Source organism: Nicotiana tomentosiformis, chromosome 3 (assembly GCF_000390325.3).
Source record: "Nicotiana tomentosiformis chromosome 3, ASM39032v3, whole genome shotgun sequence".
NCBI lineage: Eukaryota > Viridiplantae > Streptophyta > Magnoliopsida > Solanales > Solanaceae > Nicotiana > Nicotiana tomentosiformis.
Genome location: NC_090814.1, coordinates 84,506,650 through 84,578,738, shown reverse-complemented (window position 1 = coordinate 84,578,738; position 72,089 = coordinate 84,506,650). Strand labels below are relative to the sequence as shown.

Here is a 72,089-nt window from a genome sequence, read left to right as displayed (position 1 = left end):
ATTCTTCTTAAGCACGTCCATAAATACCATAACCGTAACACTCACTTTGAAAATACCTTATGTGAATTTAAAATTGTTCTTCTTACCTTCCTTATACTAAAATGCAGAATCCATAGTCAAACAGAATGTTCACAAGTCCAGGCACCATCAAATGCAAATCTCGGATTTTATCCATACACAAGTCCGGAGGAATTCTCAATTGCTATATATAAACCTCGGACCTATTGGAACTTTCTCAAGAGTCACTCACTTTTCTCAAATCTAAAAATTGCACCGCCCAAACAGGCTGAAAGACACGTGTCCCATTAGCACAGTACCACTCAAAGAAGTAACCTTGCCTTAACACCATCAATCGAATTTATACTTCGTGTGCACTACATCCTTCAAATAAAAACTTAATTATTCCATGATTTTCATATACTCATACATCGCAATATAACTTGTATTCAGGAATTTCATTATTCTAGTCTTTCTCGATCTCAGCCTCTACGGGTCATAACTAACCCACAAATATGCCTCAAACCAAAACTAAAATTTAACATATAACCATGAAATTAAACCGTCAGTAGCAGGCTCCCCCACTTGGCTCAAAACCACAGAACAAAATATTCTATAACTCACAATACCCATACTCTATTACTGTCATAATACCGCAGTCAGTTCAACAAAAATTCTTCTTAAGCTCATATAATGCCAACCATTAAAATACCTCAAACGTCCGCTAGGTTCGCATTCATCCTCTTAACACTAAAGTCAACTTTCTCAACTAGATTCAAATTCTAATTTCAACACATACGCCCCACTGGCAGAAAAGAAACTCTCCACTCACATTATAAGGAACACACCTATGTAGATTACTCCGCAGGGGATAACCCACCTGCTTAGCCTCAAATTGGTATCTTGTTATACCCTTTCGCAGTCATAATTACTATGCAATTACTTAGTCTATCTGAGTCCAAACTCACTAACTAAACATGAGAATTTAATTTATCCCAAAATTTAACAACGTGAAAGATCCTTCAAAACATTAATACTCGAGAATGTACATTTCATCAAAACGCAAATCAAGCACCCAATGGCCTTTCCTTTACATTTCAAGGAAACACTTCTCGTCACATTCAAATCGTCTTAACACATCCCGCAGTTACATCATACTCATCACAAAGCCATTTCACCATTCATCGAGCCATAAATTCCACTCGTAGGGACATTACCAGACATATGAGTCTAAATGTACAGGTTACAACTGAAGCTACCGAGCCTAAGTTGCGGTCTAAACAAGGACTCAAGTCCTCCAGACTGGCCCATCAGCAGAATACAGAATACATATCTCAAACATCGCTCATGGAATCACAAGCGGCGATGCACAGCTGATACCAAGCGCTCATGTGCGCATACGAATATGTGGAAGAAATTCAAAGAGTTATGTCTCAAGCTGAATCAATTTTGCACGATAAGAAAAGAAAGATGGGAAGTATATATCCTAAATGCCCTGTAGCCTCTCGAAGATAAGTATGGACGTCATCATATCGATCCGCAAGACTCTACTACATACTTGCTCATGACTTGTAGAACCTATAAACATAGAGCTCTGATACCACCTTGTCACGACCCAAAATCCAACTAGTCGTGATGGCACCTAACCCAACCTGCTAGGTAAGCCAATTACCAACTATCCAATTTTAATGAAATTAATAAGGCTATCAATTAAAAGAAAATAGATAAAACTAACACATTTCCCTAAGAACTGGTAGTACAAATCTTAAGCTTCTAAGAATAGAGTATACAAAGCTGGTATGAAGTAATACATCATCTGTTTGAAAAGTACATAAACAGAGTTTTATGAATCTAAGGCTACCATGAACAAGAGGCAGCAACAACCGGAACGCTGGTATATCTTCAGATCCAGCTCCCAACGAACAAAACAACATCAGCAGCCAACATCTGCACGCAAGGTGCAAAAGTGTAATATGAGTACAACCGACCCCATGACCCCATGTACTCAATAAGTAACAAACCTAACCTTAGGTTGAAAGTAGTGACAAGCTCGTACCAAGATTGGGTCCAAAACAAATAGTCAACAACAGTCCATTACAACTTAAAGCAATTAATACAAGAAGTAACTCAGAGATAAAATGCTCAGCAAAATTATGATTTCTAAAAATAGTTCTACCTTTCATGTATATCAATGAAAACCCCAATCTTTTATCGGAGTTACCAAAAATATGAATAAGTTTGAAAACAATAATTTTCCCAAAATCATTTCAATAATAAATAAGATGTTTCATTTTTCTTTCCAGATAATCAGTGTAAAACAAATGCATCACTATGCCCATCTGCCAACATGTGTGAGAAATCATGTATGATGTAATATCGTACAGCATGAGGAAAAATACATCTCTATGTTGTATGTCATGTGTGCAAGTCAATGCAATGCATCTCATAGATGAACTCATATGCATACTCTTAGAGTATCAATTGACTCAGTCCCCCCATCACTCAGTCCTCACAATCTCTCAGTCCTCACAGTCACTCAGTCCTCACAATCGCTCGGCACTCGCACTCAGTAGGTACTTGCGCTCACTAGGGGTGTGTACAGACTCCGGAGGGGCTCATTCAGCCCAAGCGCTATAAACCGCACGGACAACTCACGTGCCATAGTATCAATATCATAATCAATCATGCCCTCGGCCTCACTCAGTAATCAATCTCTCCAGTCTCTCTCACGGGCTCACAATGTCATGAAACTAGCCCGAAGATGATGATATGATGTATCAATAAATAACAACAGACACTGAGATATGATATGCAATGAAATGAATATGATTGAGTATAAATTTTCAATTTAAAACAAATAATTCACAGCAATATGACCTTTGTGGGTCCCAATAATACTGGCACATAGAGTCAACGTGATTTTTAATATGATTCTCAACTAAATTTCTTCAACATATAAAACTGCATAGAAAATGCCAAGATTATTTGACTACAAAATTCCACGGAAACAATTACGTCACACTTTCTATGGTGCACGCCCACACGCCCGTCACCTAGCATGTGCGTTACCTCCAAACAATTCACATAATACGTATATTCAGGGTTCATACCCTCAGCTCCTAGATTAGAAGAGTTACTTACCTCGAACAAGACGAATCCAAAGTCGAGCAAGCTAAACAATGCTCCAGAATTCCCATTCTGTGCGTATCAACTTCTGAACTGCTCGAATCTTGCCACAATAAATTTTATTTAGTCCACACAATTATAGGAATTAATTCCATATCAAAATACTAATATTTCCCACAAAATCCAAAATTACACTCCAAGAGTAGAAACTCACAAAATCCGACAACCCATCCAATTACAAGTTCAACCATACTAATTTCACTCAATTCCGACTCAAAATCGATGTTCAAAACTCAAAAATTTGCTTTATGAAGTTATAGGAATTACCTTCGATTTCTCTTGAAGATTCGATAATCTTACACCAAAAATAAAGATTAATTCATGAAATATAATCACAAGGGAGTCAAGAACACTTACCTCAAGTTGTGTAGAAAAATTCCTCTCCAAAATCGCCCATACCGAGCTCCAAAATCCGAAAATGGGTGAAAATATCTAAACCCCGAACTTAAAGGGTTCTACCCAGTCAATCCGCACCTGCGGACAAGAGGTCGCACCTGCGACCACTGCTTCTGCGGCAAAATGGGCGCATTTGGGAGCCAGGCCGCTTTTGCGGAAAGCCAAGCGCAGATGCGACTTCGCATCTGCGGATAACATTGTGCACCTGCAAGCATTGCCCAGTTCCCCTCCTGACCACTTCTGCGACTGATTGCGCGCCCATGCGGCTTCGCACCTGTGATCAAACCTCCGCAAGTGCGAAAATACGAGAAGCAAAAATTCAAGAAGTGGTTTTAAGTCCGAATTTGATCCGTTAACAATCTGAAACTCACTCGAGGACCCCGTGACCTCTACCAAATATACCAACAAGTACTAAAACATCATACGAACTTAGTCAAACCCTCAAATCACCTCAAACAACGCTAAAACTATTAATCACACCCCAATTCAAGCCTAATGAACTTTGAAATTTTAAGTTTCCACAAACGACGCCGGAACCTTTCAAATCAAGTCTGATTAACCTCAAATTTTGCACATAAATCATAAAGGACATAAATGACCTATTAAAACTTTTAGAATCAGATTTCAACCCCGATATCAAAAAGTCAACCCCCCGGTCAAACTTACCAAAAATTCGACTTTCGCCATTTCAAGCCTAATTCCACTACGAACCTCCAAATAATTTTCCAGACACGTTCCTAAGTCCAAGATCACCATACGGAGCTATTGGAATCATAAAAATTCAAATACAAGGTCATTTACACATAATCGACATCCAGTCAACTTTTCCAACTTAAGCTTTCCATTACGAGACTAAGTATCTCAATTCATTCTGAAATCTCTCCGGACCTGAACCAACTAACCCGATAAGTCATAAAATAGTTGTAAAGCTTAAATTGAGTAGTAAAAGGGGGAATAAGACTGTAATACTCAAAATGACCGGTCGGGTCGTTATATTGCCATATTGGAAGGATAATCTTATCCGACACAATCTTGACGTCATATATATTGAGAAGAACTATTTTGACAATGTGTTCAACACAATGATGGATGATAAGAATAAGACAAAAGATAACCCTAAGGCTAGACTAGACTTACAAGAATATTGCAGGTGGCCTGAATTACATATGCAGTCTGCGAACAATGGTAAGGTATTCAAGCCCAAGGCCAGTTACACATTCACTTTGGAACAAAGACGGTAGATTTGTGAGTGGGTTGCAAACCTAAAGATGCCCGAGGGCTATGCTTCGAACTTGGGAAAATGTGCTGATATGGTTGAAGGAAAGTTGACTCATATGAAAAGTCATGACTGTCATATCTTCATGGAAACCTTAATCCCTATTGCATTTTGTGCTTTGCTTGGAAATATCTGGAAACACATCACATAGATAAGTTTGTTCCTCAAAGACTTATGTTCTACCACACTAAGGGAAGAAAACATATTTCAAATGAATCAGAACATTCCTGTAATCAGTAATAAGCTGGAAAGGATTTTTCCATGTGGTTTCTTTGATGTGATGGAACACCTTCCAATTCACCTTGTACACGAGGCGCGACTTGGAGGGCCGATTCAATACAGGTGGATGTATCCATTCGAGAGGTAATGATCAAACCTTGATTTATTCTTGTAATTTTCTTTAACATAATAATTTAATAAGTGACAATGTGCAGGACTATCGGCAAGTGTAAACGATGTGTTAAACAGAGTAATAGGACTGAAGGATCCATATGCGAAGCCTATCTTGTAAAGGAAACTGCTCATTTTTGTTCTTACTACTTCGACAGTCATGTGCCATGTTCTAGAAATAAGCCCAATCGGCACAATGTCGTGATTGAGATTGCTCCATTATATCCACCAATGTCCATATTCAATCAACTAGGCCGAGGTTCTAAAGATCGGACAAAAAGGGGCCTAAGTAGTATGGAGTACAAATTAACTTCAAATCATGTGTTGCTAAATTGTTTGGAAGTTCAACCCTTTATTAAGTAAGTGTTGACGTAAGATTAATTTACACTGACTACTATTTAATTTGGTTGATGCAACTAACAAAATTTTCAATATGTCGCTTAGTGACTTCGTGAGTCAATTTGGCCATGATGTTGTATATTCTACATTTGAGGCATGGTTTAAAGAGTGTGTAAGTGCATCTTACATGTTTTCTCACATGTGAATATACATACTTGGTCACTTGTGAATATACTTGCTCACTTGTGATTTATGTAACACTACATGTAGGTCAATAATCCAAACAATGGTTATAACTATGTCTAAGTATTTTGTGAATGGTTACAAATTTCACACCGAGGAATGCTCCAAGTATAAAAAAAAAAAAAGCAATAACAATGGGGTGTGTGTCAAAGGTGGTGAAGGCAACCAGGATGGGGAAAATGATTATTATGGTGTGGTCAAAGAGATTCTAGAATTATCATATTCAGGTTGGCCAAATAAGAAGATCATACTTTTCTGATGCAAGTGGTTTGACGCAACACCTAGAAGAGGTACAAATCTACACTCGCAGTACAACATAATTGAGGTTAATAAAAAGAGGGAGTATGATCGCTATGATCCTTTAATAATTGCAGAAAAAGTTAGGCAAGTGTATTATGCTCCATATCCACTGCGGAGGGATAAGGCTGATTGGTTGGTTGTAATCAAAACTAAGCTTGTTGGTAGGGTGAAAGTTGAGAATGTGCTAGATATTGCTTACCAAAACGATACCTCAAGTGTTAACCAAATGGTGGATGATCAGTTAGAAAATGACTCGGATCATCCTCAACGCATATTAGACGAAGTTCATATGGAGGAAATAACAATCATAGAAAATGAGGACGAAGAATCACCTAATGAAAATGAAATAAGTGAAAAGGAAGAATTTTCGGACAAGGAATGATACTTCGAAGACGAATAGCATGTTAGTTTTTTCAAGTACTCTCAACTTATATAGATTTATATTCTCAATTCTATCATTTTCTTTAATTTATGCAGAGGACCGGTAGGGGTCGAGGTAGGTCTAGGAAGGATAAGAGGCTATTGATCATGCGCAAATTATGTCGAGGTCGTATGGATCGATCCAACATAATATTTAAATTGTGCAGTGTCGAGGGTCGAACGACACGAATCATAGATGCATCTATCTGCTACCGAGGCGTTCGGCCCGCTCCACAAATAGAAAATATTTTAAGGAAAACACAAATTCTCAATAACAGTCAAGTGTTCCATTCACAACGTCAAGTAAGTGAAATTTAATTCTTTTATCAGGTTTCAAAAGACTTAAGCAATTAAGTTAACAAGTAGGGTACAAACATTGTAAGTATAGCATGATATGGGTCCTAGACTACCCGGACAATAGCATAATTAGTAGCTACATGCGGACTCTTGTCACCTCGTGCGTACGTAGCCCCCACAAATAGAAGCACATTTTAATTAAATTCACCTATGGGGTTAATTCCCTCCTACCAGGTTAGAAAAGAGACTTACCTCGCCTCAAAGCGTACTTTTCGGTCCAAGATTATGCTCAAACCCTCAATTTGGTGCCGAACCAAACCTAATCAAATAGTATATAAACTAATCAATACATGTTCAAAAGTTCATATTCCAACTATTAAAGTGATTACTCAACCCTAAATGTAAGATTCCTAAAATTCACCCCAGGGCCCACGTGTCCGGATTCCGAATATTTTCGAAGAAAATTATTACCCATAACCTCATGAACTCAAATATATGATTTTTACTAAATTCCATAACACATTCCGTGGTTAAATCTCATTTTTGTCAAAAACCTAGGTTTTCACCTAAACCAATGATTTTCATTAATTTACATGTTATAATCTACCCATGAACTAAGTATTAAACTCATGTTGTGTGGAAATTACTTACCTCAAAGTGCTAGGTGAAATCCCCTCTCTAAGAGCTCTAAGAATCACCCAACAATGAAAGAAAATGAGCCAAAATAGCTTAAGTCCCGTTCTTAAAAGATGATTCTGCCCAGGGGTCCTTATACGCGATCGCGGCCAAGCTCTCGCGATCGCGATGCCTAAACTGAAGAGACCAGGAAAAGGCTCTACGCGAACGCGAGAGGACCCATGCGAACGCGATGCACTGAACCGCCTACTCCTCGCGAATGCGGGGACCAACACGCGAATGCGTAAGGCAACTGGGTTGCCCAGGCCCAGGCTTCTACGCGAACGCAGCCTGCTCAATGCGAACGCGAAGGCCAAAGGGCCCATGCCTCAGTGAACAAGTCCCTGCGTATGCGAACGCGAAGGGAAAAAACCTCCAGTCCCCAAATCCTTCACTGCGAATGCGAGGGTCTGTCTGCGTTCGCGAAGAAGGAAACCAGAACAGAAAATCTGGTGTTTTCAAATTAACTTTAGGCGGTCTAAAACACACCCGAGCCCCTCGGGACCCCGTCCAACTACACCAACAAGTCTATAAACATAATACGGACTTGCTCGAACTCTCAAAACACGTAAAACAATGACAAAACCAAGAATCATACCCCAAAACCAAATTGAATCAAAATATGAACTCCAAGTTTCCAAATTGCTTCAAACGCGCCAAATCATACTTAGACTACTCGGAATGACACCAAATTTTGCGTGAAAGTTTTAAATCACCATACGGAACTATTCTCGGTCTTGGAATCCCATTTGGACCTCGATACCACAAAAACATACTCCAAACCAAATTTAAAGAATTTCAAAACCTTCAAAGAACAAACTTTTAATATTAAGCGTTGAAACGCTCCCAGGTCATCCAAAACTCGATCTGAACATACGCCCAAGTTTGAAATCATCATACGAAACTATTAGAACTGTCAAATCTCGATTCTGAGGTCGTTTACTTAGAACGTTGACCGAAGTCAAACTTAGCCTTTATAACCAACCTTAAGGTGTAAGGCCCCGTAAAATTTTGCAAAGAAAAAATAATGTTTCATGGTGCCGAACCAGGCTCACATGTTTGTGGATTGTAGAAATTCTTCATGGCGGGATTGCTCGCCGCGGCTTGGACTTTTTGGGTTGAACAATGCACCGGAAAGTAAAGCAAACTTTTTGGCAGAAAAGTGTGTTTCTGCGGTCCATTATGCGACCGCAGAATCACTCTACGAGCCGCATAATGGCCGCATAAGTGAGGCAGGAGAGGGTCAGTCTGAAAGCAATTATGCGGTCGACTATGCAACCGCATAACTGTTCTGCGCTGCATTATGCAACCGCAAAACAGTTATACGGACCGCATAGTGACCGCAGACACAGACAGATTTTTGGTCGTTTTGGTCAGCAATTATGCAATCGATATGCGGTACGCATATTGATTATGCGATCGCAGACCTTGTTCCGGGGCTCCATTTTGGGTTTTTTTAAAACCCGACCCTACTTCGTTAAATACACATTTTGGGTCATTTTTTAGGTACAATCTGATATTTTAGAGTGAAAGGGAGTGCCCTGGAATGAGAAGGTGTTATTCAATTCTTGCTCAAGTTTTGGAAGATTAAAAAGGGAAACTCACTAGGTCTTCATCCTAGAGGTAAGATTCTACATCCTAACTCTCAATTTCGAATTTTGTCTAGAAATGGGTAATTAGCAAGATAACGTTTGGGGCATAAGAGTTGTTTATTTAACATGTATGTGTTATCAAAGGGTGTAGGAAGATTATTGAGGTAAAATGTTAAAGATTGAGTTGTGGGATGATGGAATCCTCCATGAAAAGACCTTGAAACCTTATGCACACCTAGTGTTTGATAAAATGATCAAATGAGCTACAACCATGATCATCTTCCTAATTTTGATTCAAATTGTTATATTTCAAAAATAGATTGAAGTTTCTAAGAATTCCGGAACATTTTAGAGTTTAAGGAAGCTCGATTGAGGTATTTTGGCTAAATTCTTCTCTTAGAATTTGATCCCACGATATTCATGTAAATTATGTAAGTCCCGAGTGATTCATTATAAAATTGGCTATTCCGAGTAAGATTGGGTTGAAAGATATACGTTCAACAAGTATCCCAAATGCTTTATTCATGTTATGTTACCAATTGAGGATGTGTTAAAATATGGGTTGTGCATTAATAATGTTTCGACTTTAAGTCAAGTTCAAACGAAGGCTATTATGACAAATTTTGTGAAATATCTCTATGATGCCTTAGACTCTAAATTGCTCACATGTGTACTACACACCTTGATTTGAATTGTATTTGTTGTTGATGATGATGATGATGATTGAAATTGAAAAGGTGAACATGAAATACTAAATATGGCCAACTTGCCAAGAATGATCTTATAATTATGGTCATTAGTGCCAATGAAATGAAAAGATGTGAAAGTAATATAAAATGCGATGATTGATATAAAAAGATTGATGTCTCGAATAAGACAGCCTAGCCGGTCGGGTCGTGATCGGACACCATGTCGCACACATGGTGGTGATTGTGCTGAAAATTATAATTGAAATTGAGATTTTGGTTGATTCTCTAATGAGATAGCCTAGCCAATCGGGTCGTGATCAGACTCTGTGCTAGTATTGGTATTGATAGTAATTGTGGTTGATTCTCTAATGAGATAGCCTAGCCGATCGGGTCATGATCGGACTCCGTGCTAAAATTATTATGGTATTAGTATTAATTGTAATTGTGGTTGATTCTCTAATGAGATAGCCTAGCCGATCGGGTCGTGATCGGACTCTGTGCTAAAATTACGGTGGTATTGGTATTGATAGTAATTGTGGTTGATGTCTCTAATGAGATAGCCTAGCCGATCAGGTCGTGATCGAACTCCGTGCTGAGAGTACGTTGGTATTGGTTTTGTGAATACTGGTATTGTGGACAATGGTATATCGATACTAAAAATCTCCCAATGTGAGATATGGAAATTAATTTGAACACTGTCTTGACCCTAAATTGAGGTTTGATGATGATTAAGGCTTTCATTGATATTATGATAATCTTGTTTGTATTATTTGTCATTCTATTGAGAGGGTGTTTAGTTATACATACTAGTGTTATTCGACAGTACTAGCGTCCCTTTTGCCGGGGGCGCTGCATCTTTAAATGGATGCAGGTGGTTCCATGGCAAGAGATATTGATCAGTGATAGCAATACACCTTCTTCCCAGCTGACTTGGTGAGCCCCACTTCATCCCGGAGTCATGTATTTTTTGGACTTTGTGTATTCAGTTTGAGGTATAGCCGGGGCCTTGTTGCCGGCATTATCATTGTACTCTTCTTTATCTATAGAGGCTCCATAGATATAGTGTGGGTGGTGTATTGGTGTTGGGAAAGACAAACTACGTTATGTTGTGGTTATATTACTTTTTCTATTTAAGACGTTAAAAATTATGGAACTACTGGTAATGAATTGGTATTGTGGACATGAACATCTTTTTGTCTAATTAATGAAAATATGTATTATCTCCATTCGTGGATGAGTTTGGGTAGATGTAAATCTAACAGGCTTACTCGGTCGGGTTCACTCGGTTGAGCGTCGGTTGCGCTCCTCGATTTTGGGGCGTGACAAACTTGGTATCAGAGCCTAAGGTTTTAAAGTGTCCTAGGATGTCTCGGAGCCGTGTCTAGTAGAGTCCTTATTATCGGTGTGTTGTCGACCACATCTATAATTAGGGTGATACATGGGCATTTAGGAATAATACCCTTCTTTCATGTTCTTGATCGTGCGATAAAGCTGGTTGTAAGGTTGTTCCTCCTTTAACTCCTGAGTTGCTCTAATATTCAGCACATGGCACCTAAGAAGAAAGCAAGAACTGGCCAAAGAGCCAATGTCACTCCAGGAGTGGCAGTTGATAATATATTTGATGATGCGGGTAAGCACCCAAGGGGTGAGGATATTCTCCCAGTTACTACACTGCCTGACTCTACTACAACTGATCAGACCGCACATGTCCCTACACCTACTGAAGGTGCAACGGTCCCTCCAACTGATATACCAGTTCCATCTCCAGATCCAGCTTCCGATTCTGGTGTTTCTGATGTTGATCTTAGGGGAGCCATACAGATGTTGGCTCGGATAGTGGCATCCCAGGCCCAGAGATCAAATGTTGCACCCACTTCTTCCAGTCAGCCAGGGGATTCTACTAGTTCCAGGGTGAACAGGTTCCTCCAGTTGGATCCTCCAGTGTTCACGTGTACTAACCCAGAGGAGGATCCCCAAGACTTCATTGATGAGATGCACAAGACTCTCCGAGTTATGCATGCTACTGAGACAGAGGCAGTGGAATTGGCCTCCTACCGCCTAAAAGAGGTGGCATATTCTTGGTTTGAACTATGGGAAGAGTCTCGTGAAGAAGGGAGCCCTCTAGCGAGATGGGTTGAGTTTGCCGATACCTTCATTGATCATTTCTTGCCTACCAGACTAAGGCAGCCCGTGCTGCTGAGTTTGAGAACTTGAGGCAAGGTAGCCTGAGTGTGTGGGATTACCATATGGGATTCGCGTACCTGTCTAAGTATGGTATTTACATGATGCCCCCACGGAGGCTAGTGTGCGCCGATTTGTACAGGGCCTTAGTCCATTGGTAATTAATGGGGCCACTACAGCAGCCTTGAATTCTGATATGAACTATGGAAAAATGATGGCATTCGCTCAAGCCACAGAGACTCACAAATTGAGGAACAGGATGGAGCGAGAAGGTAGTAATAAGGCCCGGTCTGCGGGAAACTTTGGTGGTTCTTCTAGTGGTGGCAAGACAACATTCAAGAAAGGGTCGTCGGGGCCATCCCAATCCTTTGCTCAGTCTTCAGCTAGTGCACCGCCACCGGGGCCCAGTCAGCAGCAACAGTGAAGCCGTTTCAGGACCAATCAGGGCAACAGGGCTCATATCAGTAGGGTCGTCATAGTGGTAGATTCCAGCAGCAGAGGAGGCCCCTATGCCCTCGTTGTGGAAAGATGCACCTAAGAATATGCTACATGGACTTACCCATATGCTACGGATGCGGATTGAGGAGTCACATTCAGAGGGGTTGTCGTTCGTCCCGCTAGGGTGCGGGCAGAGGGCATGGCGCAGCCATCCAATTCTACAGCTACTACATCCGCAGCACCTCCTCCAGCTTGAGTCACTCCAACACCCGCAGGGAGGGGTGCAGCTAGGGGTGGAGCATAGAGTTCGGGAGGATCCGGCGTTTCTATGCTATGAGTGGTCGCCAGAATTTTGAGGCTTCTCCAGATGTTGTCACAAGTATATTGACTGTCCAATCTCATGATGTATATGCTCTTATTGATCCCGGTTCCACTTTATCATGTGTCACACCTTATGTTGCTATGGAATTTGGGATATAACCAGAACAACTTTATGAATCGTTCTGTGTATCTACTCCGGTTGGTTAGTCTATTTTGGACGCGTGGGTTTATAGGGATTGTGTTGTCACGTTGCGTGGTCAGGACACCATGGCTGATCTTATTGAATTGAGAATGGTTGATTTTGATGTGATAATGTGGATGGATTGGCTTTATTCTTGTTTTGCCAAGCTTGATTGCTGAACCAGGACTGTTAGGTTCGAATTTCCAAATGATCCAGTTATTGAGTGGAAGGGTGATGATGTAGTTCCGAAGGGTAGGTTTATTTCCTACCTTAAGGCCACAAAGATGATCAACAAAGGATGTATTTACCATTTGGTCCGAGTTACGGACACCGATATTGAGGCACCTACGCTTGAATCTGTGCCCGTTGTGAATGAATTTTCGGGAGTCTTTCCGGATGAACTCCCTGGGATTCCCCCAAACATGGAGATTGATTTTGGGATTTATGTAATGCCAGACACGCATCCTATATCTATTATGCCCCATAGAATGGCACCGACAGAATTGAAGGAACTAAAGGAGCAGCTGAAGGACTTGTTAGAAAAGGGTTTCATCCGACCGAGTGTGTCGCCTTGGGGTGCACCGGTCCTTTTTGTAAGGAAGAAAGATGGGTCACTGAGAATGTGTATTGACTATCGGTAGCTTAATAAGGTCGCAATCAAGAATAAGTACCCACTACCAAGGATAGATGACTTGTTTGACCAATTGCAAGATGCTAGGTACTTCTCCAAAATTGATTTACGATCCGAGTATCACCAATTGAAGATCTGGGAGCGGGATATTCCGAAAACAGCTTTTAGGACCCGGTATGGGCATTTTGAGTTTCTAGTGATGTCTTTTGGGCTAACAAATGCCCCATGAGCCTTCATGAATCTTATGAATCGAGATTTTAAGCCATTCCTCGACTCTTTTGTGACAGTGTTTATTGACGATATTCTTGTATATTCACTAACTCCAGAAGACCATGTCGATCATCTCAGGGTAGTTCTACAAACCCTACATCAGCACCAGTTATATGCAAAGTTTTCAAAGTGTGAATTTTGTCTTGAATCGGTCATATTATTAGGTCATGTAGTCTCTAGTGAGGGAATTAAGGTTGATCCTCAGAAAATTTTAGCTGTGAAGAATTGGTCGAGGCCTAAAACTCCAACAGAGATTCGCAGTTTCTTAGGATTAGCTGGATATTATAGAAAGTTTGTGGAGGGGTTTTCTACTCTTGCCTCTCCATTGACTAAATTGACATAGAAGGCAATTAAGTTCCAATGGTCAGATGCTTGTGAAAAGAGTTTCCAGGAATTGAAAGCAAGATTGACTACGGCACCGGTGTTGACTCTACCAGAGGGTATAGATGGATTTGTGATATATTGTGATGCTTCAAGAATCGGGCTTGGATGTGTATTAATGCAACATGGAAAGGTTAAAGCTTATGCTTCTAGGCAACTCAAGAATCATGAAAAGAACTATCCAACACATGATTTAGAACTCGCGACAGTGGTATTTACATTGAAAATTTGGCGTCATTATTTATATGGGGTCCATGTGGATATATTCACGGACCATAAGAGCCTTCAATATATTTTAAAGCAGAAGGAATTGAATCTGAGGCAGAGAAGATGGCTTGAGTTACTTAAGGACTACGACATTGATATTCTATATCATCCGGGAAAGGCCAATGTTGTGGCAGATGCTCTTAGCCAGAAATCTATGGGTAGTTTGGCTTACTTGGAGGCATATCAAAGGCCATTGGCCAAGGAAGTTCACCGATTGGCAGTTTGGGAGTTCGTCTTGTGGACTCTAGTGAAGGATGGGTAATTGTGCAAAATAGGGCTGAATCATCGCTTGTTGTGGAAGTCAAAGAGAAACAATACAACGATCCATTATTGGTGCAATTGAAAGAGGGGATTCATAAACATAAGACCATGGACTTTTCTCTTGGCATGGATTATGATACATTAAGGTACCAAGGGTGACTATGTGTTCCAAACATGGATGGTCTCCGTGAAAGAATTATGACTGAAGCTCACACTTCTAGGTATTCCGTGCACACAGGTTCTACAAAAATGTATCATGATCTTAAGGAAGTCTATTGGTGGAATGATATGAAGAGGAATGTGCAGACTTTGTGGCAAGATGTCCGAATTGTCAGCAAGTGAAGGCCGAACACCAAAGGCCTGGTGGGTTGGCACAGAACATAGAAATTCCAATGTGAAAATGAAAAATGATTAATATGGACTTTGTGGTAGGATTACCACGCACTCCGCGCAAGTTTGACTCAATTTGTGTGATTGTGGATCGACTCACGAAATCAGCACACTTTTTGCCGGTTAAGTCTACTGACACAGCGGAGCAGTATGATCAGTTGTATATCAAAGAAATAGTCAGGTTGCATGGCACCCCAGTTTCCATCATTTATGATCGGGGAGCACAATTCACTGCTAATGTTTGGAAGAAATTTCAGCAAGGTTTGGGTATTCAGGTGAATCTTAGTACAGCTTTTCACCTGCAGACTGACGGGCAGGCAGAACGAACTATTCAAACTCTTGAGGATATGTTGCACGCTTGTGTTCTAGACTTCAAAGGTAGCTGGGATGATCATTTACCACTCATAGAATTTGCATACAACAATAGCTATCATGCTAGCATTCATATGGAACTGTTCGAGGCTTTATATGGTAGGAGATGTAGATCTCTCATTGGGTGGTTCGAAATTGAGGAGCCAGAGTTGATAGGGCCATACCTTGTGCATCAGGCCATGGAAAAAGTTAAAATCATTAAGGAGCAATTGAAGACTGCTTAGAGTCGTCAGAAATCCTATTCGGATGTTCGTCGTAGGGATTTGGAGTTCAAAGAAGATGATTGGGTATTCTTGAAAGTTTCCACTATGAAAGGGGTAATGCGATTTGGTAAGAAAGGGAAATTGAGTCTGAGGTATGTCGGACCGTACAAAATCATTCAGAGGATCGGTGAGGTGGTGTACAAGCTTGAGCTACCACCTGAGATATCATTAGTACACCCGGTGTTTCATATGTCTATGTTGAAGAAAGTAGTTGGAGATCCGACACTCATTGTTTCGGTTGAGACTATTGAGGTAAATGAGAAATTGACTTATGAAGAGATTCTGGTTTCTATTGTTGATCGACAAGTTCGAAAATTGAGAAATAAAGAAATTTTCTCCGTGAAAGTGTTGTGGCGAAACCAACAGGTTGAAGAGGCTACTTGGGAGGCCGAGGAAGAAATGAAGAAAAAGTATCCTTATTTATTTGAATAACTTTGTATTTATGAGTTGTGCCTTATGAAAATGCTAACAGATACTTTCTATGAATTTTGTATGATTTGTACATTTGATGTTAAGGGTGTTCCGTTCTGGTAATATAATTGCATGTGAGGCCACAGTTGGTGTTGTTTTGTGTTATGTTACATTGTTGGATTATGTATATGCTGTTAGGATGTGTTTCTGGGGCTCTCTGGCAGGTGGATAGGCCAAATTTCAGGGGAAACTCTGGCGAAATATTTGGAAATTTAGGGAATTAGTCAAATTTGGGGCTCCTAGTGTGTGGTATGAAAAACTGAGTTGCATAAGATGCTAATAAGAGATTTTTACCCTCATTCAAGGACGAATGATCCTAAGTGAGGGAGAATGTAAGGTCCCGTAAAATTTTGCAAAGGAAAAATAATATTTCATAGTGCCGGACCAGGCTCACGTGTTTGTCTTGCCGCGGCTCGGACTTTTTGGGTTGAACAATGCAACGGAAAGTAAAGGAAACTTTTTGACAGAAAAGTGCGCTTCTGCGGTCCATTATGCAACCGCAGAATCACTCTGCGGGCCGCATAATGGCCGCAGAAGTGAGACAGAAGAGGGTCAGTCTGGAAGCAATTATGCGGTCGACTATGCAACCGCATAACTGTTCTGCAGTGCATTATGCGACCACAAAACAGTTATGCGGACCGCATAGTGATCGCAGACACAGATAGATTTTTGGTTGTTTTGGTCAGCAATTATGCGACCGATATGCTCTCCGCATATTGATTATGCGATCGCAGACCTTGTTCTAGAGCTCCATTTTTGGATTTTTTAAAACCCGGCCCTACTTCGTTAAATACACGTTTTGGGCCATTTTTGAGCTACAATCTGATATTTTTAGAGTGAGAGAGAGTGCCCTAGAGTGAGAAGGTGTTCTTCAATAATTGTTCTTCAATTCATGCTCAAATTTTGGAAGATTAAGAAAGGAAACTCACTAGGTCTTTATCCTAGAGGTAAGATTCTACACTCTAACTCTCAATTTCGAATTTTGTCTAGAAATGGGTAAGTAGCAAGATAATTTTTGGGGCATAAGAGTTGTTTATTTAACATATATGTGTTATCAAAGGGTGTAGGAAGATTATTGAGCTAAAAATGGTAAAGATTGGGTTTTGGGATGATGGAATCCACCATGAAAAGACCTTGAAACCTTATGCACACCTAGTGTTTGATAAAATGCTCAAATGAGCTAGAACCATGATCATCTTCCTAATTTTGGTTCAATTTATTATATTCCAAAAATAGATTGAAGTTGCTAAGAATTTCGGAATATTTTAGAGTTTAAGGAAGCTCGATTGAGGTATGTTGGCTTAACACTCTTCTCTTAGAATTTGATCCCACGATATTCATGTAAATTATGTAAGTCCCGAGTGATTCATTATAAAATTTGCTATTCCGAGTAAGATTGGGTTGAAAGATATATGTTCAACAAGTATCCCAAATGCTTTATTCATGTTATGTTACCAATTGAGGATGTGTTAAAATATGGGTTGTGCATTAATAATATTTTGACTTTAAGTCAAGTTCAAACGAGGGCTATTATGCCAAATTTTATGAAATATCTCTATGTGCCTTAGACTCTAAATTGCTCACATGTGTACTACACATCTTGATTTGAATTGTATTTGTTGTTGATGATAATGATGATAATTAAAATTGAAAAGGTGAGCATGAAATACTAAATATGGCCAACGTGCCAAGAATGATCTTATAATTATGGCCATTAGTGTCAATGAAATGAAAAGATGTGAAAGCAATATAAAATGCGATGATTGATATAAAAAGGTTGATGTCTCGAATAAGACAGCCTAGTCGATCGGGTCGCAATCGGATACCATGTCACACACATGGTGGTGATTGTGCTAGAAATTGTAATTGAAATTGAGATTTTGGTTGATTCTCTAATGAGATAGCGTAGCCGATCGGGTTGTGATCGGACTCCGTGCCAAAATTACGGTGGTATTAGTATTGATAGTAATTGTGGTTGATTTTCTAATGAGATAGCCTAACCGATCGGGTCGTGATCGGACTCCGTGCTAAACTTACTGTGGTATTGGTATTGATAGTAATTGTGGTTGATTCTCTAATGAGATAGCCTAGCCGATCGGGTCGTGATCGGACTCCATGCTAAAATTATGGTATTGGTATTGATAGTAATTGTGGTTGATGTCTCTAATGAGATAGCCTAGTCGATCGGGTCGTGATCGGACTCCGTGATGAGAGTACGTTGGTACTAGTTTTGTGAATAATAGTATTGTGGATAATGATATATCGATACTGAAAATCTTCCAATGTGAGATATGAAAATTAATTTGAACACTGTCTTGATCCTAAAATGAGGTTTGATGTTGATTAAGGCTTTCATTGATATTATGACAATCTTGTTTGTATTATTTGTCATTCTATTGAGAGGGTGTTTAGTTATACATACTAGTGCTATTCGATAGTACTAACTTCCCTTTTTTCGGGGGCGCTGCATCTTTAAATGGATGCAGGTGGTTCCACATCAGGAGATATTGATCAGTGATAGTAGTACACCTTCTTCCCAGCTGACTTGGTGAGCCTCACTTCATCCCGGGGTCATGTATCTTTTGTACTTTGTGTATTCGGTTTGAGGTATAGCCGGGGCTGTCTTGCAGGCATTATCATTGTACTCTTCTTTATATAGAGAGGCTCCGTAGACATAGTGTGGGTGATTTATTGGTGCTGGGAAAGACAAACTACGTTATGTTGTGGTTATATTACTTGTTCTATTTAAGACGTTAAAAATGATGGAACTATTGGTAATGAATTGATATTGTGGACATGAACATCTTTTTGTCTAATTAATGAAAATATGTATTATCTTCATTCGTGGATGAGTTTGGGCAGAAGAAAATCTAACAGGCTTGCTCGGTCGGGTTCACTCGGTTGAGCGTCGGTCGCGCTCCTCGGTTTTAGGGCATGACATAAGGAACCAAGTGTTTCGATTTTAACCCCAACTCTTCCAAATCTCGAACTAACCAACCCCGCAGGTCATAAAACAGTAAAAGCACGTACGAGAAGACTTATTTAGGGGAACGAGATTCTAGAAAGCAAAACGATCGGCCGGGTCGTTACACTCGTGGAGCAAATTTTTAATCAATTTAAGGTTTTAATACAATTCTTATCTATTTAAGCATTACATTATCAATATTTTCATCTAACGTTACACACTTCATTTGTAGACTAAGTGTGCCTGGGAGGACCGGCATAACAGTGTCATTCTTGCAAATTTTGAGTTCAAATATCGTAAGACACTATCCGATTCCTTCTATTCTGCTCGAAAGAAGACCAAGAAGTCTTCATGGGTTCTACCGCACATATGGGAGGATCTGCTGAGGCAGTGGACCACTGAGAAGTTCGAGAAGAAGAGTGAACGGGGAAAGAAGGTTCGAGAGGAGACTACTGGTAATTCCTTAAAATATTTAATTCTATATATATCAAACTATATTTATATATTTTAATTTAGTTAACATGTTTTATTATATTTGTAGGAAAAATAATATGGGAGGAAGATGACTCATGATGAGTTCTTCATGGAGACTCACATTCGGAAGAAAAAGGCACTGACAGATCCAACTAGATGGGTCGAGGACCGGGCGGAGACTACATATATAAGTTTCATAACTACTATAACTTGAAATTAATGTTTATAATATTATATAGTTAATAATTGTCTATCTTCTAAATAAAGGGTCGCTACAATATTAATGTGGAGGAGTACACTAAGAGCTTGCCATCGAATGAGCAAGGCGAGCGACCACCCATTTCCGACGAAGAAGCGCAGAAGATATGGTTGGATGTTGTCAGTCGTCCTAAAAAAGGGATAGCATACGGCCTTCCAGAGAGATCATGTCGACGCTACAGGGCTGGATTGTAAGGAATACGAACTTCGGCCCAAGGCGAGGCAATTGATAGGTCGACTATCTCGTCTATGGAGAAGAAGATCGCAAAGCTGACAACAGAGCTTGAAGAGACAAAGGCTAGAGAACAAAAGAGAGATAAATAATTTGATACCCTTTAAGTTCATCTAGAAAAGAGGGACCAACAATTTAATCTCTTTCAAGGTCAGCTGGCCAATCTTCTTGCTAGTGGTGCTTTCCCCATTCTCCGGTCTCGTGAGCCTTCCCCAGATGCTAGTCCTTCTCGTCGTAATCCTTCGAACCGTGCCGACGATGAAGTTTCTAGTAGTGAAGATGGAGGTGATGCAATACAAAACACTCATTGAATGATGTTTGAACTTTTAACTTGTGAAACATTTTGTTTTGGGTATTATGTTTTGTTAATATAGTTTAGTGGAGATGGAGATGATGTTTTGTTAATAATATAGTTTTGATAGTTGTTATTATTGTTGTTATTATTGTTAATATTGTTGATATTGGTTGAATGGCAGCAATGTAATGCTGCCATTATAGGTGATTGGGTGTTGGCAGGTGGTGCAGCTATAAAACAGCTGCATTCTGCCAAAAACATACCCAGAAAATCGACCGCCTATCGACCGAAGTCGGTCGGAACTGTTCATTTGAATTTTCCAAAAATTCAAAGTTACCGATCGATTTCGGTCGGAATTGTTAAATTTAAACATTAAATATTTTAACAATTCCGACCGACTGCGGTCGGAATTTTTAATTTTACATTTTAAATATTTTAAACATTCCGAACGAAATCGGGCGGAATTGAACAATTTTTAAAAAAATAATAATTTAAGTTCCGGCCGACGTCGGTCGCTAGTTTAAAAGTAATTTAAAATTATTTTCAAAACTACCGACCGAAGTAGGTCGGTATGATTATTTTTGTCAGATAATTTGGTCAAAGTGCGTTGACAAATACCGACCGAAATAGGTCGATAATATCGATTGACTGCGGTCGCTACCTTATTGCGATCATTCTTTTTTCGATGAATTGAAATCGGTCGATAATCAGTCAGTTTTTATTCGATTCTGACCGACTTCGATCGATTTTTGTGGACGCTTTTTGATAGTTTTTTAGTAGTGATATTATATGTACTTCTCCCTTTTTTGTAGTTCATAAATAAAATCATCTAAGAAAAATAGCTTGCATTATTAAATATTTTGTTTATATTTAAATGTCTAATTTTGATGATAGTCCATAAGGGTCTAATTATAAGTATGATAAGTGATTATTGAGACGTGCACTTAATGTGCTTAGTGGTTGTGGTGGTGTCGTGGTTAGTGTAGGCTCAACTTGATGAAGCCAATAATGAAAGGGGTGTTATATGATAATATCTATTATCTGTGACAGCTGGTCTCATTGATGCCGCCATATTAGATAAGGGGTAATATAAAAAAGAGACTTAGTCCTTCGTCAATCGCTCAAGCAGGTATGCAATTATTCTTGGTAATATAAAATATTTGATCTTGTATTATATTATGTCAATATTTTTACAAATCATACATAGTACGTCCTTACGTTAATTTCCTAATATATCAACCAAGAAAAACGTGAGGGAAACAAAAAGAGAAAAAAGCCACACACATCAGATGTGTGAAGTCCAATAAGAAAAACAAGATAATATCATATTCATACCTTCCTCCGCTATACGGTGTGAACACGCCATTTCCTTATAATTTGCTTCCTGTCCAAATGGCCCCTTTCTTTTAAAAGATTTCCCACGTTGCCCCAGAGTATCATGCAGCAAACCTTTCCACCCACTACGGCACGCCATTGACTTTCATCCTTTCTCCAAAAACTGCCCACAATCGGGAAATTACAGCACCGCCGATGGGTTCAGTCAGTAAAGACGAAGATTCTGAATCAACAACAACTCTACTGATTCCCTCATCCGATCCTAATAATATCCCCAAGGACTCATTCCACATTGCCTATGTAATCTACTTCTTCCTCGGCTCAGGTTACGTTCTCCCAAGGAACGTCTTCATCACAGCCGTTGACTACTTCACCTTCCTCTATCCAACGGTCTCAGTTGATCGTATTTTCGCCATTGTAAACATGACACTCAGTTTGGTTTGTCTGCTATTCATAGTTGGTTTTGCTAATAAGTCGAGTTGTTTTGTGAGAATTAATGTTGGGATGTTTCTGTATGTGGTGGCTTTGGTTATGGTTCCTTTGATGGATTTTTGGTATGTTAAGGGCAGAGTTGGAGTTTATGGTGGGTTCTATGTTACGGTGGGGCTTGTTGGGCTTACTGGGGCTGCAAATGGGTTGGTTCAAGGTGGAGTAATTGGGTCTGCTGGAGAGTTACCTGACAGATACATTCAGGCTACTCTAGCTGGAACAGCGGCTTCAGGTATAAATTGTTTTTTTCTATGTATAGACTGTGTAAATATAGTATGTAACTTATTAGATAAAGTAGAACTTGATAACTATTACATTGTTAGTCGGAAAAATATATAAATAACTTGCTAGCATAGTATAGTTGTTAGTTTATTTATAACTTAGATCATTTTTTTTCTTCGTTTTGTTTTATACGGTATTGTGTGAGCATGGATTTTAATATGTGAATATCGGAAGAAAATATTAAAGTAGGATTGAAATGTCGTTTGAAATAGAAAACAACGTTATCATTTATTTGGTATGTCTCCAAGATAAAAAGAGTGTCATTAAATTGTAACTAATGAAATACTAATAATAGGTTTAAATAAGATTGTCAAAAGTATCCAATTCTCGATATTAGTAATTATTCATAAGAAGAACAATCAACACGAAAATCTCCAGATACTGAAAGCCAAAGAATAAGAGGAGATTTTCTCCAAATCCCTGACTGATAACAACTTAATTGGTAATATCAATTGATTCTTTTTCTCGTTGCTAGCTTATTTAAACTAGAGACTCAGTATGTTGGGGGAATATAAGTGCTACATTATTTTCAGTTTCTCCATTGAATTTTTTTTATTTGAATGAAAAGTTTGTTGGGTTCAAGAAAGAAATGTAGTGGTGTCCTTCTCACTTTTATTTGATTGGAATTGTATATGGGGTGAAGGTACAGAATATCCACTCCACCTCATTAAGTACCTGCATTTTCTTACTAATCAGTCAATAGATTTATGTTTGAGGTTATCAAAATCTAGAGCTATACTTGATGTTTGTACTGAACATTTTTTATATGCTGGGGTTAATTAATTTTGCAAAATGATCTGTAGGAAAAATTTAAAAGCCTATTTTGCAAATGAAATTGGTTTTCACTAGTGCTCGGATTTTGTAGCAGTCTCATAAACTTATTCTTCTTCATAGACGTCAGCCTGGTATGGTTTTCCATTAGACTTCTGCTTGATATTTTTTATTGTTGAACAGGTCATCTTTGTCATGGTTTTAACTGGTTGATTTTTTCTCTTTTGGATCGAGTAAAGTTGATTTAACTGGTTGAATGTAGCTGGACTAGCTGATATTTTAGTTGATGATGACCCTGGTTCTGTCACTTTGTAATTTCCTTTCTGGTAAGCGAGAAATCTCGGATTGCCAGTGGGGCATGATTTGAAGCTCTGTAGATAATGTGTCACTTTGTAAACTCTATCATCGTATACTATTTGTTTTTCACCAAGGTGTCATTTTGAGAGTTAATTCATGCATAGATCAGTTATCAAAGGAATTTTTTATGTTTAATTCATACTAGATCACTTTGCTTCTTGTTTCAGCAATATTGTTCTTGATTGTGAACAGCTTGATATGTCTCAGTTAATGTTCAAATTCAGATTTCATCTTATTCCTACTTTTAATATGTCAGGTCTGTGGATTCAGTCGGAATGGCAAAAATTAGGGGCGTAACTGTGTCTGGACTTTTGTTCTGTGTTGCAGGTGTCCTTGTTTCGTTGCTTAGAATTTTAACAAAAGCTATTTACCCACAAGATGCTGATGGGCTGAGAAAAAGTGCAAACCTTTATTTTATTGTCAGCATTGCTATGATGATCTTGTGCACTATTCTTTATAATGTGGCATATAGGCTTCCAGTTATTAAATACTACACTGATCTTAAAACTCGGACAGTACTGAATGAGGAGAAAGAGGAGAAGGGTGGCCTAACGAGAGGATTATGGAGATCGACCTTGTGGGACATTGTTGGGACGGTAAAATGGTATGGCTTTGGAATCCTAAGCATTTATGTGGTCACTTTGTGCATATTTCCAGGATATATTACAGAGGACGTGCATTCTCAGCTTCTGAGGGATTGGTATCCGATCCTGTTGATTACTGGCTACAATGTTTTTGATCTGGTTGGGAAGTCTCTTACTTCTATATGTCTTCTTGGAAATGCTAAGGTTGCTATTTTTGCCTGCTATTCAAGGTTATTGTTTTTGCCTCTATTCTATTGTTGTTTGCACGGGCCCAAATTCTTCAGGACAGAGCTTCCAGTTACAATACTAACCTGTCTTTTGGGGCTAACTAATGGCTACCTTACTAGTGTGTTAATGATGTTGGGTTCAAAAACTGTCCGGCTGCAACATGCAGAGGTAGCTGGGTCTGTGCTTGTTTTGTTCTTAATACTTGGTCTGACAATTGGTTCTGTTATATCATGGTTATGGGCTATATAGTTTGTTGGCAGCTTGTTAACATTGGTTCAACCGAATCCATTATCAATATTCACAAGTTAGGAGTAAGGTATACGTATACATTATCCTCCTTGTGGTATTAAGGTGGTGGTGTTGTTGTTGAATCCATTGTCAATACTTAACTCCTATCAATCTACTGTGGGCATTCCATTATCAGATACATGCCCTGATATATGTCGTTTACTTATTTATTTATTTTCAATTATATGTTAACAGTTTGTCATTGGCAAATTTCAAGAAACTGCACAAAAAGAAAATGTTACGAATCAGTGGACTAAATTGCCTGAAAAGAGGATATTAAAATGGAAAAATAAATCTTTAGACACAAGACAAGGTTTCATAGAACTTCTAACCGTGAGATTTATGTATCTATCTTTCCTTCAGTTGATTTAATGATGGAGTTGTTGGGTTTTGACTCTTTTTTCCTTTCTATGTGGACATCTCAAATCTATATAGCCAATTGATGTCATATAGAGTAAGACAAGAATAAATTCCATTTGCAGAAAATAAAGACCACAAATTCGTAACTTTCGTAGGTCTTATTAATTATACTTTTAACTAGTCAATAGGTTCTCGCTTAACGCGATCAAACTTCTCTATTTAATAAAGGTAGTAATTAAAGTTATAATATTATAATAAAGAAAAAAAGTATATAATGCACACAGTATCTACTATACCCAATGCAAATACTTAGAAGTTAAAAATCAAATGTTTAAGCAAAGAATTTAAATATATTTGCAGAAAACAACCCTTGCCCCTCGATGAACAGTCCTTTCAATTGGAAAGGCTCATCATATAGTGATTATAATTTGAAGTAAATGTTATTCACGATTAGAGTCTTTTGTATTCTTAATTAAATAAATGTTGTTCACAAATAGTATCATATTATTACAAGTAATAGAATATTTATGAGTAAGAAAAAAGGAAATAAGTGGAAATCATTTACACCCTACAAACTTTGCTTAACATATCAAACTCTCTTTCTAACATTGAACAATATACATTCTCCTTCTTATATCTCAATTGGGTTTTTTTAGATGCTTATTTTATCCTTTATATTGTCAACATTCATCTCTTGTTTTTATTTCTTTTAATTATCATGATACTATTTCATTAACACATCTTTTTAAGTTTTCTAAAATTGCAGTAAAAAATGAACCATTTTCTAACGTTGTTTTATTCTCTCACATACTATTCCTTTATTCATTCATTTATTTTTATTGCAAGTGTCACGACCCCAAATTTTCTCCGTAAAATATAGTGATGGCACATAGTCTCTAAGACTAGGTAAGCCTATCAATGCGGAATATAACTGGATATAAACTGAAATTTAATCGTTAACAGTTGAATAAATAAGAACTGCAATTTAACAATTTCAACTCTCAAAACCAGGTAGGAATAAGTCACAAGTTTCTAAGAATTTATTCTCAATATCTCTATACATCAGAGTCTAAAGAAAATAAGGAAGACAACATAATAAGATAGATGGGGACTCCGGAGTCTGCGGACGCTAGCAAATATACCTCGAACTCTCCTCGTACGGCTACTCCACTGATGTCTAGTCTGATAAGATGTACCTGGATCTGCACAAAAAGATATGTAGAAGCATAGTATGAGTATACCACAGCGGTACCCAGTAAGTGTCAAACTTAATCTCGGTAGAGTAGTGACGATGTCAAATTTAGGGCCTGGAAATAAATAATAAGGAACATGACAAAAGATTTAATAATGTATAATAATTATAATAATAATAATAATAATAATAATAATAATAATAATAACAATAATAATAATAATAATAATAATAATAATAATAATAATAATAATAATAATAATAATAATAATAAAAGGTATCTAGTGGTGTTTTGGTAGTGAGGCGATGTGTTTATGCTCGTACCAAAGTTTAGAGGAAAGAGTATTGTATTCTTTAATTGTCTTATGCTAGTGGAGTGAAGGTTGATCGGTTTTTTTTTATTTTTAGGTGGAAAAAATTATATGTTTAGTTAAAAGTATATCCACTAAGAAGACTAGTTAATTGGTTTCTTTTATTAAATTGCACATTCTGCACTGTTAATGTTGAAAAAGGTTGTACGTTTATACATGTTTTTCTTATTCCTTATCTTTTCCCCTTTTTATCACTCCATGTCTCAATATTTTACAGTTCTTGTGTAAAGCATAGCAGACATAACATAGTATAAGGGAGTTATGGTCACCTTTAAATATTGCTAACTATACTTTAATGAATTATTTTTTATTATTATTTTATTTGACGATTCAGTGACCTGAAATCCTTAGTTAGTGGAAGATGAATTTACATATTAAGGAAAATAAAACATCATGTGAGTTCACTCTCTCTTGCATTTTTCGTTGGACCCAATTAGTTGTTGCAGCATTCTGTTGTTGCTGTCCAGCATTCTCTTAAGTTCAGCAAACCCATCATCTTGTCTCACAATCTGTTGTTGTTGAGGTTGTTGATAAGCCAGCTGCTGATTTTGCTGGTTGTAACCTTGTTGCCTTTGGTAAGGCACCACTTGACCCTGTGGTCACATAGCTCCAAAATTGTTGATGTTATTGTACTACTGATGTGCTGGTCTATATTGTTGATTCTGTTGACCCCATTCTGACCACCTTGCCTATGTCCCCCATAGTTGGCTACATAGTTCATATCTTCCTGATAGTGCTGGTTGTCACCTTCCGCACTCCACGAGCATACATAAGGTTGGTTAATGCATGGTGTACATAAGCCCCCATTAGTTGTGTCAACTATGTGTACCTACTGCTTTTGGCCTGATTCATCGATCATTTTGGTGAGGATACTCATTTGCATCATTAGAGTAGCCATATTTCGGCTATAGAGTTATTTGGATCCAAAGCCACATAGTGAACTACATGAGTAATCGTTGAGTCTCTTGTCATCCATCCTGAGTTTTGAGCCATTTTATCGAGTAGGATCTTGCATTCTCTGAATCATTTGCTCAAAAATGCTCCACTCGCTGAAGTATCAACATTGGCCTTTAAGCTGTCTGCCAATCCCATGTAAAACCTCTGCCCCAATATTTGCTCTGGAATGCCATGATGTGGACACTTAACAAGCATACCCTTGAACCTCTCCCACGTTTCTTGTAGTGTTTCTGTTGGTCTCTGCCTGAAGCTCAATATCTCATCAATTTGTTTGGCAGTCTTATTGGGTGGGTAGAACTTGTTTACAAATTGCTTGACTAATTCCTCCCACGTACTGATGGAGTTTATGGGGAGTGAATTAAGCCAAGTCTGAGCTTCTTCCGTCACCGAGAATGGAAACAATAACAACTTTATTGCGTCCGGTGTCACATTAAGTTGACTTTGTGTGACACATATCGATAGGAAATTTTTCAGATGTTGCTGATAATCTTCAATGTAAGACCCTGAAAACAGTCCCTGGTTCTGCAACAAATGTAGCATGTTGTTTGTGATTTGAAATGATTCCGCTTGTATTTGAGGGACTGCAATTGCAGTGGCCAGATTTTTTGCAGTGGGTTGTGCCCAATCAAACAAGGTTGCTTCTGGCACAAGAGGCGCCACACCCCGATTGTTCGGGTCATTACTTCTGTTATTTAGATTTTCTATTACGTCATCCATGTCTAGTTCAATTTATTCTGTCGAGTTTCGTTGTTGTTTGCCTTTTTTGTTTGCACAATTCAATGCCTTGAAAACTTTCTCAGGATCTAATAATGCTTCGAACAATTCACCAGTTCTTGAGAAGTTTTTAGCATGCACCTGTAACACCCAAGACTACAAACGTTAGAATTTCAATGTATTTGGTTAACAAAAATGAAGAAAATTGACTACACTAAGAATTCTAGCAATTCTATTAGCTGCAATTAATACACCATTAACTCCCCGGTAACGGCGCCAAAATTTGATCACACCCAACTATACCTTATAAAAAGGACAAGCGGTCGTCGCAAATATATCCCGACTAATAAGTCCGGAGTCGAATCCCACAGGGAATTAACCTATCAACCACAACCGTTAGACTCGCACAAATTCACACAATCAATCTTCAGAAATATTTAAATAACACTTTAAATTTTTATTAACTAAATATTACGTTATGAAAATGCAATAATAAATAAGTAACTACGAAGGGTTTGTAAATAAGAATTGGAATGATCTAAGGTTGTGATTTTTCCTATTGTCGGAATCTTTTCCGCTACGTTTTCTATAAATTTGCCTATGTCTTCTCTATCGATCATGAGCACTACGACTATTGTAACTCTCTCCCGAGTAATTACCATAATTTACTAGACGTATTCTCCTGAATTACGCTGGCTGGCATTAAGTACGACTCACTCAGATCGCACTAAGGTTTCGTTATCCCTAGTCCCACCTTTAAGACCTTCGTATTAATCCTTCATATACGTTAGGAGTGATGTTGTTCAACAACAATCAAAATATGCACTCTCTCTCGAGTAATACATACTATATAGGCACAGCTAACTGAGGGCCCTTCAATCAACCACATGAATAATATAGTTGAACAAATAGAGAAAATACTACGGCAAATTTATATTAACGTAACAAAAAAATCATCCTTCAATAGGTTCCATCAAAACCCTAGATTAGGAGTTTAGCTACTCATACTCATAGTAATAATATCCCAAATATTTTGCATAATTAAATTACAAAGTAAGGATGAAAGGATGTAAAAATTGATGATTCTAACTCCCAACGGGCGATTCCACAAGCTCTTCTTGCCTCCGATTGAAAAAGTCCTCAAAAGTATCATTTTTAGGTCTATTTATATGTGTAGGAAAAGACCTAAATGTGTAGGCCAAGTCCTAGTCAAATCAAGAGATGAAATAAGTCTTTAAAACTCGGACTGTGCACGCACAGACCTAGCCTCGCGGGGCATAACGCCTGGTGGACCTCGCCCCAGGCCTCCCGTCGCCAGGTATAAAGCCTGGTCAATCTCGCCTTCTGCCCGGCCTCACTAGGTCTCTCGCCAGTTACAAGCCTGGCGTCGCCAGGTATAATGCCTGGTGTAGGCATGGCTTTGCCAACTTCTCCTTTTTAACTGCTCCCGAGCATGCTTTCTACTTTTAAGTATCCCTTTTGCTCTACTTTCATCTCCAATTCACCTACACATAAAATAGACTCTGTTACGCACAATTAAAGTGTAGTTTATCATTAAAGCATATAAAATATAAGGCAAATAATATACGAAACTATGGAATTATAACCACACATCAATCAACAATAATAAAACTGAAGTGTGATGCAAGATTTGATGTTGTGTGAGTAATAATAAAAAAAGAAGATTCAATTTATAACACATTAAATAAATGGGGGGGTTATGAATTCGAAAAGTCACGACCCAACCCAAGATACAATTTATAACAAATTAAACAACTGCGGATTAGAAACTTGAAAAGTCACAATGAATCACTACAAGAAATTATAGGTACGACGATATTTATTTAGCGACATATATAATAAATGTCGCAAAAAAACTAATTCTTTGACATTTTTTAAGAAATGATATAAATAAGTGACAATTAATAATAAATGACAAAACTATTGAGACTTTTGTAGTGAAGCGTCACAATATTAGTCAATATTTACTGACATTTATCACTAATGAAGGAAATTTTCTAACTTTATAATGTTTAATCCAAAACAAAACACTATTACGAAGGCTGTCTTCTCTAAGAACCCTACCAATCTCTCCCATTTCCTCAACTCCAATTAGGCGTCCCCCGTTTTATGTTCACTAAACCGCCGAGGTCGCCATGTGGTGCAGAGAATTGAAAGGAAAAACTACATGGGTGTTAGATTGTCCTAGAATTCTAAACACGACAGAAGGTCACCAAAATTTAGGCCGCCTTTTACACACAATCAACTGCCATATTTAATCTATTCTCTACATCTGGTTGAAGATATTAAGATTTTGGTAAGTATTTTTCTGTTCTAATTTGTTCACTAGATTGAATTTCTGGTTAACTATATGTACCTTTTGTCGTATTCTGTTCATATCAACTGTTTGAGCAAATGCCTTAGAGGATTAAATAAAATTTAATGGACTGACTTTGTTTTATTAACATGAGGTTAAAGTTTATACTTTCTTTGATTCATCTTTTTATGTTGAACTGATTTTATAATGGTAGTGATGAGATTATTAACATTATTTGGTTGTTCAATCGTTCTTACTGCTATAGAACCTTGAATCTATTTACTAGTACATACGACATTCATCAAACGACGCAAAAGGTAATGAATTAAATTATAGGACTATCTTTGCTTCAACTAGATAGTTTGTTTGATTAGTATTTGTTACTGACAAACTATTCTATATTGAGCGAATGAAATGGCACTCTCTATTGTTTCCCTATAAAAGAGAAAATAACTGAATATTAAATTGATCTGAAATGTCTGATAAGATATGGATTACTAGTTTAATCTTGATCTTGGTATTTTTGACATGTTAAAACTTCTTTAACGTGTTGAACCTTATTCGCTGCTGAATCATTTGATGTTAGTTCCAACAGAAGGATATTATATAGTAACTTGTCTTGTGTTAGAAATATTGTGGTTGTGCTTGATGGCGACTCTAATCCAAACAGCACGGTAAATTAAATTGAAAAAGAATCTTGTTTGTGATGGTTGAATGAAAAATAAGCTTGAAGATACTTATTTATGAAGGGAAGGTAAATGACCATTACGATTATGTGTTTGATGATTTAGATTGTGGATGGTGTAGGGTATCTTGTGAATATCAGCTTGATTGACAATTTATGTTGGATAAGGAACATTGACATTGATGTTAGGACTGAAATTGATCAATCATTCTGTTGAATTCAAGAGTAGAGAAGGAATTAGTAAGCCTGTACAATGATACTAGTGATTGCTAGTTCCTTTTATGCACTGTTAGGAGTTTCGGGTTCAAATATCTTGAGCTTTCTGCAAAATTATTATTATTTGTCTTAAGTTGATTAAAAATTCCATTTTGTCAAGGTGATCTTGATATCGTTTCTTTCTACATATGATACCTTAAGACTGGAGAATAATATTTTTTATGTTATTTCTCTTTGATTTTGCTTATAGAAAGTATTATCCACCATTCTCGGGAAAATAAAATATGGTAATTAGGAAAAGATTGCAAAAGATATTCACCTAACGGCTGGCTGAGAAGGGTACATCATTTGTGAAACACTTCCTACAGTTGTATATAACCTTATCTCTAATAGTGGAATGATCTTTTCCATAAGCTAATGATGCCAAATTGATTTAGTTCTCTTAAGCTTCTACTATTGAATGTGGTTTTATGTTTTCTTGCAGATAGTAGTAGTCGCATGATTCCTGTATTTCTTCAAGATATTATATGAGGTTCAATCGCATTGTTCTTTTTGCTACTTAGTAGTTTTCCTAAATCAGTTTAGCAATGGTTCTTTTTTTTTTCAATTTCAGTTGTTGGAAGAAGAGTTTAGAGGAATGTGAGAGCAACTAATTCAAAGGAATCCTCGACTTGAGGAAAACATGAACACTAAAGTTAAAACTATGACCGACGATGATTGTTTTGGAACTTTCAAGGGAAAGTTTATGTAATTGAATGTTGAAGTAACTATGTGTTTGATTCAAGTTGTTTGTACTGTACTGGGAATTCAAGTATTGGAATGAGCGTCAATGTTACTTTGAATACATTATTGTTAATTAATTATTTTCTTTTAATGTTTAGCCATGATTAATAATTATTTTCACATTCATATTAAAAGTCAAAAACTATAAAAAAAAATTAATGACATTTATATATATCTGTCGCAAACACAATAGGTTAAGCACTCAAATTATTGACATTTGATAATGTCATAACTAAATGTCACAAATTTTTTTATGACACTAATTTAAATGTTGGAAAAAAACGACATTGGAATTTCCGACATTTCATTTAAATGTAAAATAAATGTCGGTAAGTGATTTTGTGACACGTATGTGACTTACGCCGACAGTTATAAATTGTGGTCATATGTCGTATTTCTTGTAGTGAATGAAGATGTGTGAGTTATGAATATGCATTTTTTAAATTAAGATAAATGATAAAAATAATAGGGAAAAGTCAAAAAATAAGAAAAAAAATAAATAGGATTCTTACACTATAAGAGATGCCACATTCAAGTCCCTCCTTTATATATATATATATATATATATATATATATATATATATATATATAGGTCAAACTTCACATAAAGAAAGAGGACACATATACTATCCAGCTCATGTACCGTGGCATTATATAAATTAGAAAGAAAACATAAGCACTGCTGAAATAGACTAAAAATAATCTCTGACGGAGAAGATTATTTATAGCTGATCGTCAAGCAATTAATAAATAACGAACCGTCAAGAAACAATAATTGGTCGCATTAATGTTAAACATTTTCAGGTAACAACAGTTCCTTATTACAATATCCCACGAAAGAATCCATGGTTATTTGATGCCTCCAGATAATTCCTTTGGTTTTATTGTTCAATATACTTTATGATAGCAACGTTCTCCATTTTTTTGGGGGTCAGTTTAGAAGACATTTTCTTTTGTTAATTGGTCATTATTTTGGATCAGTGATGGACTAAAGAGTGATTGTTGTACCTTGAGGAAGGAGGAGCACTTTCAATGATTAATTTCTCTTCAAAATCAGTTTAGACAAATTCTTGTTTTTTTTACTTCTCGCAATTTAGCTTAAATAAAATGGCTACAATAATATAAATTTGTAACTACTCTTTATCTTCTAAGATATTGCATGTACTTCTCCCCTTTTTGTATTTAATAAATGAAATCATACATATATCCTTGCGTTAATTTCTAATATAGTAATATATCAACCAAGAAAATTCATGACTTTTATGTATCTAGGGTAAGAATATTGACATAATATAACTCAAGATCAAACATGGTATTAGGATACAATATAATGTAGATTGCAAGAACAGTTGCATATTTGTTTGAGTCATACCGCGGATTGACGAAGAACTGGTCTCTCTCTATTACCCTTCCTCTAAATGGCGACGCCATTGAGACAGTTACCACACACATCAGATGATATGAAATAACTTTGACTATGCGTTTATATAAGATCTAGAGAGGGGATCTAACTGTAATTAATGAAACCATGATGAACTCTTATATAACGGGCCGCATCTAGTTGAGCCTACATATAGCACCACACTAGACCCACCAAGCATATCAAGTGCACGATCTAATAACTAATTATCACACTTATAATTGAGTTCACGTTTATAGACTATTATCAAACCCGGTCATTTAAATATAAATAAAATATTTAATAATAGAAGCTCTTTTTCTTATATCTAAATTCTCCGTTGACGATGAAGTGACTTCGATGTGACTGGTTATGCTATGAAAACAGAACTAGCACGCCTTTTGGATGGCGATTATGCAAGGATTCTTTGTACAGTTGATCGTGGTTAATCTGCCAGTTTTTTCCAGCTTTCATCTTTGATTGATGCCGACTTCAGTAATGTTCGTCCTCCACTAATCATAGTTGAAAACTTGTCTTTATTTGAGTTTTCTATGCTCAAATTTTTGTGCGACCTACCTTTCAAGTTCGAGTCATTGCTTCCCTTCTTAGATTTGGACATCTCACTTCCATGTAGCTAATTAAGGGTGTACATAGGTTGAGTTGGTTCGAGTTTTTTAATTATCGAACCAAATTAATTTTGTCAGGTTCTTAAATTTATAAATCAAATCAAATTAACAAAAATCGAGTTTAATTTTTCAATATCGATTTTCGAGGTGCGGATAATGAGTTTCCGCCCCGATAAGATTTTAAACGAGTTTTCGCCCCCGATAAGATTTTACTAACATAATAGATAGGAGATTGCGTACATTCGTCCTCCCGGACTAGACCGGCGCTTACCGCTACCTCCGAGACCGCTAAGTATATTAGCAATTGTTCGCCTTCCTCCAGTTTTGATAGTAACGGAGGGCTCAATAGATACCGTTTCAGGTATTTTAGAGCCTGTTGGCATTCTGGAATCCACTTGAAGTTGTTCTTCTTCTTCCAAAGTGAGAAGAAGTGATGACATTTTTTCGAATATCGAGAAATGAACCTGCTTAGAGCGGCCAGTCTTCCGGTTAGTCTTTGGACTTCTTTCACATTTTTCAGCTGGTATGGAATGTTCTCGATGGCTTTAATCTTGTCGGGATTGACCTCAATCCCCCTTTGTGACACCAAGAAATCCAAAAATTTACCGGAGCTGACTCCGAACACACACTTTTCGGGGTTAAACTTCATGTTATGCTTCCTTAGGATGTCAAAGGTTTCCTGGAGGTATTTCAAATGGTCACTTGTGTTTAAAGACTTAAGCAGCATATCATCTATGTAAACTTCCATTGTTTTTCCTAGTTGCTTTTCGAACATTTTGTTCATGAGCCTCTCATAAGTGGCTCCGGCATTTTTAACCTCGAAGGACATCACATTGTAGCAATATGTGCCAAAGTTCGTTATGAACGAAGTTTTTTTCTGATCCTCCGGGTTCATCTTAATTTGATTGTACCTAAAATAGGCATCGGGGAAACTCATCAACTCGTGTCTGGCCATTGCATCAATCATTTGATCAATGTTTGGCAATAGAAACAGGTCTTTTGGGGATGCCTTATTCAGATCCTTATAATCTACGCACATATGAAATTTATTATTCTTTTTTGAAACTACTACTACGTTAGATAGCCAATCGGGATACTTTACCTCCCGGATTGAACCAATATCGAGCAATCGAGTTACCTCTTCTTTAACAAACTTGTTTCTGACCTCGGCAATTCGGATCTTCTTTTGCCTAAACGGAGGGATGCTTGGGTCAAGGCTTAGCTTGTGCACTACCACATATAGCGAGATACCTGTCATATCCGCGTGCGACCATGCAAAACAATCAACGTTAGTTTCATGAAATTCAATAAATTCTTACCTGAGCTCGGGTTTAGTTCCCTAGTGGAACATCCTCTCTAGAAACCTTTTGAACAATGCCACATCTTCGATTTATTCCGTCGTGGACTTGGTCGCCTCCGTTTCTTCCGTTACGTGGAAATACCTTGGTACCCCGTGGGATTCCAACGACTTCTCCCCTTTATCGTCTTCATTTGGTTCGGGAGCAGACGTCAATTCCTGTAATTACTATACCGCTTGTTCCTTCCCTTTACTGGTGTAAATCGAGACCATGTTCATCTCCCTTGCCGTAGGTTGATCTCCTATTATTTGTTTGATTCCCTCTAGAGTTGGGAAATTCAGAAGTTGGTGATATGTTGATGGTACGACCTTCATCTCGTGTAGCCATGGTCTGCCAAGAATCATATTATAGCCCATGTGACCGTCTACTACTTCGTATAAGGTAGTCTTCATGACCTCTTCGGCTTTCGTGGGCAACAAGATCTCCCATCGGATTCTCACACTTGCTAAGTTGAACCCGACGAGGAGTTTTGTTACCGGAATGCTGCTTCCAGTTAGCTTGGCTTGCTTCAGCACTCTCCATTGAATGATGTTGGCTGAATTTCCTTGGTCCACCAAAACACGTTTAATTTTAAAATCTAGAACGTTAAGAGAAATTACCAAGGCATCATTGTGCGGCAGTAGAAGTCCATCGGCGTCCTCTTCTGTAAAGGTGATGTCGTCCTTGGTGACTTCCCTGAGTCTCTTGCTATGAGTCACTGATACCTTTGTCTTTTTTGCTGCCAAAAAAGTTACACCGTTGATCACGTTCCCCCAAAAAATCATGTTGATGGTTAGTCGCGGAGGGAGGGTCTTCTCCTGTGATGACCCAGAATGTCATCTTTAACTTTAATAATTAATTTTGTGTCCTAAGACCTCGAAAAGCACTATTTATCACTCCTCGACTTGCGTGCATAGTCCGTATAATTTTCCGAAAAGTTTTTATGTGCAAAATTGATTAAAATGTGAAATAGAGCCTTAAAACTCAACTGAATTGACTTTGGTCAATATTTTGAGCAAATGGATCCAGATCAGTATTTTGACAATTTTGTTAGATCCGTATCGTAATTTGGGACTTGGGCGTATGCCCGGAATTTAATTTGGAAGTCCCTAGCTCAAGTTATGACCATTTAACGGAAACTAGGAATTTAAAGGATAAAAATTTCCAAAAGTTTGACCACAGAGTTGACTTTTTGATATCGTGGCCGGAATCCGATTCTGAAAATTTGAATAGCTCCATTATGTCATTTATGACTTGTGTGCCAAATTTGAAGTCATTCCGGATTTATTGAATATGTTTTGGCACGAGATTTACAAATTGAAAAGTTTAAAACTCAAAAGTTCGAATCGGGATGTGAATTGTAATTTCAGTGTTGTTTGACGTGATATTAGACCTCGAGTAAGTCCGTATTATGTTACGGGACTTGTTGGTATATTCGGACGGGGTCTCGAGTACCCCGAGTGTGATTCAGATCGAAATCGGATCGAGTTGTGAACTTAAGCCAATTCTCAAAATTTCTGCCTCTGATGTAATCGCACCTGCGAGGGTCTTGGTCGCAGGTGCGATGCCGTAGGTACGGCGGAATTGCGCAGATGTGGGACTAGGCTGACCTAGGGTCTTCGCAGGTGCAATTATTTTTGTGCAGAAGCGGATGTCGCAGGTGCGACAGGAATGTCCGCAGATGCGGAACTTCACCTGGCAGCCTGGCATTGCAAATGCGAGCCTTATCTCACAAATGCGGAACTTTTATCCGCAGATACGAAAATGATTGGGCAGAGCCCATAAATTCGGAAGTCGGAATTTTTACTCATTTTTGAGTTTTAAGTCTTGTATTTGAGCGATTTCAAAGGGGATTTTCACTACTTTGAAGTGGGTAAGTATTTTATAACCAAAAGTGATTATATTTCATGAATCCATGTCTATATTCATCACTTATTTCGGATTAGATGCAAGAAATTAGAATTTTTGTAAAACTTTCCAAAAACGAAAAATTAAGATTTGAAGGTCCATTTGACATCGGAATTTGATAATTTTTATATGGTTGAACTCGTATCGGAATGGGTGTTTGGATTTTGTAAGTTTTTTCGGGATTCGAGACGTGGGTCCCACTATTGATTTTTAAAATAAATTACGGATTTTAATCCGAAATATTAGTAAATTCATATGAAATTAATTCCTATGATTCGTATTGAGTATATCGAATTGTTTGTGAATAAATTTGACGCTTTTGGAGACAAATTCAAAAGGAAAAGTTGTGGTCGAAATATTTATTGGAATTTGCAAAACGAGGTAAGTGTCGTGGTTAGCCTTGACTTGAGCGAATAGAATCCTTAAATTATTTGTTATGTGAAATACATGTGAAGGACGTATAGGCGAGGTGACGAGTGTCTATACGTCGTCAAATTAATTGTTTGCATAATTATTTGAAAATCCCAAATTTGGTGTTAATACACGAATTAATTGTTATGATAATTGTTTCTCTCTTATTCTTTGTCAAATATTAATTCTTGAATTCCTGCAATAATTGCTACATACTGATTTGATTTATGTATCTTAATTGTTACTTGACATTTAGCATATTAAATATTAAACTGCCTATTTTCTCTATGATTTTCACAATTAATTATTAATTACCATTTTTTGTTCATAAATAAATTCTAATTATTGTGTGCCTTGATGCTTAATAGTTTTTCATTGGACGTGGTTTTTATTGGAGCAATTTTTATTACATTTATGAGTTGTATAAATATATTGGGGGAACGGGTTGCACGCCGCAACGGAAATAAAAGTAAATATATCTATATTGGGGGATCAGATTGCACGCCGCAACAGATTTATTTAAAAGTATATATTGGGGGATCGGATTGCACGCCGCAACACACTAATTTAAACGTCTATATTGGGGGATGAGATTGCACGCTACAACAGACTTATTTAAAAGTCTATATTGGGGGGATCGGATTGCACACCGCAACAGACATATTAAAAAGTTCATATTGGGGGATCGGATTGCACGCCACAACAAACTTATTTAAAATTCTATATATATACTTGATTTAAAATAAATATATTGAAGGATTGAAAATGAATATATTGTGGGAGCGGTTTGCACGCTGCAACGGAAATTGATTGAAGTAATAATTGGTTATGACTGCTGAGTTGGCTTCAACTATTAGAAATGAGTTACCTGATTTAATTCTATTGTGGTTATTACTATTATTGCGTACAGGTTAATGTAAGTGGCCTGCCTTAGCCTCGTCACTACTTTCTCGAGGTTAGGCTCGGCACTTACCAGTACATAGGGTCGGTTGTACTGATACTACACTCTGCACTTCTTGTGCAGATTTCGGAGTTGGTCCCGGCGGCGTACCATAGACTTGCTCGAATTTCAGCTACCAGAGGAGACTTGAGGTATAGCTGCACGGCGTCCGCAGTTCTGAAGTCGCCGTCTACTTTACTTTAGCTGTGTGTTTGTTTCCAGAGAGCTTTATTTTATTCAGATCGTTATTTGTATTATTCTTGAAGCTCGTGCACTTGTGACACCAATTCTTGGATTGTATTTAGACACCGTTATTTTTATGGATTATTCACTGCATTTTAGACCTTACTTCCGTATTTGTTTCCTTGTTATTAATAAATTAAAAAATTATTTTAAAATGGATAATATTATTCTAACGTTGGCTTGCCTAGCAAGTGAAATGTTAGACGCTATCAAGGTACCAAAGGTGGGAATTTTAGGTCGTGACAGTTAGTATCAGAGCACTAGGTTACATAGATCTCACGAGTCACGAGCAAGCTTAGTAGAGTCTGAAGGATCAGTACGGAGACGTCTGTACTTATCTCTCAGAGGCTATGAAGTTTAGGAATAATATCACTTCTTTCTTATTCTGTCGTGCAATTTTATTCTATCATCGATGATCGAACCATTCTACTCTTATTCTCTCATAGATGGTGAGAACACGTAATACATCTACCGATGGACAGGGACCAGAGCCCCTGGTGGCAACTATGTCCAGGGGTAGAGGTCGAGGCCGAGGTCGTACTAGAAGTCGAGGCAGAGGCAGAGGTAGAGCTCAGTCTAGAGCTCGAGCAGCAACTCCTGTTGTAGAACCTCAGGTGGACCTTCAGGAGGAGGTTCCAATTCAGAATATACCAGTTGGACCAGTTCAGGTCCCAGAAGGATTCTTAGCTACTCCAGTGCTTCAGGATGCTCTAGTCTGTTTGGTGAGTCTTATGGAGGGCGTGGCCTAGAATGGTACATTTACAGTGGCACCAGCCATCTCACAGGTTGGGGAGGAGTACAAAATCCCACTACTCCCGCTCCGGAGCATATGGCTCCCCAGAATCAGCTCCAGCAGCCCTACCAGTTGGGGTAGTTCAGCCAGTTGTTGCGGCATAGACCGGTGATAGGCCCGCCATGTCTTTTGAGGCCTTATTGAGACTGGATAAGTTCACTAAGATCTTACCAATTCACTTCAGTGGTACACCTCCTGAGGACCCACAGGATTATCTTGACCGCTGCCATGAGGTGCTACGGAACATGGGTATAGATGAGACCAATGGAGTTGATTTTGCTGTATTTCAGATGACGGGTTCCGCCAAGAGGTGGTGGAGAGATTATACATTGACCATACCTGTCAGATCGCCTGCATTTACCTGGGAGCAGTTCTCTCATCTATTTCTGGAGAAGTTCTTTCCTATAACATTAAGAGAGGATTACCGCAAGCAATTTGAGCGTCTACAGCAGGGTAGTATGACTGTTACTCAGTATGAGTCCCTTTTTGTGGATTTGGACCGCCATGCTCTCCTTTTACTACCTACTGAGGGAGAGAGAGTGAGGAGGTTTATTGAGGGACTCACTCACCCTATCCAAGGAGACCGGAAGCGAGATTTATTTTCAGGCAGTTGCTAATGTCGCGAGAAAAATCGAGATGGTTCTTGCACATGAGAGAGGGCAGAGGTCTGATAAGAGACCTCGTCAGTTCGGTGGTTTTAGTGGTGGATCGCCTGGAGGCAGGGGTAATTTTGGTAGGGGTCATCCTCCTAAACCATTTCATTCAGCACTTCATGCATCTCCCAGTGCTTCAGGGAGTCACGGTCCTATTATGCCTTACTTTGGGCAGCCAGCATTTAGTGCACCTTCATCTCATATCAGTGCACCACCACTCCAGAGTTACTACAGTGGTTATCCGGCCCATTCGAGTCAGCTTCAGCTTCAGCAGCCACGACATCAGGATGGGTGTTATGAGTGTGGGAACATTGGTCACATCAGGAGGTATTGCCCTAGGTTGGCGAGTAACAGATCTCGCCAGGATTCGCGTGCCATCATACCGGCACTGGTTGCTTCACCACCTGCTCAGCCAGCTAGAGGCAGGGGTTAGGCATCTAGAGGTGGAGGTCAAGCCATTAGAGGTGGAGGTTAGGCCATTAGAGATGGAGGTGAGACTGTTAGAGGTAGATGCCAGCCAGTTAGAGGCTGTCCCAGAGATACAGTTCAGAGTAGTGGGGCCGAGCCTTGATTTTATGTTTTTCCAGCTAGGCCTGAGGCCGAGTCATCTGATGTTGTGATCACATGTATTATTCCAGTTTTCCATAGAGATGCTTCAGTTCTATTTGATCCCGGATCTACTTATTCCTATGTGTCCTCCTATTTTGCTTCATATTTGGTTGTGCCTTGTGATTCTCTAAGTGCTTCTGTGTGTGTATCTACACCGGTGGGAGACTCTGTTGTAGTAGATCATGTCTATCATTCGTGTGTGGTTACTATTGATAGTCTTGAGACTAGTGTGGATCTTCTACTTTTTGATAGGGTAGATTTTGATGTCATCTTGGGTATGGATTGGCTGTCACCGTATCATGCTATATTGGATTGTCATGCCAAGACAGTGACCCTAGACATGCCGGGGTTCCCTTGGTTAGAGTGGAAAGGAACTCCTGGTCATTCTGCCAGTAGGGTTATTTCTTATATGAAAGCTCGGCGTATGGTAGAGAAAGGGTGTCTAGCCTATTTAGCTTATATTCACGATCTCAGTGCGGATGTCCCTTCTATGGAATCAGTACCAGTTGTTCGTGAATTTCCAGAAGTATTTCCTGCATATTTGCCGGGGATGCCACCCGACAAAGATATTGACTTCTGTATTGATTTGGCTCCGGGCACTCAGCCTATTTCTATTCCACCATACCGTATGGCTCGCTGGAGTTGAAAGAATTGAAGGAGCAGTTACAAGACTTGCTTGATTAGGGATTCATTAGACCAGTGTCTCACCCTGGGGTGCACCAGTACTATTTGTAAAGAAGAATGATGGATCTATGCGGATATGTATAGATTATCGACAGTTGAACAAGGCCACTATCAAAAACAAATATCCGCTGCCAAGCATTGATGACTTATTTGATCAGCTTCAGGGTGACAAGGTATTTTCGAAGATCGATTTGAGGTCTGGTTACCATTAGTTGAAGATTAGGACATCTGATGTCCCTAAGATAGCTTTTTGGACTCGATATGGGCATTACGAATTCCTAGTGATGTCATTTGGGTTGACAAATGCCCCAGCAGCATTTATGGATTTCATGAATCGGGTGTTCAAGCCCTACTTAGATTCTTGTTTGGTTGTATTCATTGATGATATATTGATTAACTCCAGCAGACGAGAGGAGCACGAGCAGCATCTTCGGAGTGTGCTTCAGACTTTGAAGAATAATCAGTTATATGCCAAATTTTCAAAATGTGAGTTTTGGTTAAACTCGGTTGCCTTTTTGGTGCATGTTGTATCGTCATAAGGCATAAATGTGGATCCTAAGAAGATAGAGGTTGTTCAGAATTGGCCTAGACCTACTTCAGTTACAGAGATCCGGAATTTCCTGGGTTTAGTAGGTTATTAACGTCGGTTCGTGGAAGGGTTTTCATCTATAGGAAGACCATTGACCAGACTGACCCAAAACGGTGTCTCATTCATATGGTCAGACGAGTGTGAGTTGAGCTTTCAGAAGCTCAAGACCGCTTTGAGTATGGCACCAGTATTGGTATTACTCATAGGTTCAGGATCGTATACGGTATATTGTGACGCATCTCACATTGGGCTTGGTGCAGTATTAATGCAAGATGGTAAGGTGATTATATATGTGTCGTGGCAGTTGAAAGTTCACGAGAAGAATTATCATGTTCATGACTTAGAATTGGTAGCCATTGTTCATACATTGAAGATTTGGAGGCATTATCTCTACGGTGTCACGTGTGAGGTATTTACTGATCATCGTAGCCTTCAGTATCTATTCAAACAAAAAGATCTTAATTTGAGGCAGAGAAGATGGTTGGAATTGTTGGAAGACTATGATATCACCATTTTGTATCACCCCAAAAAGTCCAATGTGGTGGCCGATGCTTTGAGTAGAAAGGCTATGAGTATGGGAAGTCTTGCGTATATTCCGGTTGGTGAGAGGCCGTTAGCTGTAGATGTTCAGGCTTTGGCTAATCAGTTCCTGAGGTTAGATGTTTCAGAACCTAGTCGGGTTCTAGCTTGCACAGTCGCTCGATCTTCTTTTTATGAGTGCATCAGAGAGCAACAATATGATGATCCTCATTTGCTTGTCCTTAAGGACACGGTGCGGCACGGTGATTCCAAACAGGTTATTGTGGGGGAAGATGGAGTTCTGCAAGGTTATATTTATGTGCCTAATGTTGACGGGCTTCGTGAATTAATTCTTGAAGTTTTCCAAATATTTTATTCATCCAGGAGCCGCCAAAAATATATCAAGTTTTACGACAACATTACTGGTGAAGGAGAATGAAAAAAGGATATAGTTGCATATGTAGCTCGGTGTCTGAATTGTCAGTAAGTTAAATACGAGCATCAAAGACCTGGTGGTTTGCTTCAGAAGTTAGAAATTCCTGAGTGAAAGTGGGAGCATATCACTATGGATTTTGTTGTTGGGCTCCCACGGACTCAGATAAAATTTGATGCAGTTTGGGGTCATTGTGGACAGGTTGACCAAGTCAGCACATTTTATTCCAGTGGCATTTACCTATTCTTCAAAGCGATTAGCTGAAATTTACATTCGTGAGATTGTCCACTTACACGGTGTGCCCGTGTCTATTATTTCAAATCGAGTTACGCAATTTACCTCACACTTCTGGAGGGATGTACAGCGTGAATTAGGTACGCGGGTTGAGTAGAGTACATCATTTCATCCACAGACAGATGGACAGTCAGAGCGCACAATTAAGATATTGGAAGATATGCTTCGCGCTTGTGTTATAGACTTTGAAGGTTCTTGGGATTAGTTCTTGCCACTTGCGGAGTTTGCTTATAATAATAGCTACCAGTCGAGCATTCAGATGGCTCCATATGAGGCATTATGCGGAAGGCGATGCCGTTCGCCAGTTGGCTGGTTTGAACCTAGAGAGGCTCGGTTGTTGGGTACCGATTTGGTACAAGATGCCTTGGATAAGGTCAAGGTTATTCAAGATCGACTTCGCACAGCTCAGTCTAGGCGAAAGAGTTATGCCGACCGTAAAGTTCGTGATCTTGCATTCATGGTTGGAGAAACAATACTGCTCCGGGGTTCACCTATGAAAGGTGTAATGAGGTTCGAAAAGAAGGGCAAGTTGAGCCCTAGGTATATTGGACCCTTTGAAATTCCTGAAAGGGTGGGTGAAGTAGCCTACAGGCTTGTATTACCACCTAGTTTATCAGCGGTTCATTCGGTATTCCATGTGTCTATGCTCCGGAAATATCATAGTGATCCGTCCCATGTTTTAGATTTCAGCTCAGTCTAATTGGACAAAGATTTGACTTACGAGGAGGAGCCGGTGGCTATTCTAGCCCGGCAGGTCCGACAGTTGAGGTCTAAGAGTTATCCTTTAGTTCGAGTGCAATGGAGAGGTCAACCGGTAGAGGCATCTACCTGGGAGTTCCAGTTGGACATGCGGAGTAAATATCCACACTTATTCACTAGCTCAGGTACATTTCCTAACTTCGTTCGAGGACGAACGTTTGTTTTAGAGGTGGAGAATTTGATGATCCAGAAGGTAATCTTTAAATTTAATAATTAATTCTGTATCTTAAGACCTTCAAAAGCACTATTTATCACTCCTCGACTTGTGTGCGTAGTCCGTATAATTTTTTAGAAAGTTTTTATGTGAAAAATTGATTAAAATATGAAATAGAGCCTTAAAACTCAATTGAGTTGACTTTGGTCAACATTTTGAGCAAAAAGATCGGATCAGTCTTTTGACAGTTTCGGTAGGTCTGTATCATAATTTGGGACTTGGGCATATGGCCGGAATTTAATTTGGAGGTCTCTAGCTCAAGTTAAGATCATTTAACGGAAACTAGGAATTTAAAAGCTAAAGATTTCCAAAAGTTTGACCACGGAGTTGACTTTTTGATATCGGGGCCGGAATCCGATTCTGAAAATTTGAATAGCTCTGTTATGTCATTTATGACTTGTGTGCCAAATTTGAGGTCATTCCGGGTTTATTTAATATGTTTTGGCACGAGATTTGCAAATTAAAAAGTTTAAAACTCAAAAGTTCGAATCGGGGTGTGAGTTATAATTTCAGCATTTTTTGACGTGATATTAGACCCCGAGTAAGTCTGTATTATGTTACGGGACTTGTTGCAATATTCGGACAGGGTCCCGAGTACCCCGAGTGTGATTCGGATCGAAATCGGATCGAATTGTGAACTTAAGCCAATTCTGGAAATTTCTGCCTCTGATGTAATCGCACCTGCGAGGATCTTGGCCGTAGGCGCGATGCCACAGGTGCGGCAAAATTGTGCAGATGCGGGACTGGGCTGGCCTGGGGTCTTCGCAGGTGCGGCCATTTTGCGCAGATGCGACAGGAATGTCTGCAGATGCGAAACTTCATCTGGCAGCCTGGCATCGCAAATGCGAGCCTTGCCTCGCAAATGCGAGTCCGCAAATGCGGAACTTTTATCCGCAGATGCGTAAATGACTAGGCAGAGCCCATAAATTCGGAAGTCGCCATTTTAACTCATTTTTGAGTTTTAAGTCTCGGATTTGGGCGATTTCAAAGGGGATTTTCACGACTTTGAAGTGGGTAAGTATTCTATAACCAAAAGTGATTATATTTCATGAATCCATGTATATAATCATCACTTATTTCGGATTTAGATGCAAGAAATTAGAATTTTTATAAAACTTTCCAAAAATAAAAAATTAAAATTTGAAGGTCCATTTGACATCGGAATTTGGTAATTTTTGTATGGTTGAACTCGTATCGGAATGGGTGTTCAGATTTTGTGAGTTTTTGAGATTCGAGACGTGGATCCCACTGTTGATTTTTAAAATAAATTTCGGATTTTAATTAGAAAAATTAGTAAATTCATATGGAATTAATTCTTATGATTCGTATTGAGTATATCGAATTGTTTGTGAATATATTTGACGCTTTTGGAGACAAATTCAAAAGAAAAAGTTGTGGTCGAATAATTTATTAGAATTTTCAAAGCGAGGTAAGTGTCGTGGTTAACCTTGACTTGAGAGAATAGAACCCTTAAATTATTTGTTATATAAAATGCATGTGAACAACGTATAGGCGAGCTGACGAGTGTCTATACGTCGTCAAATTAATTGTTTGCATAATTATTTAAAAATCCTAAATTTATTTTAATACACGAATTAATTGTCATGATAATTGTTTCTCTCCTATTCTTTGTCAAATATTAATTCTTGAATTCCTGCAATAATTGCTACATACTGATTTAATTTATGTGTCTTAATTGTTATTTGACATTTAGCATATTAAATATTAAACTGCCTATTTTCTCCACGATTTTCACAATTAATTGTTAATTGCCATTTTTTGTTCAAAAATAAATTATAATTATTGTGTACCTTGATGCTTAATAGTTTTTCATTGGACGTGGTCTTTATTGGAGCAATTTTTATTACATTTATGAGTTGTTGAAATATATTGGGGGAACGGGTTGCACGTTGCAACAGAAATGAAAGTAAATATATCTATATTGGGGGGATCGGATTGCACGCTGCAACAAACTTATTTAAAAGTCTATATTGGGGTATCATATTGCACGCCGCAACATACTTATTTAAAAGTCTATATTGGGGGATCGGATTGCACGCCGCAACAGACTTATTTAAAAGTCTATATTGGGGTATCATATTGCACGCCGCAACAGACTTATTTAAAAGTCTATATTGGGGGGATCGGATTGTACGCCGCAACAGACTTATTTAAAAGTCTATATTGGGGTATCATATTGCACGCCGCAACATACTTATTTAAAAGTCTGTATTGGGGGATCGGATTGCACGCCGCAACAAACTTATTTAAAAGTCTATATTAGGGGATCGGATTGCACGCCGCAATAGACTTATTAAAAAGTCCATATTGGGGGGATCGGATTGCATGCCGCAACAGACTTATTTAAAAAGTCTATATATATACTTGATTTAAAAGAAATATATTGAAGGATTGAAAATGAATATATTGTGGGAGCAGTTTGCACGCTGCAACGGAAATTGATTGAAGTAATAATTGGTTATGACTGCTGAGTTGGCTTCAACTATTAGAAATGAGTTGCCTAATTTAATTCTATTATTGTGGTTATTACTATTATTGCGTACAAGTTAATGTAAGTAGTCTGCCTTAGCCTCGTCACTACTTCGTCGAGGTTAGGCTCGGCACTTACCAGTACATGAGGTCGGTTGTACTGATACTACACTCTGCACTTTTTGTGCAGATTTCGGAGTTGGTCCCATTGGCGTACCATAAACTCGCTCGGATTTCGGCTACCAGAGGAGACTTGAGGTATAGCTGCACGGCGTCCGCAGTTCTGAAGTCCCAGTCTACTTTACTTTAGCCGTATGTTTGTTTCCAGACAGCTTTATTTTATTCAGACCTTTATTTGTATTATTCTAGAAGCTCATGCACTTGTGACACCAATTCTGGGATGGTATTTAGATACTGTTATTTTTATGAATTATTCACTGCATTTCAGACCTTACTTCCGTATTTGTTTCCTTGTTAATAATAAATTAAAAAAATTATTTTAAAATGAATAATATTATTGTAACATTGGCTTGCCTAACAAGTGAAATGTTATACGTCATCAAGGTACAAAAGGTGGGGATATCGGGTCGTGACATCTTCTGCCTTCGAGGGCTTTGTATTATCCCGACTGCGGCTGTATGTTCTTGGCCCGGTAGCTTAAGAATTCTCTGAGATAGCCGTTTTTCAACAGAGTCGCTACCTCCTCGCGTAGATGTCGGCAATCCCCAGTCCGGTGGCCATTAGTCCCATGATATACGCACTATAAATTAGGATTCCCCTGGCTGGAATCGGATCTCATAGGCCTCGGGAATTGCGCGTCCTTGATGTTTCTCAATGCCAATACCAACTCCACTATGCTGACATTCAAATTGTACCAGATACCTCTTTGTCTTGCAATGACCTGTTATTCAGGCCGCGATTAATTCTTTTATCGGGAACGAACCTATTCGCCGACCGGAACCCTCTGTCGCTTCTTTCCCCCTTTCGTAGGGCAAAAATCGGCCTTAGAAGATCGCCGATCTGCATCAAAATCATCCTTCGATTTATGCCTGTTCTTTTTTCGATCCCGACCCTTAGTTGATGTCGGGAATCCGAGCTAATCATCTTCTATTCTTATCTTTGATTTGTAACGGTTATGGACATCCGCCCATGTAGTTGCCTTGAACTCGAGCAGACTTTCTTTTAATTTTCGGGAGGTGTTGGAGCTCCTTGAGTTCAACCCTTTAGTAAATGCCTCAGCTGTCCATTCATCTGGTACGGCCGGTAGTGACTTCGATGTGACTGGTTATTGCTATGAAAACAGAAGTAGCACGCCTTTTGGTTGGCGATTATACAAGGATTTTTTGGATATTAGTATTATTCATAAGAAGAACAATCAACACGAAAACATCCAGATACTGAAAGCCAAAGAATAAGAGGAGATTTTCTCCAAATCCCTGACTGATAACAACTTAATTGGTAATATCACTTGATTCTTTTTCTCGTTGCTAGCTGATTTAAACTCGAGACTCAGTATGTTGGGGGAATATAAATACTATATTATTTTCAGTTTCTCCATTGAATTTTTTTGGTTTGAATGAAAAGTTTGTTGGTTTCAAGAAAGAAATGTAGTGGACTAGTGGTGTCCTTCTCACTTTTATTTGATTGGAATTGTATATGGGGTGAAGGCACAGAATATCCACTCCACCTCAATGAGTACCTGCATTTTCTTACTAATCAGTCAATAGATTTATGTTTGAGGTTGTAAACATAAGAGCTATACTTGATGTTTGTACTGGACATTTTTTATATGCTGGGGTTAAATAATTTTGCAAAATGATCTGTAGGAAAAATTGAAAAGCCTATTTTGCAAATGAAATGGGTTTTCACTAGTGTTTCGGATTTTGTAGTCTCATATAAACAAACTTAATCTCGATTTTCGAGGTGCAGATAACAAGTTTAAACCAAACCAACAATAATGGAGTTTAATTTTTCGATCTCGATTTTTTCAGGATTTTTTTATTTCTCCGGGTTTCGCATTTTTTCGGTAAAATCTCCGTAGCATAATAACTTGTACTCTAAATATTTCTTTAGCCCTAGTAGGATATAGCTATATAAGGTGTTATCCAAAAAAATAACACAAAATAATGTGAGATGATTCATGACATTATACTATAATATTCAATAATAAAAATAATAAAATTCCATAAACAAATATAGCTAATTAATAAGTTATGATAAAAATGAATATAATCTAAAAGTATCAAGTCACGCTAAATAAGTACTACTAATAAGTATTGTGTATTACTTACATGACTAAACAATAAAAAAAAGTTATGTACTTTTACTGTCTAAACCAATACAAAACTAAAAAAAAATAGATATCCAATATTATTATCATTCCTAGTATTGAATTGAATTTCTTTTGTTAGCATTAAATATTGATTTGATTTTTGCTTTGGGTTTTATTTGAGTTAGTAACATTTATGGGGTATATACAGTCAAACCTCTCTAGCTATAACAAGCTCATTTGTTCCGATATTTTTTGGATGTTATGTGAAGTGCTGTTATAGAGAACATATATTATAACATAACATAAAAATCGTTTCCGAGAAAAACTTGACTTTTATAGTCAATGACTATTATATAGGGATATTGTTATAGATAGGTCTAAGTGTAACTTATTGGACCATTTAAAAATTCTAAGTCCAAACTTGAAATAATATGTTAAAAGAGAGAACTATGAAAAAGTTTATGAAATATTTATAAATTACATTGCAATAAATATTTTTATGTGGAAAATATTTTTAAAACTTGTATATATATATATAATGTCGAGTTGGTTTGGTTTTGGTTTGACTTTTTTTTTTGTTAAAACCAAACCAATTATAGTTGAATTTTTTTTGTCAATACCAAACCAAATCAAACCAAATCGTAAACGTTTTTTTTTTCTCAGTTTGATTCGAATTATCTGTTTGGTACAAATTATCGGTTTCTTTTGGACACCTCTATAACCAATGATGACATATAAAGTAGTAAAAAATAAGAAGAATAAATTTTAATTGCACAAAATAAAGACAAAATTACCACCAAAGTTAATTAACTCGTAGCTAGGTCTTACTATGATTATTATTATTTAATTAAGAAGGCCAAGCCTCACGTTAAGCCTCAGACTTGAAGATGACACATATCCCAGTTCATGCAGCGTAACAGTAATCCAGATTAGAATACAGTACAAAACTTAGACAAAAACATTATCCCGACTGAAAATTAAAATCCACTAAAACTATTATTGCTATCTCTTACAGAGGCAGGGACGAAGGGAAAATATTCACAACTGATCCTCAAGCAATAATTAATAAATAAAGAACAATCAAGAAACAATAATTGGACGTGTATATTAATTTTAAACATTTTCAGGAACAGCTGTTCCTTATTACAGTATCCCCTGAAAGAATCCATGCTTAGATGCCTCCAGATAATTCTTATAATTGCAACTTTCTGAATTCTTTGTAGAGTCCTGGACGTTTTTAGGCCTTATTATTCCTCACGGATGTCGATCTCTTTTTAGATGGCTTAATTTGATTGGTTGTAGTTAAATTTCAGTAATTCCTTTAATTATTCAAATTTTAAATTAATAAAAGGTATTGAGAATTCAACGATAAACCTTGAGACGTTGATATCGTTGGGACCATGGAAATTTTTGTTGTAGGTTATTGATATACTCTTTAATCATACAATTACTAAATATATACTTAAAACTAGGATAACTTTATACATTGTTTGGTTAAAAGAAGAGGAAAAAATAATCTCCACATAGAAGCCAGCATAAGTTATACAATGTTTGGTTGGTTTTTTCCTCTTTTCCACATAAAATGTAGCATTGCTAATACAATGTTAGGTTCATGTTTTTCTTTTCCACATAACTAATACATGTATAAATTATGAGGGAGTCTATGTATTATTTATGCAGGGTAGAAAGTGGATAACTTATACATGTATTAGTAATACTTGTATTAAAACACAAAATGATAAGAATACCCTTTATCCAAACTTGTATTGTTTTGTTTAAAAATATATATTTAAGGGAAAAGGGTCAAATATGCCCATGAACTATTGAAAATAGAGCAATTATGCCCTCCGTTTGCATTTGGGTATAAAATTGTCCTTGTCGTTAATAAAGTGGTTCATTTTTGCCCCTCCCCACTAACAGGCTCTACATCAAAGACAATTTTGCACCCAAATATAACTGGAGGGCATAATTGCTCTATTTTCAATAGTTCATGGGCATATTTGACCATTTTTCGTATAAAATAATATTTTTTTGCTGAGTTGAAAATTCATGTTGGAGAAAAAGTCTACTCTGGAAAAAAAAAAGAAGGGGAGGGGGGGGGGGGGGGAAATGTCTTGCCATATCTTTTACGTACTAATTACTACAATGACGAGAAATCTCACCGGAAAATCCTTCCGGCCAGCTGATCACAACCTCCTACTTCACTTTTTTTACTTATTATTTTCTTACTGGATCAAATTCGTGTGATTTGATTTTTATATTCTATGAACTCCTAAGTCCTAGCATGTAAGATAACCAAACAATACCACATTAGAGGGACTCGAATCCGGATCTACTCAAAGGATACAATGCCATTGTTCATTATTGATGTATCCGTAATAAAATGATCTTTATATCAATTCTTGATGCAAAATCTTATTATTAGAGTACCAAGTAATTAATGGTGAAATTTTTTTCCTTTCGTCTTCATATTTTAATTTGCAACTGCATATCGATACATCCATAAGTTACTATCACAAATTTCACTTTTACATTTCTCTTATATGGGTATTTGGGTACAAAATTATACCCTCCTTTTGTACCCAAATGCAAACGGAGGACATAATTGCTCTATTTTTAATAGTTTAGGGGCATATTTGGACCTTTTCAACTCAGCAAAAAGGTATTATTTTAAAAGAAAAATGGCCAAATATGTCCCTGAACTATTGAAAATAGAGCAATTATGCCCTTCATTTGTATTTGAGTACAAAATTGTCCTTGATGTAGAGTCTGTTAGTGAGGAGGGGCAAAAGTGAACCACTTTATTAACGGCAAGGGCAATTTTGTACTCAAATACAAACAAAGGGCATAATTGCTCTATTTTCAATAGTTTAGGGTCATATTTGACCATTTTCCCTATATTTAAACTATACTAACAATTTTAATAAAATAAAGTAAGCTAATAATAAATAACACTCACATTACATTTATATTACTAATCCTTATATAACTACCGCATAACTAATCCTCGCATAACTAATCCCAACATAACTCAACCTTGCACAACTTATCCCTGCATAACTAATACATGCATAACTAATCCATACATTACTTATTCCTGCCTAACTAATAGATACATAACTAATACTTGCATAACTAATACATGTATAACTAATACTTGCATAACTCTAACCGGCAACCAAACGACCCCAATACTGTCGAAGCGTTCTTCGTTTTGGTTCCAAGATATTGATGGAGAAACGTTTGTATTACGTATTGTGAGTTGTGACTATTTGAATTACCTTCTTTTTTTTGAGTACAAAAGAAACTAGTTATATTAAGATAAAGAGTGCGTAGTACAAGGAGCTAATCTTAACATAGGCACAGGATACGTCGGACCTGCATAAGTAACAGAACTACAGGGATGACCTCGTTGTGGGTCGTGACAAAAGGAGGGGAGGGGGTTTGATCTAGAACTAACTAAATCCCCGAGATGGGGTTACAAAAAGAGGCGTCTGAGCGACTCGTGTTACATACAATAGCAGGTACAATGTGTCTAACAAAAAACATTCCTAGCTTGTCTTCTTCCAAATAACGACTCGGCCGGTCGTTTTGAGTATTATAACCCCATTTTCCTATTTACTGCTCAAGTTATGCTTTGTAGTTGTTTTATGACTTACCATGTTAGTTGATTCGGGTCCAGAAAAATTTCGGAGTAAAAGGAGACACTTAGTCTCATAATTGAAAACTTAAGTTGTAAAAGTTGATCAGCTATTGACTTATGTGTAAACGACCTCAGAATTTAATTCTGATAGCTCTAATAGCTCTGTATGGTGATTTTGGACTTAGGAGCGTGTCCGTAGTGGAAATAGGCTTGAAATGGCGAAAGTCGAATTTTTGGGAAGTTTGACCGGGGGTTGACTTTTTGATATCGGGGTCGTAATCCGATTTTGAAAATTATAATAGGTCTGTTATGTCATTTATGAGTTGTGTGCAAAATTTGAGGTCAATCGGACTTGATTTGATAGGTTCCGGCGTCGATTGTGGAAACTTAAAATTTCAAAATTCATTAGGCTTGAATTGGGGTATGATTCGTGGTTTTAGCGTTGTTTGAGGTAATTTGAGGGTTCGACTAAGTTCGTAAGGTGTTTTAGGACTTGATGGTATATTTGGTTGAGGTCCCGGGGGCCTCGGGTGAGTTTCGGAGGGTTAACGGATCGAAGTTGGACTTGGAAGAAAATCTGAAGGTTTCTGTCACAGATGCGTCCATCGCAGATGCGTCCAGGCGTGGCTGGGGCTTCGATCACAGAAGCGGCAGGTAGCCGCAGAAGCGTCCCCGCACCTGCAGGTGTTTGATCGCAGAAGAGCAAGGGCGCTTGGTGAGGCAACTTCGCAAAAACGTGTCCGCAGATGCGCACAAAATCCCGCAGAGCGGAAACCCCTGGGCAGTACAAAAATAGAAGCGTTCCGAGCTTTTTTCATTTTTGGGCATTTCAAGCTCGGGTTGGGCGATTTTGAGCGAAGTTTTCACGAAAAATCTTGAGGTAAGTCACTTGTGATCATTTCTCCTTCATAATATTGAATTATCATCGAATAATCCGACTAGATTACATGTTTTTGAGGTGTAAATCGGGGATTTGAACTTAGGGATTTGAAAATAAGATTTGAAAATTTGGAGGTCGAGTTGAGGTCGAATTTTGGCAAAATTGGTATGGTTAGACTCGTGGTTGAATGGGCTTCCGGATTTTCTAACTTTTGTCGGGTTCCGAGACGTGGGTCCCACGAGCGATATTTGAGCTAAATTTCGGATTTGTATGAAAAAATAGCATTTTCTTATGGAATTAATTCCAATAAATTTTATTGACTGAATCGAATTATTTGTGGCTAGATTCGAGGCGTTTGGAGGCCAATTCATGAGGCAAAGGCTTAGCGGAATAAGAATTTCAGGGTTTGAGGTAAGTAATAGTTTTAAATCTGGTCCTGAGGGTACGAAACCCCGGATTTTTATGTCATGTGATTATTTTGGAGTTGACGCACCTGCTAGGTGACGGGCGTGTGGGCGTGCACCGAGGGAATTGTGACTTGGTATGTCCCGTAAAACTGTAAAGTTGAATAACTTGTTGTTAGATATATGCTCTCTATGTGTTAAAGAAATTTGACTGTAAATCATGCTTAGGCTATGTGATAGTGTTGTTGGGACCTGTAGAGGTCGCGTACTTGTTGAATTATTTGCTAATTATTGTCTTGTACTCAGTCATAATTTTACCTGCATATCATGCCTCAATCTTCCTCGATTTTTGTTGATACACTATGTTATCTTTGTGATTTCCGAGAGCCCGAGAGACTAGAGAGGTTGATGACTGAGTGAGGCCCACGTGAGTTGTCCGTGCAGCACGTGAGTTCTCCGTGCAGGATATTATAGCACGTGAGTTATCCGTGCGTCACGTGAGTTGTCCATGCGGATTATAGCACTTGGGCTGTAGGAGCCCCTTTGGAGTTTGTACACCCTCAATGAGCGCGGGTACCCATTGATTGTGAGTGCTGAGGGCTGGGAGCCCAGTGAGTAATTGTTTTCCTAAGAGGGTGTATTTGTTTTTCATTTGTTGTTTCACTTAGTTGCTATCTGTCATTGTTGTGAAATTTTCTGAAAAATTTTATATCCGGATTACATGAACTTGAACTGTATAGAACTGATTTGACTTAAACTGCTGGATTTGAAAGTATGTCTACTCTCTGCTGGAATTACTGAAAGTGAACTATAACTGTGTAACTCGTCACTATCTTTAGTTCCTTATTTATTATTGTTACTTACTGAGTTGGTTGTACTCATACTACACCCTACACTTCGTGTGCAGATCCAGGTGTTCCCGGACATAGCGGATGTTGATTCTTTCGCGCAGTTGATTTTCCGGAGATTCTGAGGTAGCTGCCGTGTTTCGCAGACCTTGCGTCTCCTTCCATATCTTTTTATTTACAGCATTTGGTCTCAGACTATTATGGACCGTATTTTTCAGATTTGTATTCATATTAGATGCTCATGTACTTAGTGACACCGGGTTTTGGGAGTGTTTATATATGTATTTGTGAATTTTCTTCCTCTGAATTTAATCATTATGTTTTAAAACTTAAAAGACATGAAAATTTTATTGAGATTGTCGACTTGCTTAGTATTGAGATAGACGTCATCACGACGGATGAGAATTTTGGATATTGACAGCCGTTTGTACTGAAGTTGGCGGGTGTATGAAAGTAGTGAAGTCCGCAAAGTTGTCAAAATTTGCAAGTATATCAGCCACCCGATTTTGCTCCCCGTACGTGTGTAGTACGATTGGATCATCCAGTTGCCGAAGAAGGTATACATTTATCATTTTTCGATGGATTGTTTAACCAAACGTAACAAATTTACTAATAATTAAGTTTCATTTAATTAAATAGAGAGCATTGATCTGCCACAATTTTTTCCAACAAACTAGAATTGTATTCTAGGTTTGCTTACCTAGTATATACTTAATCATGAAGCTTAAACGAAGCAAAAACTTCTAAGAAAATAAAATAAAATATAACTCAAACGGCAAAATTATAGTAATATAATAAGGTATGAGTTGCTGAATAACGAGTAAATAATTGAAAAGTCACGGAAAATGATACAAAGTAATGGAAAATGACAGAAAAGGTCAAGTTAAAAGACACCAGTTTTGATGAAGCATGTCTCGCACAAAAATGCACTCAAAGTAATACTCCATCCGCTATGATATAAGTTATAATTCTTCTTATGTTAATATGATTGAAAATAATATATTTTAAAATATTGGTCAAACTTTATATAATTTAACTTTTAAAAGTGAAAAGTATCATATATAAATTGAGACGGAAGAAATAACAATTACATAAATTTTCTTCTCTAATACAAGAGCATCACATTAGAGCTTCTTAAAACTTATTGCACAGGAAAAGTCAGAGATATTCTATGTGATCCACATAGATCAATATTAACGGGAAATAAGTAACATACAGACTAGAGTCATACTTTAACAGACAAGTTTAAGTTAGTACATCTTTAATGTATGGAGTTTTTACACCATCATGTCATATTTGTATGTTACTGGTCTTAGGGTACGCGCTTTGCACGTGTTTTGCGCTTGTATCCAAATGATTGAATACGCTATTTTAAAAAATTATATAAATATTATTAATAGTATGTTAATTTATAAAATAAAACTCTAAAATAAAATATTTATGAAACACATAATTAAACAACACATACACTTAACCCCGATTTTGATAAACCCATTACGTCTTCCTTCGCATCTCACAAGAATGCTATAATCAATTTGAATACCAAATTACCAATATATATTGTTTGTTGCTAATTTACCAAAATTTTCATTTGGCAAAAATGACCGAATATTTATTATGCTTTTATCACGATTTTCAAATATTTGTCAAACAACACATATTTAAAAATGAACGTCTAGTTTTTTTTATAGATTCGGGAATGAAGGGATAAATTGGATAAGTATAAATGTAAAATAATAAAAATACTTATATGGAGTTAATATTTTGCAATAAATGACTTAATATTAAAAACTACAAAGAGTCATTTTTTTTTTTGCAACAAAAACCACAGAGAATCAATTGCTTGAATGAATGGAAAATAAAATAAAAATAATAAACGTCAACTCATTAGAATATAGTTTGTCTTCATGGTCTCAATCTCATTTCTTCAAGTTTGCATTTAACCAATCTGATTCTTAATATTACATTTTAATTGAGTTTATTTTCTGATTCCTTTTACCTTCTTCTTATAGAAATAAATTCATATACTCAAAAAGTTATGTCAACTTGAAAAATAACTTTAATTATATGAAAAAACATGGCAGCTATTTCTGAATCTCCGAAAAATTGATTGTATGAAAGAATCAACACTCATTGTATCCGGGATCACCTCGATCTGCACACGAAGTACATGGTGTAGTATGAGTACAACCAACTCAGTAAGTAACAATAATAAATAAAGAAGTGAAAGTAGTGATAAGCTTCTCGACTAAGTCCAAATACAGTATTTTCCAATATAAAAGAGCATGCATACTCTCAAGTTCAACTTTTAAGATTTCACTGAAATTTCATATCAAGTTTGACCGAAGTAGAAAATAATATTTTTCCGAAATTTCTAAAAATAGTGATTTATGACAGCTGAAATGCAGCAAATAATGAAATCAATGCTTCCTCTCAAAGTAACAGTCACTCAATCCTCCCATTCACTCCAACCTCACAGTCACTCTATCCTCACAGTCGCTCAATCCTCACAGTCACTCATCACTCGGCACTCGCACTCAGTAATTACATGCACTCACTGGTAGTGTGTACAGACTTCGGAGGGGTTCCTTCAGCCCAAGCGCTATATCAAGCCAATCGTGGCATAAATCAATGAAACATGCCGCGATGTGCAGCCCGATCTATAAATATCCTCACAATTAGGCCCTCGGCCTCACTCAGTCATCAACCTCTCCAATCTCTCGGGCTCTCAGAAATCATGATAAACAGCCCAACAACAATGATATGATGCATCAATAATGAATAAGAGAGACTGACGTAAAAATATGCAAATAGAACTGTGACTGAGTGCAAAACAGTAATTTAGCAAATAATTTCACAAGTACACGACCTATGTAGGTCCCAACAACGTAAACATATGATTTAAACATGATTCATAGATCAATTTCTCTAATACGGAAAAAATGTACGGATATCAACAGATTTTTCAACTACACAGTTTCATGGAATTGACCAAGTCATAATTCCTATGGTGCACGCCCATACGCCCGTCACCTAGCATGTGTGTCATCTCAAAACCAATCACATAATACATACTTCGGGGGTTCATACCCTCAGGACTAAATTTAGAACTGTTACTTACCTCAAGCCGTGTAATTCTTTATTCTGCAATATCTTTTTCTCGTGAATTGGCTTCCAAACGCTTCGAATCTAGGCACAAATAATTCGATTCAGTCAATAAAATTTATTAGAATTAATTCCATAAGAAAATACTAATTTTCCAATAAAATCTGAAATTTAGCTCAAAAATCATCCATGGGGCTCATGTCTTGGAACCCTACAAAAGTTACAAAATCCGAAAGCCCATTCAACCACGAGTCTAACCATACCAATTTTACCAAAATTCGACCTCAACTCGACCCTCAAATCTTCAATTTAAACCAAGAGGGTTTTCTAAATCTTCCAACTTAATTCACTAATTAAATGTCAAAAATAATTATGAATTTGGGTAATTTAACCAATATTGAGTTAGGAACACTTACCCCGTTGTTTTTCTTGAAAATCTCCCGAAAACTCTCTCTGTCCGAGCTCCAAATCAGTAAAAATGGAATTCATCCCATTTTCAGAACTTAAACTCCCTGCCCAGTCATTTGCTCTACACGATCGCGGACAACCACACGCGATCGCGAAGCACATATTTTCACTGCCCAGATTTAACCCTGCGCAATCGCGGACTTTCCCACGCTATCGCGAAGCTCACTCTCACAGGCCTACGGGATCGCGGACTCGTCCACACGATCGCGAAGAACAAAATCGTCACTGCTTCAAACAAGCCTACGCGATCGCGGATATTCTCTTGCGATCGCGTAGAAGGAAACCAGTGGCAGAACACTAACATTCTTCAGCTAGAATGCCAAGTCCAAAATTGACCCATTAAACATTCGAAACTCACCCGAGGCTCTCGGGACCTCAACCAAATACACCAACATGTCCTAAAATATCATACAAACATAGTCAAACCATCAAATCACCTCAAACAATGCTAAAACCAAGAATCATACCCCAATTCAAGCCTAATAAACTTTGAAATTTCAAGTTTTCACAAATGACGTCGGAACCTAACAAATCAAGTTCGATTAACCTCAAATTTTGCACACAAGTCATAAATGACATAACGGACCTATTAAAATTTTCAGAATCGGATTTCGACCCCGATATCAAAAAGTCAACCCCCCGGTCAAACTTTCCAAAAATTTAACTTTCGCCATTTCAAGCCTAATTCCACTACGGACCTCCAAATAATTTTTCAGACATGCTCCTACGTCCAAATTCACCATACGGAGCTATTGGAATCATCAGAATTAAATTCCGAGGTCGTTTATATATAAGTCAATATCCGGTCAACTTTTTCAACTTAAGTTTTCAATTAAGAGACTAAGTGTCTCATTTCACTCTGAAATTTTTTCGGACCCGAACCAACTAACTAGGTAAGTCATAAAATAACTGTAAAGCATAAATTGAGCAGTAAATGGGGGAACGGGATTATAATACTCAAAATGACCAGCCGGATCGTTACATTCTCCCCATCTTAAACAAATATTTGTCCTCGAACGATTTTAGAATCATAACTGGAATCTCAAATAGGTGTGGATATTTTCTCTGCATATCCTTCTCAATCTCCCAAGTAGCTTCTCTAACTGGTTGGCCTCTTCACTGTACCTTCACTGATGTTATGTTCTTTGACCTCAGCTTTCGAACCTGCCGGTCTAAAATAGCCATCGGCTCCACATCATAAGTCAAATTACCGTCCAGCTGCATTGTACTGAAATCCAGAATATGAGACGAATCCCCGACATATTTTTGGAGCATGGATACATGAAATACTGGATGAACACTTGATAGACTAGGTGGCAAGGCAAGTTCATAAGTCATCTCTCTAATTTTCTTAAGTATCTCAAAAGGCCCAATATGTCGAGGGCTCAACTTGCCCTTCTTCCCGAACCTCAACACACCCTTCATGGGCGAAATCTTGAGCAGAACCTTCTCCCCAACCATATAAGCAGCATCACGGACCTTTCGGTCGGCATAACTCTTCTGTCTAGACTGCATCGTGCGAAGCCGCTCCTGAATTAATTAAACCTTCTCCAAAGCATCCTGAACCAAATCAGTACCCAATAGCCTAGCCTCACCCGGCTCAAACCAATCCACCGGAGACCGACACCGTCTCCTATATAAAGCCTCATACGGAGCCATCTGAATGCTCGATTGGTAGCTGTTATTGTAAGCAAACTCTGCCAATGGCAGAAATTGATCCCAAGAACCCCCAAAATCAATGACACAAGTGTGTAGCATATCGTCCAATATATGAATAGTGCGTTCGGATTGTCCGTCCGTCTGAGGGTGAAATGTTGTACTCAACTAAACCTGTGTGCCCAATTCGCACTGCACTGCTCTCCAAAACTGTGATGTAAATTACGTGTCCTGATCTGAAATGATGGACACTGGCACACCATGTATGCGAACAATCTCGTGGATATAAATCTCAGCCAATTGGAATAAAATGTGCAGACTTGGTCAACCGATCTACGATCACCCAAATAACATCAAACTTCCTCAAAGTCAGTGGGAGCCCAACTACGAAGTCCATGGTAATACACTCACACTTCCACTCCGGAATTTCAAGTCTCTGAAGTAATCCGCCCGGTCTCTGATGTTCGTACTTCACCTGTTGACAATTTACACACTGAGCTACAAACCTAACTATATCTTTCTTCATTCGCCTCCACCAATAATGCTGCCTTAAAACCTGATACATCTTCGCGACACCTGGATGAATGGAGTACCGCGAACTGTGAGCTTTCTGGAGAATCAACTCACGCAAACCATCTACATTAGGCACACACAGCCTGCCTTGCATCAGTAATACACTGCCATCCCCAATAGTGACCTCCTTGGCATCACCGTGCTGAACCGTGTCCTTAAGGATAAGCAGATGTGGATCATCATACTGGCGCTCTCTGATGCGATAATATAAAGAAGACAGAGAAAGCACACAAGCTAAAACTCGATTCGGCTCGGAAACATCCAATCTAACAAACTGATTGGCCAAGGCCTGAACATCTAAGGCTAAAGGCCTCTCTGTTACCGGTAAGTATGCTAAGCTGCCCAAACTCTCTACCTTACGACTCAAGGCATCTGCCACCACATTGGCCTTTCCGAGATGATAGAGAATGATGATATCATAATCCTTAAGCAATTCTAACCACCTTCGCTGCCGCAAATTAAGATCCTTCTGTTTAAACAGATGTTGTAGACTCCGGTGATCGGTATAAACCTCACAATGGACACCGTGCAAGTAATGCCGCCAAATTTTCAAGGCATGAACAATAGCTGCTAACTCAAGGTCGTGGACCGAACAATTCTTCTCATGAACCTTTAACTGTTTGGACGCAAAGGCAATCACTCTACCATCTTGCATAAACACTGTGCCAAGACTAATACACGACGCGTCACAATACACGGTATAAGATCGTGAACCTGTAGGTAACATCAATACTGGAGCTATAGTCAAAGCTATCTTGAGCTTCTGAAAGCTCTCTTCACATTCATACGACTACCTGAACGGAGCACCTTTCTGGGTTAATTTAGTCATAAGCGATGCAATAGTCGAGAATCCCTCCATGAAGCGACGATAATAACTGGCCAAGCCGAGAAAACTCCGAATCTCAATAACTGAAAATGGTATGTGCCAACTCTGAACTGCCTCTATTTTCTTTGGATCCACCTTAATCCCTTCACTGGACACTATGTGTCCCAAGAATGCCACTGAACTAAGCCAGAACTCACACTTAGAGAATTTGGCATATAGTTTCTCCTCTCTCAGCCTCTGTAATAAAATACCCAAGTGATGTGCATGCTCCTCCTGGCTACGTGAGTACACCAGGATATCATCAATAAATACCACGACAAATGAGTCAAGATATGCCTGGAATATGCTATTCATCAAGTTCATAAATGTTGTTGGGGCATTGGTTAGCCCAAATGACATCACAAGAAATTCATAGTGACTATAACGAGTCATGAATGTTGTCGTCTTTAGAATATCCGAATCCTGAATTTTCAACTGGTGATTCCTAGATCTCAAATCAATTTTGGAAAATACCCTCGCTCCCTGAAGTTGGTCAAATAAATCATCAATACGCGGCAAATGATACTATTTCTTAATTGTAACTTTGTTCAACTACCTGTAATCGATACCATCTTTCTTTTTCACAAACAGAACCGGTGCACGCCAAGGCGACACACTAGGCCTAATAAACCCCTTATCAAGAAGATTCTGAAGTTGCTCTTTCAATTCCGTTTAACTCAGTTGGTGCCATACAATACGGAGAAATAGAAATGGGATGAGTGCCCTGCACCAAGTCAATACCAAAATCAATATCCCTGTCGGGTGGCATACCCGACATGTATGCATGAAATATATCCGGAAAGTCTCGCACGACCGGTACTGAATCCATAGTAGGAGTATCTGCATCAACATATCTCACAAAGGCCAAATATGACAAACACCCATTCTGAACCATACGTTGGGCCTTCAAATAAGAAATTACCCTGTTAGGAACAAAATCTAGAGAACCTCTCCATTCAACCTTTGGAAACCTCGGCATCATTAACGTCACAGCTTTTGCGTGACAGTCTAGAATATCATGATATGGAGATAACCAATCCATACCCAAAATTACATCTAAATCAACTGTACCGAGTAATAAAAGATCAACTCTAGTCTCCAGTTTCCCAATAGTTACCACACACGACCGATACACATGGTCCACAGTAATAATATCGCCCACCGGTGTAGATACACGAATAACTGAAACTAAGGACTCACGGGGCATATCCAAATAACGAGCAAAATGCGATGATACATATGAATAAGTGGAACCAGGGTAAAATAATATAGAAGCCTTCATGTGGCACACTGAAACAATAAATGTGATCACTACATCTAAAGCAACAACATCTGGCCTGGCGAGAAAAGCATAGAATCGGGCTTGACCGCCACCTGATCGACCTCCCCCTCTTAGGCGACCCCTAGCTGACTGACCCCCACCCCGAGATGGCTGGGCGGGTGGTGAAGTAACTAGTGCTAAAGTCGTAGTCTGTCTTCTCTGCTGCACTGGACCTCCCGAGCGACGAGAACATTATCTCCACATATTCCCAAATTCCCCGCACTCAAAACAACTCCCCGGTACTGGTGTTGGTGTTGACTGAATCGGGCCGCCCCGAGAACTAGAATAACTGCTAGAAGCACCTAGTGCAAATGAACCCTGAACTAAAGGAGCACGGGACAAACTCTGGGCTGGCAGGGCACTGAGAGATGACTGACCCTTATGAGAACTATATGAACCCTGGCTAGATGATGCACCGCGGTGAACTAGACAACCCGCACAAGCGTGTCTGTAAGAACGACCCCTACTGTGGTAAAACTGACCCCCGGAAGGAACAACACTAAAATCATCTGGAACATGAGGCCTCTTAGCCTCCTTCTCTCCACGCTCTTGGCTACAGATCATCTCTATCTGCCGAGCAATGTCAACTACCTCATCAAAAGTAGCACCAGATACTCTCTCCTGAGTCATAAGTAATCGTAGCTAATATGTGAGGCCATCAATGAACCTCCTAATCCTCTCCCTATCAGTGGGAACCAACCAAACTGCGTGACGAGCCAACTCAGAAAATCTCATCTCGTACTAAATCATAGACATACCATCCTGACGTAACTGCTCAAATTGTCTGCGCAGCTCCTCTCTGTGAGACTGCGGCACAAACTTCTCTAAAAAGAGAACGGAGAATTCCTGCCATGTAAGAGGTACAGCATCGACCGTCCTGCGCCTCTCATAAGTCTCCCACCATCTGAAGGCATCTCCAGAAAATTAAAAAGTAGTGAACTAAACCACACTGGTCTCCAAAATACCCGTTGTCCGAAGCATCCGCTGGAACTTATCCAGAAAACCCTGAGCATCCTCAGACTCAGCACCGCTAAATGATGGATGTCGAAGCCTCCCAAATCTCTCAAGTCTCCTATGCTCATCATCTGCGATAACTGGGACTACCAGGCCTGAACAGCTGCAGCCGGCTGGGTTGGTAGTGCCCCATATATCTGAAGTCCCTGTACCACCTGATTTGGAGTACGGGCAATAGGGGTATGAGTACCTCCCCCGGCCTGAGAAGTGGCAGGTGTGGCCTGAGCCGAAACCACCTGAGCAAGGCCAGTACAAACTGTCAATATCTGGGCCAAAGTCCCCTGAAGGCCTGGAATCTCAATGGGCACAGCTGGTGACTGAGCTGGTCCTGTTGGCTCAGCTATATCTGGAAAATGCTCCTGAGTTGGAGCAACTGGTGGTGATACAGGTGCTGCTCCAACTGATGTACGAGCTACACCTAGACCTCTACCTCGGCCCCGGCCTCTACTACGGCCCTAGCCTCTCGCGGCACTAGCTGGTGGCTGACCGTCTGATTTAGTAGTACGTGTCCTCACCATTTCTGAGAGAATAGAATAACAAAAATTGAGTTTCCAGAATCAACAATTCGCACGACAGAATACAAGAAAGTAAAATTTTCCTAAGGGTTTGGCAGCCTCTCAAAGATAAGTACAGACATCTACGTACCGATTCGCAAGACTCTACTAATTTGCTCATGACTCGTGAGACCTATGTAACCTAGGCTCTGATACCAACTTGTCACGACCCAAAATCCTAACATGTCGTGATGGCGTCTATCTCGATACTAGGCAAGTCGGCAACCTCAATAAATCATAATTTCTTTTAAGTTTGAAAATATAATATTTAAACACAATACACAAGTCTCGCAAATACCGATACACGAACTTTCAAAATCTGGTGTCACTGAGTACATGAGCATCTATACATTACAAGTCTAGAAAATATGGTCTATGATAATCTGAGACTAAATACAATAAAGAAAAGGATAGGGAAGGAGAGACAATGTTTGCGAAACATGGCAGCTACCTATGAATCTCCGAAAAATCGACTGTGTGAAACATTTAACATCCACTGTATCCGGGATCACCTGGATCTGCATACGAAGTGCAGGGTTTAGTATGAGTACAACCAACTCAGTAAGTAACAATAATAAATAAAGAAGTGAAAGTAGTGACGAGTTTCTCAGCTAAGTCCAACGACATTATTTTCCAATATAAAAGAGTAGGCATGCTCTCAAATTCATCATTTAAGATTTCACTTAAATTTCATATCAATTTTGACCGAATCAGAAAGTAATGTTTTTCCAAAATTTTCAAAAATAATGATATATGACAGCTGAAATACAGTAAATAATGAAATCAATGCATCCTCTCAGAGTAACAGTCACTCAGTCCTACTATTCACTCCAACCTCACAGACACTCTTTCCTCACAGTCACTCTTTACTCAAAGTCGCTCAATCCTCACAGTCACTCTTTCCTTAAAGTCGCTCAATCCTCACAGTCACTCATCACTCGGCACTCGGCACTCGCATTCGACACTCGTACTTAGTAGGTACATACACTCGATGGGGGTGTGTACAGACTCCGGAGGGGCTCCTTCAGCCCAAGCGCTATATCAAGCCAATCATGGCATAAATCAATGCAACATGTTGCGGCGTGCAGCCCAATCCCTAAATATCCTCATAATTATGCCCTCAGCCTTACTCAGTCATCAACCTCTCCAGTCTCTCGGGCTCTCGGAAATCATGATAAGCAGCCCAACAACAATGATATGATGCATCAATAATGATTAAGAGAGACTAAGGTAAAAATGTGCAAATAGAACTGTGACTGAGTGCAAAACAGCAATTTAGCAAATAATTTCACAAGTACACGACCTATGTAGGTCCCAACAACGTAAACATATGATTTAAACATGATTCATAGAGCAATTTCTCTAATACGGGGGAAAGTGTACGAATATCAACATATTTTTCAACTACACAGTTTCATGGAATTGACCAAGTCATAATTTCTACGATGTATGCGCACACGCTGGTCACCTAGCATGTGCATCACATCAAAACCAATCACCTAATCCATATTTCGGGGCTTCACACCCGCAGGACCAAATTTAGAACTGTTACTTACCTCAAGTCGTGTAATTCTTTATTCTGCAATATCTTTTCCTCGTAAATTGGCCTCCAAACGCCTCGAATCTAACCATAAATAATTCGATTCAATCAATAAAATTTATTGGAATTAATTTCATAAAAAAATACAAATTTTCCAATAAAATCTAAAAATTAGCTCAAAAATCGTCCATGGGGCTCATGTCTTGGAACCCTACAAAAGTTACAAAATTCGAAAGCCCATTCAACCACAAGTCTAACCATACCAATTTTACCAAAATCCGACCTCAACTCAACCCTTAAATCTTCAATTTAAACCAAGAGAATTTTCTAAATCTTCCAACTTAATTCACTAATTAAATGTCAAAAACAACCATGGATTCGGGTAATTTAACCAATATTGAGTTAGGAACACTTACCCCGTTATTTTTCTTGAAAATCTCCCGAAACCTCTCTCTCTCCGAGCTCCAAATCAGTAAAAATGAAAAATGGGACTAAGTCCCATTTTCAGAACTTAAACTCTCTTCCTAGTCATTTACTCTACGCGATCGCGGACAACCACATGCGATCGCGAAACACATATTTCCACTGCCCATATTTAACCCTACGCGATCGCGGACTTTTTTACGTGATCGTAAAGCTCACTCTCACAGGCCTATGTGATCGCGGACTCTTCCACGCGATCGCGAAGCACAAAACGCGTGACCTCTATTTCTTGTCCACTTATTCTACGCGAACGCGACCTTCTTCACGCGTTCGAGAATAACAAACTCGCACAGCTACGCGATCGCGAACCTCTTCACGTGATCGCGAAAAACAAAATCATCACTGCCTCAAACAAGCCTACGCGATCGCGGACATTCTCATGCTATCGCGTAGAAGAAAACCAGTGAAAGAAAACCAACATTCTTCAGCTGGAATACCACGTCTAAAATTGACCTGTTAACCATCTGAAACTCATTCGAGGCCCTCGGGACCTCAACCAAATACACCAACATGTCCTAAAATATCATATGAATGTAGTCGAACCGTCAAATCACCTCAAATAACGCAAAAATCATAAATTATTCCCTAATTCAAGCCTAATGAACTTTGAAATTTCAAGTTTCCACAAACGACGCCAGAACCTATCAAATCAAGTCCGATTGACCTCAATTTTTGCACACAAGTCATAAATGATATAATGGACCTATTAAAATTTTCAGAATCGATTTCGACCCTGATATCAAAAAGCCAACCACCCCGGTCAAACTTTCCAAAAATTTGACTTTCGTCATTTCAAGCCTAATTCCACTACGGACCTCCAAATAATTTTTCGTACATGCTCCTAAGTCCAAAATTACCATACGGTGCTATTGGAATCATCAGAATTAAATTTTGAGGTCGTTTATACATAAGTCAATATTCGGTCAACTTTTTCATCTTAAGTTTTCAATTAAGAGACTAAGTGTCTTATTTCACTTCGAAATCCTTCCGGACCTGAACCAACTAACTCGGCAAGTCATAAAATAACTGTAAAGCATAAAATGAGTAGTAAATGGGGGGACGTGATTATAATACTCAAAACGATTGGTCGGGTCGTTACATAAAGACTTAGTTATTTATTTTCAATACTGAAGGAAATAATTTATCTTTTGTTTGATTCAAAGTTTTTATGTTAGCTCATCCTGAATTTAAAATATTTAATTTTAATTATAATTTTATCGATCCAATAAGCATTATATTTTCAAATACTTGAAAATCCAATCACTATTTCACTCATCTTTGTGTTTGCAAGTGTTATTGGGTTTCTCCAACCATCTCTCTCTCATAGTTTTAAATTTTTTTAGTTATTTGTACAAATTGTTGAGTGTAGTTTTCAAATATTATACAATAATCAATGAACTATTTGAGTACAAAAGAAGTTCAAACGTAATACAAAAATATTTTATCGTTCATATATTAAATTTAAAAATAATATGGAAGAAATTGTCGTTACGCTATATTGTTCAATTAAAAAAAACTATTAAGTAAAATTTTAGTTGATTTTAAAGTTCTAAATATTAAATTATAATTTTTACATAATTCAAATGGGAAGGTTTGGATAATTTGTCATGATTTTGTGAATGACAGAATATAAAATCATACTATCTACATTATATAACTCAAAGACGTAAAATCTCAATTTAATATAATTGACATAATTCAAGAAAAACCTAGGGTTATTTAATTTTCATAACTCAGTAAAATGTGTAATATAATGAAACATCGTATTTAGGAAAAACTTTAGTATAATAGTCATGAACGTGAAAAAAGGAAATAAACATAAATTTGTATTCTCAAATAAGATCAAAATAAGAAGGTGAAGTGGTAATGTGGAACTCGACGGACAAACCGAAGTCACATTTTTTAACTATTTTAAAATCCTCACTATTTCGATCTTGTCCTACCTCTTTGTTGTTTTGATTTTTTCCCTTATGTTATATTGTTCAATAATGAAAGAATTTAGATAAGTTTTAATTGATTTTGAAGTCCTAAATATTAGGATTTTCTATATAGTTGAAATAAGAAAATATTTGATAAGTAAATCCTAAATATTAGGAAATAATTTAAATGACTATTTTGTCTAAAGTGAAATCTAATTTTAAAGGATAAAAAAGATGAACGATATTTTGTTAAGAGCCCTTCGTGCTTTTAATATAGTATATATATATATATATATATATATATATATATATATTGAGATTGCGCGTGTACCCCATATCAAGTATAAGTTTTTTAAAATAAATGTATTTGAATTATAAAATAATAATTAAAGATAAAAGTATAAGTTACAAAAATGATGAATATTAAACTTAATAGAAGTCCTCATAAGGAATGAATTTGATCCATCATGTGATATATCATCATCAATTCATTAGTGATACAATTTTCGTACATCACGTTCCTGCCATTATTCTCCATGTGCATGTTGGCTCGAAATAATACAAATTAAAGGCATTTATTTTGTGCATATTCAGTAATACAAAAAGATAAAAGAAAAAATATGGACCACAATAATCACATGAATTACCATAGCCATTTTTTCTCGAACTATAAGAATCAATCCAATTTCAAACTATATTATTTTTATTTTTTTCATCCAAGCAGTTTTTCTTCTAAAAATAATTTTAAAAATATTTTATATTGAAATATTAAAGCCCAAACTGATTCAGTTTTTGTTGGTTCATGATATATGAGCTACCTTTGGTATCTACTTTAAGTATTCTTTCAAAATTTTAAGCTACACCAAACTGAATTCATAATACACTGTTTTTATTTTCTTTTGTTTAACGGGATAAAAACATTATTTCGCCATCTTCTCTTCTTCTTTAATTGTATTAACTAACCAATACCAATCATCATGACAAGTAAATAAAATTTTAAGGACATAAAATTATATCAACACTACAAGATCGATAAGTAGTAAGAAATAGTAACAGTTTAACTGCATTTAAATTCACAAAATATTTAGTTAAGCTATGAAATAGAAATTAAAGTAATAAAAGATATAACTGCATAATCTTCAACTTAATCTCATTTAAATCAGTAGCAAAAGGCATGTATAGTCCATGTGCTATCAACTAAAACAGACAAACAAAAAACGAAAAGATGAATGTGAAAAATATAAGAAATCGATGTTTGTATCACTAACAAAATGGACATTAAAACAGATATGCCTAGAACCTATAGTTCACATCTTAACCTAAAATCAAAACTTAATGTTAATTGCACCCTTAATTGCATAATTCAGAAAATCAATGTGAGAAATAATCAACAAACTAAAGTTCATAAAATGAAAAGGCTATAGCTTGCAGAATTGTTGAAATAACGTGTGAGATCAAATCCCAAAAGTGCAATAAAATTACATGATATATCATAAGCAATGAAAGAGGAAGTGAAAATTGAAAGGAGAAAAAGAAAAGAAGAAGCAGCTGAAAAGCATCAAGAGTGTAACGACTCGGCCGGTCGTTTTGAGAGTAAAAGCCCCGATCCCCTATTTACTACTTCTCCCATATCTATTTCTGCTATTGTGACTTGCCGGGAGGTTTCATTTTGGTTTTGGGAGTGTTTTGGGACACTTAGTCCCTAAATGGAGGTTTAAGCCTTAGGATTTGGACTATAGTCGGAACTGTATGAAGACGACTCCAGAATGAAATTTTGTCGGTTTCGTTAGCTCCGTTAGGTGATTTTGGACTTAGAGGCGTGTCCGGATTGTGTTTTGGAGGTCCGTAGCTTATTTAGGCTTGAAATGGCGAAAGTCGAATTTTTGAAGATTTTGACCGGTAGTGGACTTTTTGATATCAGGGTCGGATTCCGATTCCGAAAAATAGAGTAGGTCTGTAATGTTAATTATGACTTGTATGCAAAATTTGAGGTCAATCGGACGTGATTTGATAAGTTTCGGCATCGATTGTAGAAGTTTATAGTTTCAAGTCCATAAAGTTTGAATCGGAGGGTGATTTGTGATTTTTGCATTGTTTGATGTGGTTTGAGGGCTCGACTAAGTTTGTATGGTGTTTTAGTACTTGTTCGTATGTTTGGTTGAATTCCCGGGGGCATCGGGTGTGTTGCGGATGCTTAAGGGATTGAATTTGGAGTTAGGCTAGTTGCTGAAATTTTTTTGGTTTCTGGTGTTTTCGCACCTACGGAGGGGAGACCACAGGTGCGGGATCGCATGCGCGAAGGAGGAGTCGCAGATGCGTGCAGCTGGGCGTAGGTGCGAAGGGAGCCGTAGGTGCAATGCATTTCCTCACCTGCGATAGCCGCAGATGCGACAGAGAGTTCGCAGGTGCGAGATATCTGGACAGAACACTTAAATGCAAAGGTTCGCGATTTTTGATCATTTTCAACATTTTGAGCTCGGCTTTGGCGATTTCTTGAGAGCATTTTTGAGGGATTTCTTGAGGTAAGTCCCTTGTGCTTATTTTTATCAATAATCTTGCTTCCCCATTTATTTTTTCACCTATTTAGTGTGTATTTAAGGTGAAAATTAGGAGTTGGAGGTGAGGGATTTGAAAAGTTTGATTTGTGGATTTGAAGGTCCATTTAGTGTCGGATTTTTGTAAATTTGATATGGTTAGACTCGTGAGTGAATGGGCTTTCGGATTTTGTGACTTTTACCCGATTCCGAGATGTGAGCCCGGGTCGACTTTTTAGATCGGAATTTTGTTAAATTATTGATTTCATTAATTAGATGAGTCTATTATGGTTGTATTTATGATATGTAATTGCTTTTGGCTAGATTTGGGCTATTCGAAGCCGGATATTCGTGGGAAAGGCATTGTGACCTATTGATTGAGATTGGTTCGAGGTAAGTGGCTTGCCTAACTTTGTGCGGGGGAAATCCCCCTAAAATTTGGAACTATGGTGATACGTGAGCACCGTATACGTGAGGTGGCGAGTACGTACATGGGCTAGTTGTGGAAAAACCTGATTTTCTTACTGAGCAGCAACCTGTTTCCTTTTATTTTGAGTTATACCATTTTAATGAGTATTAATCTAGTTTCATTCTTAATTAAGTTATTCCAATATGTGTAGCTATCCTGTTTAGTCTAATACAACATGCCTACGTGTCTTAACTGCTTATGTGAATTCTGTGCAACATGCTTAGTGAATTTTCTGCTTCTTCCTTGACTGGTAATTAGTC

The 72,089-nt window shown here is 38.0% G+C and overlaps 1 protein-coding gene, 1 long non-coding RNA gene and 1 other non-coding gene across 3 annotated transcripts; all 3 read left to right on the top strand.

Annotated features, from left to right (window-relative positions):
* The first annotated feature begins 21,650 nt into the window (after positions 1 to 21,650).
* Positions 21,651 to 24,824, top strand: LOC104088215 (equilibrative nucleotide transporter 1-like). The gene is made up of 2 exons (XM_009592861.4): positions 21,651 to 22,507; positions 24,013 to 24,824. Exons 1-2 carry the CDS (start codon positions 21,982 to 21,984, stop codon positions 24,744 to 24,746), a joined length of 1,260 nt encoding a protein of 419 aa, XP_009591156.1. The 5' UTR covers positions 21,651 to 21,981; the 3' UTR covers positions 24,747 to 24,824.
* Positions 24,825 to 27,831: 3,007 nt separating this feature from the next.
* LOC117274667 (small nucleolar RNA R71) lies at positions 27,832 to 27,938 on the top strand. Its single transcript, XR_004504813.1, has one exon. It is a non-coding gene; the product is annotated as a small nucleolar RNA R71 (small nucleolar RNA).
* Positions 27,939 to 30,368: 2,430 nt separating this feature from the next.
* On the top strand, positions 30,369 to 32,471 carry LOC104088226 (uncharacterized). Its single transcript, XR_684503.4, has 2 exons — positions 30,369 to 30,696; positions 32,211 to 32,471. It is a non-coding gene; the product is annotated as an uncharacterized lncRNA (long non-coding RNA).
* Positions 32,472 to 72,089: the final 39,618 nt, after the last annotated feature.

Coding starts and splice junctions, on each gene's coding strand:
- LOC104088215 (XM_009592861.4), top strand. CDS start 21,982: ATGGGTTCAGTCAGTAAAGACGAAGATTCTGAATCAACAACAACTCTA. Junction 22,508..24,012: donor AGCTGGAACAGCGGCTTCAG/GTATAAATTGTT, acceptor TCTGTGTTGCAG/GTGTCCTTGTTTCGTTGCTT.